Raw genomic sequence first — 72,089 nt, forward strand, 5'->3', positions numbered from 1 at the left:
TCAAAGGCTTGTCCACTGCCAGCAAACTAGTTAACTAATTTTTCTCAACTATTCATAAGAGTTCTAAGATTACCCAATTAACCCTTAAGCAACTGATCACAAAATTCTGTAGTTCAACCCCTAATAAGCATAACAGTATCTATAACTTTGCAGATTCACTTTATTGTTTTGCATGTCTGTGTTTCATCATTCGTACTGTACGTAGATTGATTCATAGTTAAAAATGGCATGTGTTATATGTTTCATCAGTTTGAGTGATAGACTAATAACATTTTTAGAAACTCCTTCAAGCAAAGCTTTTTTTTTTAAATAAAAAAAAAAACTTTATTCTTATGAATGGGTATAACCGCTGCTTGCATTCTGACTGCCTAAATGGTGTTACTGCATCCAGCTGCTAATTTGAACTGACTGCAAGGACCTTATGATAAGGGCAGATTTGAGCAGCTGCAGACGTCTCTGTTGTTCTTGGAGTGTAGGCAACAAATGACCTCAGCAGATGTTTCTGTAAAGGTGCAATTAGGATTTCCTTATTCTTAATTCCTGGAATTGACATCAAAAATCAAAACATGGAAGCGAAAGGTGCTCATGAGGACTTGGGATTGTGATGCAATAGCGCCCTCGCAGTTAAGGTTTCTGCGGGGCAGCAATCAAAGCCAGAAATGTCTTTGAGGTTAAAACAATATTGATAAAATCTGCAAAGAATGTAAAAGAATTAAGAGTTTTCACAAAGGAGATATGCACATACTTAGTTTATAGTGCTGCATATACATCCTCAGAAAATGGCCTAATCATCATCATCATTTATTTAGATAGCGCCACTGATTCCGCAGCACTCTACATGGAACTCACTCACATCAGTCCCTGCCCCATTGGAGCTTACAATCTAAATTCCCTAACACACACACACAGACAGACACACAGACTAGGATCAATTAGTTAGCAGCCAATTAACCTACCAGTTGGAGTGTGGGAGGAAACTGGAGCACCCAGAGGAAACCTACGCAAACACGGAGAGAACATACAAACTCCTCACAGATAAGTCCATGGTCGGGAATTGAACTCATGACCCCAGTGCTGTAAGGCAGAAGTGCTAACCACTTAGCCACCGTGCTGCCCAAATCCTTTTTGATCCATTAATTAAAAGATAAAGGAAGAGGATGGAGTGTATTTAATATATATTTAATATGGAGGGCCTGATTCATGTTTGGATCCAAGCCCATTTGTGTGCTCTAAAACGGACAACACGCCAATGACCGCAATCACATGTAATTCATGTCCGAATGCAAATGACACTTATGTCGGCGGACTAATGTAGGCTATGTACAGTAAAGGTGTCCCGAGAACATGCAGCTGCAGATGCATCAGATTCAATTCCTGTGTTTCCCGTAATTACGCCTGGTGTAATCCATATCACTTGCACCAGCTACAGCGCAGGCGTAAGTGCCGACTGATAACGACATTGTCTTTGCATTAAAAACTACACGCATGCATGCCACTAGATAGCACAGAACATGTGTCTGCAAGGAAGATAGACTAAAACAATTGTGTATACAGTACGCATTAAAAACATCTTGGTTTATGTATATAATGTGAAAAAAAAAATCCATATTTTTATTGATGATTAAACTGCTAAAAGTTATTTATTGATTTCATAATTTCATTTTCTTTTCTGTGTTCGGACTATTGAACAGACAATTGTGTGTATACTGCACTCTGTTCTGTCTGTCTGTCTGTCTACAGCAAGTAACATTTAGGCAGAGTGTGCTAAACCGAGATTCAAAGTATCTTGAGATCCGCTTGTATTTGAATACAGGCGGAACTATGCTCAGGTTCCGTGCTCTTTTTTAAAAGGCAGCTTGCATGCAGCTTATGTCCAAACATAGGGCCTGATTGTGTATGTGTTGAGGAGTAAGAAGTATCTAAGAGAGTAGAGGTTCAATGTGTCAAACTTCCTAAAAAGGAAAAGCAGAGGTGTGGCCCATAGCAACCAATCAGATTCTAGCTATCATTTATCTTATACATTCTAGAAAATGATAACTAGCATCTGATTGGTTACTATGGGCGACATCTCCACATTTCCTTTTTAGAATGTTTGATACATTTACGGTTACCCCTAGGACCTCCTATCACTATGATTTGCCAAGAACATTTCACTGGAGCAGCAGAGTGATGCTCAGGCTTGATGCATTGGTGCACACGTGACTCCGGCTTACTGATTTACCCATGCACATTGGACCTGGAAGACCTGACTTACACAAAAAGTTTAATAAAGTAAAATGTTAAAACATTTTAAAAATATTTTAAAAAAATATGTATATTATTTTGCAGAGATTCCACTTTGAAAAAATGTTTTATTCAATCAAATAAATAAATCAATAAAGCATTTTTACTTTCAATATCCTGGCGGATTGCATGTTAAAGCTTTTGTCGGGCTAGTAGTTTTTCATAGTGTTAGGAACCCCTCTAGCCGATACAGCACAACCCGGAGTCTGCTCCACCAGTCAGGTGTTCACTGGAGCCCCTAGTGGTGGGGACAGGCTTGGCTGCAGACTGATAGAGGGTCGTGAAGTGTGTACCGACTGGGGAAAACCCAGGTAAGCGAAGTGGAGTCCAAGCAAGGGTCAAGGGCCGGCAGCAGACAGCAGATCCAGTAAACAAGCCAGAGGTCGGGGTCACAAGAAACACAGGCAGGGTCCAAATCCAGGCAAGGGGTCATACACAGGCAATCAGTCCAACAGGTTTCACCAATACAATACAGGAGCAGGAGCAGGTTAGGCTGACAGGCAAACTGGACGCTATAACCGGCAGTGAGGCTCAGTCCTCACTGCCTTAAATAGTCACAGCAGCCAATAATAAAAGAGCCCTAACAGCATCCCCAGCAGCAGCCTAATTAATACAAAGCCCTGCCATCCAATGGGGGAAGAGATAGCAGATACTACTAATATATAACCCTGAGCAGCTGATCCTATACAGACCTGCGAGCGCGCGCCCGGCTGTTTGGCAGCTGGCCGGGCGCGGCGGCAGGAGAACTACAGCGTCCCGGTTGTTGCCCAGGCAACCGGGACTCAGACCCCGGAAGTGACGTCCCGGTTGTCATAGCGACGGCCGGGACGCGTGCAGGAAGGAGGTGAGGGTCGTGGCGGTGCCCGCGGCCGCCGCGACTGCTAACACATAGATAGGGAAAACACCCATTTTGATGGAGATGGGTCTTTTCTCACTTTGATAAATAGACCCCTTACTCTGAGAACTAAAAGACTGCTGAATCATGAAAGATGGACCTCAATGGAAAATATGTGATGGATATTCGTGTACACTTTGGCAAGGAACCATTTATTCCACTTTTTAATTGTGGGCAACATCTATCATCAATGGTGTCATCAATCGTTGGACAATGACAGCATTATCCAGATAACTGACAGTTTCTACTTTAGCTGATCAACAGCAGGGTTTAAAGGTTAGAGCCGGCCAGACACATGCTGTATGTGGGTCGCTCACGCAAGGGGCCAAACTGGATGTGAGCCCACTGGACGGCTAATTTTTGGCTTAAAATGGAGGTTTTTTTAGTGCAATTGGAAAACAGCCAATCATGTTAAATTTAGCATCAGAAATATTCATATAATTTAGTATAATCTAATCTATAATCATAGAATCTATACACACACAATTGACATAAAGGATGAGAAGTAGCTATACATGCTGCCACAATTTGAAATATCCTGGAGAGGGAAAATTGCAGCCTTGAAAATTAATTGTATGTCCAATGCTACCCCAATATAAACAGTCCTTATCACAGTAATTAACAATGTTTTCAAAGAGGCACAAAAGACTTTAAAGGGGAACACCATCTTAAAAGTAATTTTTAACCCAACATCTATGCTATCTCCAACTAGCAGAACTTTAGAGGTTCTGTGCGAGTATACTCCACAGCTCAGGTAGGGTGAGTTCTACACACCTGCAGCGTTCCCTGGCATGGACCAGTTCAGATTTCTTAGCTGGGGGTGTGTGTGTGTTAGGTTAAATAACAGATTACATGGTTTTGTCATTAAATTAATTAGAGATACCTTGAGTAGCGTTCACTGTATTCACATAACACAGGTAGATGAGTGGCTTGGATATACCTTTGTTATCTCATTAACATGCTACTTTAAACACACTGAGAGACTGGACGTTGATAAGCTGTCCGTCACTCCCATCTATATTTCTCCCAAAGCTCAGTATAGCTTCAAATAAGACTTTTTTTTATTTTTTAAGAATGTTATTTACATTTTCGAATACAATGCAAAAACTGAAAACACAATTACCAAGACCAGGATAATAGCCATTGTACAAAGTAAACAAACTGAAGACACCAAGCGAGTTTAGCTAGTGTAGACAATGCAAGAAAGCAATCAATTGATTGAAATATCCGCCAATGGTGAAAACAAAAAAAAAAATACATAACTGAATAGTAAAACAGGTGCAACAATTTATAGGGGAAAGGAGGTGGAGGGGACAAGATGGGGGAAAAGGTAGTTGAGACCAAAGGTGGGTCCCACTGTACAAAAAGGGCTAACATAGGGGAAGAGAAATATTTTTCTGCAATAACAAAACCAGATAATCGGCTAAAGTTTAAAGGAAAAGATCTGAAAGGTCTTGAGAAGGGTCTCTTGAGGTAGATGGACTGTTATAAATAAACCAGTCGAACCAAATTTGGGAAAATTTGTGTGTCTTGGTATTTAAGTATGCAGAGCTCTTCTCCATAGACCCCAAATAACATATTGTCCATTGTTTTGCGACCAAGCATCTGGCCATATTGAGAATTTGCATGGAGAGTTTATCTGAGTATTTATCCAGCCCTCCAGTGGGGAGCCAAGAAGAAAGGACAATAGGCGTTTAGAGATCTGGATTTTAGTAATGGTAATAAGGTTGGCCGCATCAACCCAGAATTGGGCCATCTTTGTGCAGGACAACCAGATGTGGAGAAAAGATCCCACCCCATCACATCCTCTCCAGCATTGCTCAGAGGTTGCACCATAAATACCTTTTAACCGTGTTGGAACAAGGTTCCACCTATAGTATACTTTATAGGCATTCTCTTTGACAAGGGAACAAATTGAAGCTTTAGAACTCTTTCCCTCACTGTGGTCCAGGTGTCCTCTTCCGGTGGTATCAGTTTGATTGGTGGTAATAAGTAGGTTGTAACGAATGGAAATAATCATCACCATCATAAATGTCACTTGGGAGAGGATTAGTGTACGCAGAGAGACTCAAGCAGAGTCAGAGTATAGGGAGAGAGTCGACAAAGTGTTTCACCTGTAGGTAGGCAAACAGAAAATCAAACTTTTTCCTGAGAGATAGTCAGCGGAATGTAGTGGCTGGAATCAATCACATCTCTAACCATCCTGATACCTCTCTCATGCTAAGGTAGCAAGCGAGAGAGTCACTGCCTTGGAGAGAAATCAGGGTTGTTCCAGAGAGGCATTATGGGGAGGGAACTGAAATGGTTTTGAAATTAAATTTACAGTGATCACAGATTTGACAGATAAAGGTAGTGACCGGGTGTGACCACACCAATGAAGTCCTACCACCAGCTGGAGTACCCCAGTGCTGATATTAAAGAGGGCATTTTACAGAAGGTGGATTCCAGGCCTACCTAACTCGGATTATGTCTGCCTGCAAACCAAGCTACGCCCTGCCTCAGGTGTATTCCAAGGTAGTAGAGATGGGTGTCTGGAAAGCTCCTTCCACCATTATAGGTGGCCCTACGCAAAGTACAATACCTTGTACGTGGGGGCTTATTTTTCCACAAGAATTGGGAGAACCAGCTGTGTAATTGTGTCAAAATCAATCAAGGTACCTAGACTGGGAGAGTCTGAAAGAGGGAGAGGAGATGAGGAAGGACATTCACTTTGAATGTTACAATTCTACCCAACCAAGATATAATACATTTTTGCCAATTGAGTAGATCCAATTTGATCCATTTGATCATTCAGGAAAATTGTCTGTGTAAAAAGTTTCATAATTCAAGGTGATAATTATCCCCAGATATTTGATTTGGAATGCTGCCATGAAAAATTATAATTGTTCTTTAAGAGCTCTGCTATAGTTGGAGGTGATAAATGAAGAGCAAGTGATTCTGTCTTAGAAAACTTACTTTATAGCCTGAGAAGGATCTGTATATGGAGAGAATGCTTTAGGGAGGGATGTGTGGAGGGGAGTCAGTGTGAGGAGTATGTTGGCGAATAAACTCAATTTACATTCCTTAGTCCCAACCATAACAACTTTGACGTCTGAAGAAAAGCGTATTCTTGCCGCTAGGAATTCAATAAATTTACAAAATATTAGGGGTGACAAGGGACACTCGTCTCATGCTATTAGTAATTGAGAGAGAGCTTGACAGTACACTATTTACAGAGATCCGGGCTGATGGGCTTTAGTATAAATCATGAATCCTCTGTGTTTGTCGCAGAACCAACTGATCCAATCAAATGCATTATCTGCGTCAAGACATTAACGTAGGGCGGACTGACGTGAGTGCCGGACAGCTGCCTCATCGGAATGACTGCCTGTCAGCATGTGCTGCCATCGAAAAGCTGGATCATCGGTTTTCAGGTAAGTCTGTTTATATTGGATTCCTTTTTTGTTCAAATCAGAATCTTCATGTAGGTGTCAAGCGTGTCAGGTTTTCGTCCCCGGTAAGACGTACCCAACCCCTTAAATTGGCCATAAACAATGCCAGGACTACAGATTGTGAGTGGCGATTTCAGCCCATCTACTGCCAAGGCCCATCTGGTTCCAGTCCATCTGCTCCCATGGCCCTCCTGGTTCCAGTCCATCTACTCCCATGGCCCACCTGGTTCCAGTCCATCTGCTCCCATGGCCCACCTGGTTCCAGTCCATCTGCTCCCATGGGTAACCTGGTTCCAGTCCATCTGCTCCCATGGGTAACCTGGTTCCAGTCCATCTGCTCCCATGGCCCACCTGGTTTCAGTCCATCTGCTCCCATGGCCCACCTGGTTCCAGTCCATCTGCTCCCATGGCCCACCTGGTTCCAGTCCATCTGCTTCCATGGGTCACCTGGTTCCAGTCCATCTGCTCCCATGGCCCACCTGGTTCCAGTCCATCTGCTCCTATGGTCCACCTGGTTCCAGTCCATCTGCTCCTATGGTCCACCTGGTTCCAGTCCATCTGCTCGCAAGGCCCACCTGGTTCCATTCCATCTGCTCCCATGGCCCACCTGGCTCCAGTCCATCTGCTCCCATGGCCCACCTTGTTCCAGTCCATCTGCTCCCTTGGCCCACCTGGTTCCAGTCCATCTGCTTGCATGGCCCACCTGGTTCCAGTCCATCTGCTCCCATGATACACTTGGTTTCAGTCCATCTGCTCCCATGGCCCACCTAGTTCCAGTCCATCTGCTCCCATGGCCCACCTAGTTCCAGTCCATCTGCTCCCATGGCCCACCTGGTTACAGGCCATCTGCTCCCATGGCCCACCTGGTTCCAGTCCATCTGCTCACATGCTGCACATGATTGTTTTATTACATTGGATGAGAACACAAAAGAACACAACGACGCGGCGCAAGAGTAGCGTGGACTCGACCAATCTGGGGGAGGGAACACTAGATTCCGATTGTAACCTTGGCACTAACAGATTTTAACTTAAATGTAAGTTCTTATATGTCGAAATAAAGTGTTTCTATATATTTACCATATGTGATTTTTTTTCCTTATTGCCATACCGCCGCTGAAACATAACTACAAGCAAACCGACAGTAACCTAAGGACACAGGAGGAGAACCATAACTATTGAGAATCTACATGCTCGTACACCACAGATCTATGTCGTACACCACGGATCTATGTAAGTACAAAAAGTTATTCTGCGAAATAACAAAAGTGGAACATACTTCACCATGTATATTTCCTTTATTGCGTGTAAACTACTGGACGGTGTTGATTTAAAAAGTAAGATCAACAAAATACTAAACAAGAGATCAAGCTCAAGAAAAAGACATTAACTAAAGACATTGAAAACCCACTGAACTGTAAGAGAGCCTTGCTACCTAAATATAACACTGCACAGTACATCTCTTTTTGTACGGCACACACCTTATATTGTACTTTGTACAGTTAAACCACATCTTCATTACCAAATAACAACACTACATGAAAGATCAATAACTTTTAGCAGCGCCAAAACTCTACTTTATCTTTGTGCATTTGCAGAGGAGTATTACCCTCCAACCTCTCTGATTTAGGCAGACTCCAGAATGCTGGAGACGTGCTGTTAATTGGTTATTGGTGCTAAATTTGAGATTTAAAGGGAGGAGAGGAGGGTTAGAGACATCCTAGAATTTTCCAGGGGCGTGGAGCCCTCAATCAGGACTGTCCTGATGTCTCCACCACGAATAGGCTAAAATTATCTTTTACATTTAAAATGTCATTTTGAAAACTAGATAGCTAATATTTATAGCGAGAAATGAACTTAATAGCTCCCTCTTGTTCGTAGAGACATGAATGTATCTGTCAATGACAGAATTATTTTTGGCATAATTATATTTGTTGGAAAATTTATTAACTGGCATTTCTGGTGAAACATGATTGAATGAACAATTTGACAGGTAAGATACACAAACCTCTGGAGGGGGAAATGGGCAGTCAGTCATAGTGTAAATATTATATATTTACAATTCATAACCAAATAGGTGGTTTTTTTTCCCCTGAATTGTTTATTTAATTAGTCCTTTTTGTTTCCTTTTGTTCCTTGACAAGCCTTTCTTTCCTTTCCAGATTTTTATCCCTGTGTGATGAACTCTGCATTGTGTTTGAAATGTGATATGCATTTTGATGTGACCAAGAATTATATATTTTTGTATGTGTGTGAATTGTAAGACTACACCAGGGATGCACATAATTATAAAAATGTGTGCGCCCCTCGAAACCGCCTCCCCGAGGTAGTGATTTAAGGCATAATGAAAACACAAGCCTTCAAGACTACTTTGAATCCAGCTTGTAGAATGTTTTGCTATTGTAACCTGCTTTTGTTCTGTGTCTATTGATGTGGAGCAGTCCAACTGTCTAACAATATTATGAAGAGCGCAACACGGGGATTCTAAGTACATCTGTCCACTGCTTCCCTCCCCCCCAGTGTCGCAGAGTCATAAAAAGATCTCATGATTTGGAGAAATACCAGTGTAACAAATTATAAAATAAAAAGCTTTAACTGGCACAATATTGGCTCAGTCTCTTGGTTTTGTTTTTCTGATGTCCGGCAGCAAATTCCTCACATTGCGAACAATCTCTAATCCGCTCATACGCAAAACAACTACAGAAACTTGTGTGCAGAGCAGACTTATATTTTAAGCTGGAGTTGAAAAGGTCCCAACATTCACAATTTAAAAATTGAGACACTTCAACTACATCCCTACAACCTGTTATGCACACAGGTAAGTACTTCCAGTCAGTGTTGCCGCTGGCCAAAAAAAGGGGTGGAGTCTAACAAAGTTCCTGGTCTTCACCAAAAACCGCCGCAAGGTGGGATGGACTTAGCGGCCAGGAATCCGCAGGTCGCGGCCCTGGAATCAGCCAACTGACGTGGAAGATAGGAGGTAGGCAGCAGCAGTAGGAGAATAGGTAATCGTACCGTTATGCAAGTACAGTAAAAGACAAGCCCTAGTCAGAGATGTTAGCCAAGGTCTGGTACACATTCTGATAGAGCAGTACAAAGGGAGGTCTGGAGCCGTAGTCAGAGGCAAGCAGAGGTCTGACACACAAGGTCAATAAGAGTGGTATAAGGGGATATCCAGGGACGTGGTCAATGACAAGCAGGGTCTGGTACTCAGAACTGGGAGAATGCAGCAGCGAGGTCAGACAGGCATAGATTCCAATACAGGGAGACAAGGGGCTAGATTTACTAAGCTGCGGGTTTGAAAAAGTGGGGATGTTGCCTATAGCAACCAATCAGATTCTAGCTATCATTTTGTAGAAGGTACTAAATAAATGAAAGCTAGAATCTGATTGGTTTCTATAGGCAACATCCCCACTTTTTAAAACCCGCAGCTTAGAAAATCTAGCCCTAGGTGTCAGAGCGGTCTTCTTATAGAAAGAGGAAGTCTAATTTCCCCACTTGCAATCACGTGGTCGCACAGGGGAGAGAGCCACGCGCCCGTAAGAGACAGCGTGGCAGCACCGGACGGGAGCAAGGAGTGTGCAGTAGGTAAGTTTTCTCACCCAACCACACCCCCAAATATTTAGGTCTAACTCATGTTTACTTAGAACAAAGCAGAGAACAAATCAGAATGGAGGCACAGAGCTGGGGGGCAATGGCAGCTACAGTGTCCGGAAATGAGCCCACCAGGAATTTCCACGGCACCCCAGTGGCCCAGTCCGTCTGCTAATAGGACACCAGAAAAGTACAAACTGAGTATAAATGCAAAGCATTTGAGTTGACGGAGTTGCATCCAAACTTGCACACTCCAATCATGTGAACAAGTCAAGCAGGAGAATGTAAGTTACAGTGAGGGAACTGAATGAATGTCTATCATGATATTATATAGGACCCAGCCTACCATCAAATTCATGTATGGCAGCAGATAGAAAATGTGACCAATATGAAACATTAGCTGCCTCCTTATGGGTAACCCCTTGTGATAATGAAAATGAACCTAATGATAATCGAGGTCTTGAACAAGAATTTTTAATAAGGTAGCTTGAGCTGGCATGCTAGGGTGTTTCATTGTTTGGTAGTTTGCAAGAGGACCAATGAAACAAGGCACACATTTTATAGAAGTAATCTTCATACTTGATGAGGTTGAAAAAAGACACCAGTCCATCAAGTTCAACCTATTTTGGATCTCCTGCACTCCCTCACTTATATTTGAAATTGATCCAGATGAATCAATCGCCAATCTGTTTCAATTGGGAAATAAATTCCTCCTGACCCAATTTTGCAGTCCTATGTCTCTCTGGATTCACTAGTATCCTTCATTTTAATTAACGGTCGTAACTCTAGATGGCCTTTTCTGCTAAAAAATGTATCTAACCTTTTCTAAAACATATCAATTGAATCTACCATCCCAACCTTCCCTGGCAGCGAATTTCATATCTTGACTGCCCTTACTGTAAAGAACCCCTTCCTTTGCTGGTTGTGAAATTCCCTCCCTCTAACCATAGAGGGTGACCACTTGTCCTGTGTACAGTCCTTGGGGTAAAAAGTTCCTATGAAATTTCTCTGTATTGACCCTTAATGTATTTCTATATGTATGTGTACACCTTGATTACGATAGTCCTGCCATATCATACTATACCCAGTAAACAAGATGATGGGACATTCAATGATTTTGCAAAAAGTAAAAGCTGTAGAGAACAAGGGCTGAGGAACCTTGAGATGATGTCTACAGACAACTAAATGATTTGTAACTAAAAACTTGTTGATAATTATTAACAAAGGAGGACATTTACCCAATGATCTTAATGAGAATAAATGCATTCTGTATATGTTGCTTCAAGGTTTAGTTCACTCTTTCAATTTGCCTTCTGAACTGGGTACAACAAGTAGATGAAAACAAACTGTGATTCTGGTGACACTAACATTTTGGAAGATGGTAAATTAGTAAATAAATACATCATACGATAGAATTTCCAAAGGCAGCAAAGTTTCAGTAGGTACATGGAGGTATAGATGGGGTGGGGGGCTTTTGGCCATCACAAATTCTTGTAGGATTTTTCCTGATTCTGGGAATTCCATAAACCTTTAAAGAATGAGCCCAAACCTTGTGCTGAAGGTCATATAATATAGATGTGTGTCATGGCGGAGATTTTACAGGTTGTAGTAGGTACAAGCATCCGTTTATTTTTATTTCCAGATGTATAGATAAGGATGATATTGAATCTTGAGAAAAATATAGTTCACCGAGCCCATTGAGGACAATTTGAACATAGTGAAGTCTACTGCTGTCTGTGTAGATGGTCTCAGGATAGAAACATAGATTTTGTCACAGATAAGAACCGTTGGCCCATCTAGTCTGCACATTTTTTAACCTATGGTAACCTCAACTCCTATTTGAACCTTAGTTCTTTGCAAGGATATCCTGATGATCAAATTGCTCTACTGTATCAGCCTCTACCACCTCTGATGGGAGGCTATTCCACTTATCCACTACCCTATCTGTGAAGTAGTTTTTCCTCACATTTCCTCTGAACCTACTTCCCTCCAGTCTCAGTGCATGTCCCCGTGTTCTAATACTTCTCTTCCTCCTGTACATTGTTAAAACCATTGATATATTTGAAAGTTTCTATCATGTCCCCCTGTTCCCTTTTCTGCTCCAAACTATACATATTAAGATCTTTTAGTCTTTCTGGGTAAGTTTTGTGCTGTAGGCCATGCACCATATTAGTTGCCCTTCTTTGTACAGTCTCTAATGTATTTATATCTCACTGGAGATATGGCCTCCAGAACTGAACACAGTATTCTAGATGAGGCCGTATCAATGACCTATACAGTGGCGTTATTATTTCTTCTTTCTACTACTGAATTCTCTCCCTTTGTTACATTACTTACCTCCGTTTAAGCATACTTGCCAACTTTCAGATGTTGGCTTCCCGGGAGCCTGCTGGGGGAGATGGGCGTGAGGGGGGGCGGGGCGCCAAAAATCTCATCATTTTAGACCCGCACCCGGTGACTTAATGACACAAATGCATCATTTTACACTGGGGGCGGGGCCAATAGCTTCGATTCCTGGAGAATCACGGCATGTTGGACCAAATTTTGGCCACTTCACTAGGAAGTGGGCAGATACGGAAGATTGCCATACTCTTCTGGGAGTCCGGGAAACTCACCCAAACTGCGGGAGTCTCCCGGACATTCCGGGAGAGTTGGCAAGTATGCCTTTAAGTCACCTGAAATAGTGACTCCTAGATCCCTTTCCTCCCTAGCAGTTTCCAATTTAGTACAGTAGGCTGTATATTTCAAAACATAAATACCATTATTTGTTGAAATAGCATTTTACTTACACAAACTAAGGAACCATCAACTTCCAGTAAAACAGGCCTAGAAGGATTCAGATGATTTATAAAAGGAGCAGAATGAAAGTTTGTTTTTCAGGAAATTAAACGTAGCCATGATTACTCTGTCTAATTGTTCAACATTAGCTCCTTTTTTGTGATTGGGGCAATAATGTAAGAATACATCCTAAAAATGTTTTTGCAATGGTCCTTTGAGGATGCCAAAGATGTGTCGTGTTGCCTTAAATATTATTGAGAACAGCACACACTTCTCTGGGTTTATATAGAATCCATCAGCAAAACATTATAATAAAAAAGAAAACCATAGGCCCTTAAAAACAGACTTATTTTGGCATAGAGCCAATTGTTCTAAAGAGATTGGAAAACTTGAAAGCCTAAAAAATAGGAACATCAAAAAGAGTAACTCATGACATCAGCAAGATGAAGAAACTTGAATTTATAAAGAATATCCCATAAGATTTACTGTCAAAATGTTGGAATACATTTGGGGTACCACTAAGTAAAAAGGTCATCACTAGATATATTTTTTTTTCCTGTAATCTTTGAACAAACAGAGAGACGGGCCCTTTCGGTGAAGGACACTTCTAAAAAAGCCCCTTTCTTGATTTTCCTTAATACAGTCAGTTATAGCCTTCGTTTCAGAGTAAGAGAGAGGAGCATCTGACCACAAAGACAAGATGAGCCCTGAATAAAGTCAATAGTGAGATGGCAAGATGAGATGCATCGGAAAACTGAGTTATTGATAGTAAAAAGCAGAAAGGCATTCACCTTCCAGAAGCAGGAAGAACATTAACCCATACTTACCAACTTTTTATTCTTTGATTCCGGGAGACTGCGGGGAAGGTGTGCGTGATGGGGGCGGGGCTCAAAAATGTCGCGATTTCACCTGGAATCGCGATGTTTGGGACCTAATTCTGCCCACTTCACTAGGAAGTGGGCAGATCCGGGATATTGCCACACTCTCCCGGGAGTCCGGGAGACTCTCACAAAATGCGGGAGTCTCCCGGACATTCCAGGAGAGTTGGCAAGTATGCATTAACCCAGAATCTGACCAGAATGGCAATCACATATCAGGGTCAGGGGCAAACGCAGGATTTGTAGACGGGGGTTTCCATACCATGCCACCAGTGGGCATGACCAGCATGCATGGGGCGTAGCTATAATATTAGACAGTGCTTGGCTGCTCTCCAACTCTTCCTATCCCCATAATATACATGGGCAATGCTGCGTGCACTACTGTTAGGTGCACACGGCTCTCCCTTTTCAAGCAGAGCTGTGTGAAGCAGGGGCAGGGTCCGGCAACCTCAATTATACAGTGCCTCAGGCTTGGAGGGGGTTTCCAGGCACTAGGAACCCCCCCCCCCCCCTCGGTTTGTCTATGAGGTTGTGTTCCTGAAGTCAAGAGAGATTCAACACTATGGGATACAAAGATTTAGAAATAATTAAAGAAGTATATTTCAGGAACGCAAGGCCCAAATCTCAAAACATAATGGCACAACCTGGCACCCCCTCACAGAAGAGGATCCTTGACATTGGGCTGGAAGCTTCTTACATTTTTTGATCAATATATGTAAAGCTGTTTAAATTAAACAGATTTTTCTAAAAAACACATAAACTTGACAAGAGGATGTTTAATTTCTAAAGATTGAAGCAAGTGTTCTATCATTAATTGTAATAATATAGGCAGTGGGTGACAAAGTAATAACAATGTATTTGAATATTAAGGGTCATTTACTAACTGCAGGACATGTGGACGTACAGAGAGTTTAATTTTATGAAAATGCACCTATTATATCATCATGCACATAACAAGGAGCACACCCACTTTCAACTTTGGGAAGTCGCCCAATGTAAAGGATCTGATTGTGGGTCTAGATGAGGAGGCGTTTGTTGAAAAAAACTAAACATGTAATTTCCAAATCATGCACAATCGTCATCATCATTTATATAGCACCAGCGCCCAGGGACGACAGGAGGCTCTACATGAGCCTTGCGGGTAAAGTTATGAAGCTGCGGGTTTGAAAAAGTGGAGATATTGCCTATAGCAACCAATCAGATTCTAGCTGTCATTTTGCAGAATATACTAATTAAACGATAACTAGAATCTGATTGGTTGCTATAGGTAACATCTCCACTTTTTCAAACCCTTTCCTATTCTAGCTCCTAACACTTTGAATATTTATCACTGGGTGAGGAGCCCTCTTGTCGGCATAAATGGATATTTGAATATGTAATAAAAAGCGAAGTGCTCCCAACAGACAAAATCTTATTTGATGTTTTAAGGACACCCACAAGGGTTACTGTGAGGATGACAGGTCCACTTTAAAAGGTGATGTCACACACAGCACACTGTTGTCATCCAGTAATAAAAGACTAATTAATATGTCCACTTATGTATAAATAAAATGCAGAAGTCTTATTACACACATGCGCAAATTTGTAGCTTTGCGAAACCGAGAGCAATCTTACCAAGAGGCAGGCGGAAGTTTCCCAAAAGCGGACGCTGTAAGGGCCAGCACCCATTGTCAGCCAGTGATCTAATACAGGCCTCAGAATTCACTCAATCTATTTAACTAACAGCAGGTGCTCAAAAATGGAAGGGGATATCTAGAAGACATACAAAATTCCCAGCACTCTGCTTCAGCCAGTAAAGAAAAAAATTACCTCCTATTTATAATTAAAATGCAGACGTATTAGTTACACATTTTTGCAAATGTATGATGTCATTCATCTGTGCACAGTGTTTCTCTGAACATACAAGTCAGGAAGGATCCACGGATTCATGGAATTTATGCTCATTTCTGACCCTCTATATGCCTTTAGCAGTCTAGGTTCATTAGAACAGGCGACACATTTCTAAACTTCTTCTGTCCAGTTTTGGTGAATCTGTGCCCACTGTAGCCTCAGTGTCCCGTTCTTAGCGGACAGGAGTGGAACCCGGTGTGGTCTTCTGCTGCTGTAGCCCATCCACTTCCAGGGGCGGATCTAGAAAACTGGTGTACCCGGGGCGATTTAGGGGGAGCGATTTAGGCCCCGCCCCTTTCTAACATCTTAGGCTGCCGACGGCTGCATACTATGTGCAGGTCCGTCCAGCCGTGACAGGCAGGGACAGTGTGCTGCCCGGCTGCTCTGATTGTGTTTTAAAACACAATCAGAGCAGCCGGGCAGCACACTGTCCCTGCCTGTCACGGCTGGACGGACCTGCACATACTGTGCAGCCGTCGGCAGCAAGTGTCTGCTAGGGGGGGGCCATCGCCCCCCCCGGATCCGCCACTGTCCACTTCAAGGTTCAACGTGCTGTGCGTTCAGAGAGGCTCTTCTGTATACCACTGTTGTAACACATGGCTAATTGAGGTACCATCGCCTTCCTGTTAGCTTGACCCAGTCTGGCCATTCCCCTCTGACCTCTCTCATTAACAAGGCACTTTTGCCCACAGAACCGACACTCACTGGATGTTTTTTGTTTTGCGCATCATCCTCTCTAAACTTTATAGACTGTTGTGCAGGAAAATCCCAGGAGGTCAGCAGTTACTGAGATCCTCAATACATCCCCCCTGGCGCCAACAATCATTCCACGGTCAAAGTCACTTAAGTCATATTTGCTCCCTATTCTGGTGATTGGTCTGAACAACAACTGAACCTCTTGACCTTGTCTGCATGCTTGTATGCATTGCTGCCACATGATTGGCTAGATATTTGTATTAACTTGCAGGTATACAGGTGACCTAACGCCATGTGAACGCAACTGGCATTTAAAAAAAAATCAGACGTCACTTACATGCATTTCTATAGTTTCTCTTACTCGCAAACACATGTACTTACGTTCGACCTCAGCACGCCCTTACTGCACATTGCCTACGTGCATCTGCCCCTTCACACTGACAGTCCGCCCTTTAAGTCATATGCAGTCGGAAGTGCAATTTGCATTTTGACACGAATTGGATTCAATCAACATCACATCAGTCCCTGCCCCATTGGCGCTTACAGTCTAAATTCCCTAACATACACACACAGACGACAGAGAGAGAGAAACACTAGGGTCAATTTTTTGATAGCAGCCAAATAACCTACCAGTATGTTTTTGGAGTGTGGGAGGAAACCCACGCAAACAAAGGGAGAACATACAAACTCCTCACAGATAAGGCCATGGTCGGGAATTGAACTCATAACCCCAGTGCTGTGAGGCAGAAGTGCTAACTACTTAGCCACTGTGCTGCCCACATATATATATATATATATATATATATATATGTATATCTCAATGAAAGATGGCCGCTGTGCACGTCCCACTAATACCAGACACTTACTGGGGTCAGGACTTGTTTGGCTTACTTTCTGGATCCCAGATCACTACTGCACAGACCGATGTAAGTGAAAGCTGTGTGTTTCTTACGCAGGAGACCCGCGTGCTGTGTTAGGGCAGCCTAACAGAGGAGCAGGCAAGACCTAAATCAGTGTGAAAATCAGCTCCTACTCTTGTTGCAGACCTTCTAACTGCATCAAATCTTCCATAAAGTGCGTATAATTGGTATTCCTGTAATCATGAGGATTAACCAACTACATTTTGGGTAATTTTATGGGATTGCAGTAATTGTGGGAAAGTAACCTTTAGCGTAATCTTTTTTTACAAAAATTGTCTTTCCCCAAATTTCACCTAGTTTTCCATGCATGCTGCACATTATATAAACAAATAGGTATTGAAATGTGCCACCAAAAGAAATCCATATCTCACCCCCACCCCAAAAAAAATAAAAAATAGAACAATTATTCCCAGTGAGTCCAACATGTTGCAAATACATAAAAAATTGGTCTGATCATTGAGGTACACTAAAAAAAGTAATTAAAAGGCTAACGATGTCATTAAAAAATGAATTTAAGAAACTCAAAGTGTTCTTCTAATTAAATTACCGGTACTTACCTTTGTGGATCTTGCAGGCAGAAATAAGAAGAAAATAAACTTTTCACATGATATATATAGTACAATTTGAACAATCTGAAGCATAAGACCTATATAGTTATCAATATAGATGTTGTTTTCATGCATTGTGGGTATAAGCATTTTATTATTAAAATAAGTGCTCAATTTACTTTATTTAAACTTTATTTTTCCAGGTCAGCTGTGACATTATCCAGAGCCTAAACTGTTATGATGAAAGCTTTCTTAAAGGAGGGGGGAAAAAGCAGAAATGATGTCGGGGAAAAAAGAAAAAAAAAAGATTATTTTACATACATCAGTGAAGGACAAAGCAATAAAGATTCGGGTCTGGAACATTTCTCTCTTTGACGATTGACTTATCAGCAATTGTCATTGTAACAAATCTGGAAATTACATAATTGCCAAAAAAACTGGAGCTATTTAACTTGGCAGCCGCAGAGGTAGAGGTGATTTATTTTTTAAAGCATTGAGCTTTCTAAAGATGAAGGCTTGTTTAATGGTAGAATGGAAATGGAAACAAGCAAAGGTCCACTTATGAAAGACTATATGTAACTAAATTGTCATTATGGTGGTAACGCAAATAAACCATAGTGGCGCATACTGTTTTCATTTACATGGCTGCTTGTACGTCAGCTGTCATGTGGGCGCTCGCTGCTTCCTATGAAAAATTCTGCCCCCCCCTGTTAAATATTTTTCCTAAGATTTGCTCTGAAGACCCCCCCCGCCTCTCCCCCCCCCCACCTCTCCCCTCCCCCCCCCCCCCTCCATATACATTTTGCAAATATTTCAGAATGCCCTGATAACTTACATTTTCAAGTTAGATTGCTTAGGGAATAGGGTGATTAAGCCTGGAGTGTTTGTTATATTATGTATCATTTGACCTATAAAGTAAGCAATTACAGAGAATAAGTTGAATGATGATTATGTGAAATTAGGGAGAATATGGTGTGTGAAATTGTTAAAAACAAAATCAATCTGCATTTCCTTGTTAGTTGTAACGTTGTTTTCATTCATACTAGAAATCTTTATAAATGCTGTTCATTGAAATTCTAAATATGCCGCATAGAACATTTTGTCTTTTTTAAGGTGACTAAGTTAAAATACAATAAAAAAAAAAATCTGTGGTTTAGTTTTGGATCTTCTTAGCACCACTTCCCAGACTTTCTTCCTCAAAAATTTGGCCACACATGAAGAAATCATGTCAGGCAATTTGATTTATTTTAACAACTTTGCACAAACAACCTTTAAGGCTATACTACATAGAACAATTTAGATTTTTACAAGGCATGCTGGGAAATCTGATTAACAGGTGACTACAATCTTCATTTCATGTAGTCATTGACTTACCGCAGTCGTTCTTGGCCCTTGCGCCCCCTAACCCAGCTATTGTTGCTCCCCTTTTTCTATGCAAACCAGTCTTTAATGAGCTCATGTTGGAAAGCTAAACACTCCCTCCATACCTTTCCCTGCCAGTCACCTGTGCACTCCTCGGTTCAATGTCAGCAGGTGGATCGTTGGGTGTCATCATTGTAATGAGTAGTGCACCAATGACAGGCTTTAGTAGAGTGAGATGTATGCTGGCATTGGTTCAATTAAGACCAACCCATGTACATGTGTTGACGTGTAATAATTGGATGAAGGTGGTAATTAATCATTTTAATATAAGATATAAAGTGGTGAAAAGGCTAATTAATGTTCAAAGTACAGTTTGGTATCATTCTGTTTGCAATTGCATGAGAACAATTCCGGTATTATATTATTTATAACTAGCGTTCGCACATTGCGAACGCTAGTTATAAATAATATCACTTTTCATACACCAAATATTAAGTGCAGGGATGTCATATATTGGGTAGCACGGTGGCTAAGTGGTCATGAGTTCAATTCCCGACCATGGCCTTATCTGTGAGGAGTTTGTATGTTCTCCACGTGTTTGTGTGGGTTTCCTCCGGGTGCTCTGGTTTCCTCTCACACTCCAAAAATTGACCCTAGTCTGTGTCTGTCTGTGTGTGTGTGTGTGTGTGTGTTAGGGAATTTAGACTGTAAGCCCCAATGGGGCAGGGACTTATGTGAGTTCTCTGTACAGCGCTGCGGAATTAGTGGCGCTATATAAATAAATGGTGATGATATGGTCATAAATGAACCGATTCAGGGATGTCATAAATGAACTGGTTCATAGAGGTTCATGTAACATTAATGAAAAGCAAAATAATAATTAAATATTAATATTGTTAATATATTTATCCATTACCATGATATGATTCAAGAGCATCGAGGAAGGACACCTGGCCATTTCAAGGAACAATGACCAGAGGAATCAACCAATGGCATGGTGAGTTCTTGAGAGGTCAAGACCCTTTGACCTATGAACGTGGACCTTAATACTACAGAATAACTGTGTATCTATGTGATGTCACTGTTCTTTACAACTGTACAGTGTATAAATTGTTCATCTCTAGCTTTGGAAACCAGAACGTTCTGATAGAAGCTTGTGTTAGTGCTAACAGTGCAAGCGTATGCATGTCGAACGATGCCTAGTAATACTTTGTTAATAAAACCTATGTGCTTTGGAACCACAACGATTACATCGGAGAATATTTATGACAATCACTTTCATACATCTCAGATGCAATATGGCTAAGATGTAAAATAAACATTTAAAACACTAAAAGTAATTTACAAAAGTGCAAAAATGCAAACCTGAAGTGCAACTTCTGTACGTGATATCAGGAGCCTATCGTTGCATGAATGCATCCTTTTATACAGGTTTGTACATGGCTGCAAGTGACGGCAAACCTTATACACTTCAGAAAACATATATAACAAATACATTTAATCATCATCATCAATTTATATAGCACCAACATATTCCGTAGCACTTTACAATTGGGGACAAACATAGTAAACTAATAAACAAACTGGGTAAAACAGACAAAGAGGTGAGAAGGCCCTGCTCGCAAGCTTACAATCTATGGGACAATGGAAGATTGATACATGAGGTTAAGTCTACATTTTGCTTTGTGGCCCAGCCGGACTGCAAAGGTAAAAGTGACTCATAAGCTAAATGATCCTGTCACACAACAATGTTGGTCAGGGGGTAGTTTTCTTCTGTGAAATTGTGTAACGGGTGGTAATAGGGTAATGTATTGAGGTTAAGAGGGTGGTTGAGGAATATTATAAGCTTGTCTGAAGAGGTGGGTTTTCAGAAACGGCTTGAAAGTTTGTAGACCAGAGGAGAGTCTTATTGTGCGTGGAAGAGAATTCCATTGAGTGGGTGCAGCCCGAAAAAAGTCCTGTAACCGCGAATGGGAGGATGTAATGAGGGTGGATGAGAGACGCAGATCTTGTGCAGAACGGAGATATTTTGAGACAAGAGAGGAGATGTATGTTGGTGCAGATTTGTTGATGGCCTTGTAGGTTAGTAGAAGTATTTTATATTGGATTCTGTAGAAAACAGGCAGCCAGTGTAGAGACATACACACAATGTCTCACACTGAAAAAGACACCGATTTATAAACAAGCAATAACAAACTCATCTGACAACAAAGGAGTTGGGGTCGCAGGGCAAGACTAAGAGGGCCGCATGCGACCCTAGGGCCATCACTGGTCAAAATATGAGTAAAGTTTGTACAGCACAATTTTGCCCATTCTGCTGATGGCCTACATGTAAGAACAAGGTCTTATGTTACAGGCAATTACTTTAAAATGGACTTTAAGAGGTGGAGAATCCAAGTTTAGGGGGATATTCCCAATTTAGCAGATGACTGGAAAGCCTTTACTCCCCTCAAGTTCCATGCAAACGAGATACACAACTGTAACACATGTAATAACGACCTCTCAATCTCATGGCCTATTTAATACATTAATGAGCAATATTTTAGCAGAACAATGGAACGGTTTTAATTAATGGGGTAGTCCAGTAGGAAGGACCTTAACACAGGAGCATTTCACAAAGACAGAAGTGGGTGTTCATTATGTTATTTGCTCAGAAGTCAAATGCTAAAATTATAACACTTAAAATTAATTAGTCATAGTTGACATTTTAACATTTTGCCACCATGTGTATTTCCATCTAGGCCTGCAGTGCCTCAGAGTGTTTTACATGCAGGCGTTTCTGGCACTGGTAAGTAGACGAGAACCCATTTATGCGCTAGGCAGAAAAATAGGTGCTTTGGCATATAATACATGTGCCCCATGTCACCATATTCTGCGGTTAGTCGATGCAGGGGCGCCAAGAGGGGGCGGGGAGAAAGTACAAAGTACTGGGGCCAGTACTTTCCTGGGGGCCCTGGCCTGCCTTTGTAGTGGAAGGAGCCACTAACCTGGTGTGACCATACCCCTTTCTTTGGCTATAGAAGGGGCCCAGGAAGTTGCTGTATCGGGGCCTGAATTTCCTGTTGACAATCCTGTGTAGATGAGTCTTAATTATTTATTTTAGAAGATTAATAGAACCTGAAATAATTCCACTTTATTTAGGAACCGTTCTAAATTCCCTCCCTAATCATTAATAGTACGCTGATGAGGGTCACATAGATGGAACCTGTCTCTATTTGACAGGTACCCGTCTCTCTCTCTGAAGCAGGAGAGGTCTGATGGTGCGGCTCTAATTGAATTATGTGTGAGATCTGCCCTGTTCCATAGAGACTAGAACACCACAGATGGTAGAGACCCTAGTTATCTGTGATTGCAGAGAATCTGCTAAATACAGAAGATGGTGGGATCCCCATCAAAGTATTATTATTTGAAAGGGGGGAATAAGTAAAGTTCTTAAAAAAAAAGTGGAGAGCTCATTTAAAGTGAATTTTGTTTTTCTTTGTCCCAAAATGATCACGAAGAAGAAATAATATAGGAGACTCTTCCTCTATTGTCCCTGCATGGCAGCTCGTCAAAGTTGGCATAGATGCCTGGAGAGGTCACATATGGGATGAGATTCCAGTGGACGGTGGAGAAAGAATGTAAATAATTGTAAAATAGTAACAGGAGCCCTTATTAATTATGTTAATGAAAATCCTTCTGTGTTCAGACTAATCTGTTTCATTTCTATCACCAAACCATTGACGCTTTTCTAATGAAAATATTTAGCTAAAACAAAGACAAAATAATAGTCCAGGTTTGAAAGATATATTGCCTCACATCACACAATAGTACAGAGTCCATTAGTTTTGGCGCTTTTAAACAAAAACAAAACATTTGAGAATGAATGCAAGTCAAACATGGCTCCAAGGACTACACTGAATCATATGTCAACATTTCTTAATTCTGTGTCGAAACTCTTATTATGTATCTATTGCCTGATGGAGAATTAAGGTTTATTGAGCTGAAGGGACAGATTTATCATATAGCGTAATTATAGGCACATAATGCATTAAAGTGATAAAAGCAATAAATGTACAAGTGTGACAAATGACAAAGTTTCCTGGGTCTACATGCCCACTAACAATTTATTTAGGATTTCTCTGTATGGCTCCTTCACTTCTTATCTTCCGACATCCCACTATCATCCTGGGTGATTTCAACTTCTCCATTGATCACGTCACTAACGATTTCTTCACATATACTTCTATCTACCACTCCTATCGAAATGCTCTGGACACTGCAAAACAAACATACTAGCAATCTCTCACCTACGCTCAGGCTTCTAGCCCCAAAAGTATTAACAAATTTACATCTCTTCTCAATCCTCCTACCCCAAACCCTCTGACTCAGTGCCCAGGATCTTGCTTCCTACTTCAAGGACAGGATTGATAAGATCAGACTGTTAGGAACAGCAGGTTGTGATCACTTGAACTCCTCTCACCTGAAGCTGAATCAGACACCTGCCCTGATTGGCTATTACTGCTTTATATACCTGTCAGTTTCACTGAACCCTTTGCTGGTTATAGCGTTCATACACTTGCTTTTCTGTGCTGCTGTTTCTGTGAATTGTCTGCTCCTGTCTGATACTTGGGTTTGACCTCTGCCTGTGACCTGACCATCCTTGATTGCTGCCTGGATAGACCTTTAGCTTGTGACCCTGACTTTGAATATCTCTGCCTGGACTGACCATATAACATACACACAGACTGAGAGAGACTAAGGTCAATTTGTTAGCAGCCAATTAACCTACCAGTATGTTTTTGGAGTGTGGAAGGAAACCCACTCAATCATACTAAACTCCACACATATAAGGCCATGGTTGGGAATTGAACTTATGACCCCTGTGCTGTAAGACAGAAGTGCTAACCACTAAACCACTGTGCTGCCCATCTCTCAGCTCACATGTCCCTCCAAGCTTCCAGAGAGACTTGCCTACACTCGCCTCACACGGTTCCTTTCCGCAACCTTTTGGATCCTCTTCAGTCAGGCTTTCGTACTCAACACTTCACAGAAACTGCGTTGACTAAGGTTGTCAATGATTTGATCACTGCTACAACTAAAAGTCATTACTCTCTTTTAATTTTGTCCTATCCTGGTTCTCATCCTATCTAATCGCTCTTTCAGTGTTAATTTCTCTGGATCCACCTCTGCTCCACTTCCGTTATCAGTTGGAGTACCACAAGGCTCAGTGCTAGGTCCTCTGCTATTCTCTATCTACATCACTTCTCTTGGAAAACTAATAAGCTCCTTTGGATTTCAGTATCTTCTCTATGCGAATGATACACAAATCTATCTATCCTCTCCTGATCTTTCACCATCTGTGTTGTTTCGCGTTACTGACTGTCTTTCTGCCATTTCATCTTGGATGTCTTCTCACCAACTCAAATTCAATCTTTCAAAAACAGAAATAAAAATATTCCCACCCACCAACAGAAGTTGCCTACCTGACATTTCTATTTCTGTTGACAACAAGACCATAAATCCCACCCCGCAAGCATTTTGCCTAGGTGTGATCCTAGACTCAGAACTATCCTTTGTCCCCACATCGACTCTATATCTAAATCATGTTACATACATCTAAACAACATTTTCAGAATACGCACACATCTTACACAAGACACTGCAAAATCTCTCATTCATGCACTCATCATCTCCCACATTGACTATTGCAATTCCCTCCTTACCGGTGTTCCCCAAAACCGACTTGCACCCTTGCAATCTATTTTGCACGCAGCTGCTAGATTGCTTTTCCTTGCAAATTGTTCTTCGTCTGCTGAGTCTCTACATTGGTTGCCTGTTTTTTACTGAATCCAATATAAAATTCTTCTACTAACCTACAAGGCCATCAACAAAACTGCATCAATATACATCTCCTCACATGTCTCAAAATATCTCCCAATTTCTGCACAAGATCTGCGTCTCTCTTCCACTCTCATTACATCCTCCCATTCCCGTTTACAGGACTATTTTCGAGCTGCACCCAAACCTATGGAATTCCCTCCCTTGTACAATAAGACTTTCTTTGGTCTAGAAACCTTTTCTGAAAACCCACCTATTCAGGCTAGCTTATAATATTCCTTAACCATTCTCTTCACCTCACTAGGGTACCCTATTACCACCCTTTACACAATTTACACAAGAAAGCAACCCTCTGGTCCCCTGACCAACATTGCTATGTGACTGGATCATATAGCATACTAAGCACTTTTTATCTTTACAGTCTGACTTGACCAAAATGCAATATGTAGACTTATTCTCATGTATCCAACTCCCATTGTCCCATAGATTGTAAGCTTGCGAGCAGGGCCTTCTCACCTCTTTGTCTGTATTACCCAACATTGTCTATTACTACGTTTGTCCCCAATTGTAAAGTACTATGGAATTTGCTGGCGCTATTTAAATAAATATTGATGATAATGAAAGTGTCTATAAAGGAAACTTTGTGGTATTGCCCATAGCAACCCTTAAGATTCTAGCTATCATTTACCTAGAGCACTCTAGAAAATGATAGCTAGAATCTGATTGGTTGCTATGGGCAACACTTCCACTTTTCCTTTTGGAAGGTTTGATAAATCTACCCTGAAGTGTGTAAAGTACATGAGTAGTTACGGGAATATAATAAGTTGGTTTGCACAGATTCTTGCTTAGTAATAACAGACAAGTGTGGCAGATGAAGGTAAAGCATTTTCGGCAGGTAAGATCTGTGGGTGAATATTTAAATATAGCTTTTTGGAGGGTCTTTATCCATCCTTCTAGTCCAGTGCTCCCCAAACTGTGTGCCACGTCTCCCTGGGGTGTCGTGGCCAGGCCCGATGGCAAGCAAGGCGGGGAACAACTTGGTAATTATTTTGACTTAGGGGAGGCTTAAAAAATTATGGAGACCCTAAGCGTGTCTCGAACTGAGAAAGTTTGTGATCCACTGTTAGTTTATTAGTTTCCTTTCAGGCTCTGTGGCCAGTTACAGTGAGCTCGATAAGTAGGCATGTCCTGAGACATGTCCTGCATTTAACCAACACAACAAGTAAGCAGCTATTAGACACATTTCTTTTTAAAATTATTATTTATCATGTTTACTAAAAATCTTCAGCAGCTGAACAGAATATACGCATTGCAGGTTAGTAAAAGGCTGTACTTTGCTGTCATCCCATTGCCAAAGCAGTTTTTGTCGGATTCTTACTGACATGGTCAGTGGAAGGGATTTAGGCGCCCCTCCCAATTCAGAAATGCCCCTTGCTCCAGACGCTTTGTGTCTTATCCTATGCGGGCGAGCATTCGGCAGGCAGGAGAGGAGCTGCTACTGCTCCGTGTCAGTGATAGGATGTGTGTATGGCGATAGATTGTAAGCTCTCCCATACGCACATCCCTCCTTAGCCTTTGTTTTCACAGCTGCACTTATTTTGTCTACTTTGTATATCCCTGTTTTATTATGTTCTGTTATCCCTATTGTACGGCGCTACGGAGCACTGCAGCACCTTACGGTTCAACAACAATAATAATGGTAATATTTATTTAATCACTATTATTACACTTACATTCATTCTAACTTCTCATTTGTTATATTTCAACATCACTTTGTAATTTTTGTGACTATTATTATTACAAATCCAATTTATTATAGGTTCTCAAGCATAACATTTCTTTATTTATTTTCATTATTATATATTAAGTCTTTATCATCTATAATATTATACTATTATAATCATAACTTCATTCACCACCACTGACTCCCAGATACTTTTTTGGGTCTGGAAAAGACTTGTAGCTTGTTATCATCATCATCATCACTTGTTTATATAGTGCCAGCATATTCTGTAGCGCTTTACAATTGGGAACAAACATTAATAAAACAATATTGGGTAACACAGACAAAGAGGTGAGAAGGCCCTGCCCCCAAGCTTACAGTCTATGGGACAATGGGAGTCTGATACATGAGGTTAAGTGCTACATATTGCATATTGGTTCAGCCAGATTGCAAAGGTAAAAGTGCTTAGTGGACTATATGATCCAGTCACACAGCAATGTGGGTCAGGGGGTTGTTGTTATAATTTCAAGAGTTTGCACCATTTAACTCATATAATGCGTTTGATTATATATTTTTCTTGATTATTCAGTCATTTACTTCGTTTAACCTTTTTAATTTTTTACTTTCTTGCTTCTTTTTCTTCTTCTTATTATATACTTATAATCTCCCCAAGTCCTTTACCCATTACATCTTATGACACACTTGCCAACTTTGGCAAGTTTGCCTCCAGGAGATGTTGAGGGGGTGGTGGGCGTGTGGGGGCAGGACTCGGCGAATGGCGTAGTTTGGCTCCGCCTCTAAACACACATCATCAGTTCTAGACTATTATGTTACGCGGAAGGCCACGATGACGCGAAAAATGGCGTCAAAAGCCCTGACCCCGCCATTTAATTAATTAAGTGTGTCCAGCACCCGGGAAGTTGCCCTGCTGTCCCGGGAGTCCAGGAGGACTTCCAGAAATTTGTGAGTCTCCTGGACATTCCGGGAGACTAAGCAGCTATTCATTTTTAATTAATTAATAATGATTCACATCTATGATGTAATTTACAAAAGCATTAATGTTTTTATTCTACTATTTGTATTGCTATATTCCTGAAATCATTTTATCAGACTGCTCTGGACATCTAACTACACCCAGACCAGAGGAACAGGAATAGGGCCTAAACCCACAACATCAGAGGAAGAAAAGTCACAATACTAATGGCAAACAAGGAAGTCCAAAGTCACGTGACCCCACACACAAACTCCACCCAGTTGTCCCTGGCAACAAACAGCTCAGCACCCTATGATTGGCTGGGATCATCAGTTTACAGTTTGCTCACTGACTGTCCCAACCAATCAAAAATTCCCTGCCACATCAGGACTTCCCCGAGTCCTCAGTCTCAGCCAGAGAATACAATCTGGGCGGTGATCATCGTGGCGGAGCACTCCGATTGGCTGAGACAATCGTTACCGAGCAGTCAGCCATTGGGAGAGTGCGGGCTGCGCAGGGCAGAGGAGGGAGACTAGGTCACGGCGCACCATGTCACTACCCAATCAGTTACTGAGGAAAGTTATCAGGACTTCCAGAGCTGGTGGGGGGCGGCCAGACTCCACGGGTCACAGCCCCATAGGCAAGTCATTAATAATTGAATGAAATGTTTGCGGCATTATGTATTGTATCAGGGAGCCCAAGCGCTACTCAGGCCCACTGCATTAGTAAAATGCCCCTGGCGCTGACCCAACCCAGATAGTGGCAGTCTGGGCGGCGCTCACTTGTCTCCGTGCCTGCCAGGCACTGCGAGTCACAAATATATCCTCTTCCATCGCTTCATGTTTACAAAACTTCATCATCATCATCATCATCATCATCATCATCATCATCATCATCACCATTTATTTATATAGCACCACTAATTCCACAGCGCTGTACAGAGAACTCACTCACATCAGTCCCTGCCCCATTGGAGCTTACAGTCTAAATTCCCTAACACATACACACACACAGACTAGGGTCAATTTGTTAGCAGCCAATCAACCTACCAGTATGTTTTTGGAGTGTGGGAGGAAACCGGAGCACCCGGAGGAAACCCACGCAAACACTGGGAGAACATACAAACTCCTCACAGATAAGGCCATGAAACTTAAGCTTATGGAGGCTTCAGTTGTTTTCATGGTGAGATTTACAGAATATCTCACTACCCAGTATTGTTTTATTACTGTGTTTGTTCCCAATTGTACAGCGCTACGGAATCTGCTGGCGCTATATAAATAAATGTTGATGATGAAATGTAGGGGATTCAATGGAAATCCATACGACAATACCTATGCAATATACAACTTACAGTAAGCTTGGTGGATCTGTGCTTTACTCCAAATAGCCAATCAGAATAGGAAACTTACTTTTATTAAAGTCTACTAACCTGGTTAAGAGGTTGGAAGAGAACACTGATCCGCAAATCAAAGTGCACCTAATTTCCAGTTGTAACTTATAAAGTAAAGGTTTAGACGTGGGAGTGAAATGTTTTAAATGTTTGTAGCTTGAGCGCTATTGTGTGTTTCTGGGCTAAGTTTGTGATACTGTGAAGTGTGTACAGAGATAGAGAGAGTAGTAGTTTCGGTGACACATTATGACCCCGGCCTACAATGCAATGATGCCAAAGGATCATTTTGCCGCGCTGGTGGGGGCCAAAAATGATGTGATTCACCACAAATCGCACCATAGAAACTCTCGTCCTGCCCACGTCACTAGGATGTGGACAGGATGCAGGAGAATGGCCTGCTCTTGCGGGAATCCGGGAGATCTATCCGGAATTCGGTAGTCTCCCGGACATTTCGGGAGAATGGGCAAGTGTGGATTATGTGTGTGATATTGTGATGTAATGTAAGTGAGAGTAGATGTTTTGGTGGTACTCTTGTGGGTTATTTAATTTTGTGATGGTGTGATTTGTGCAGATAGTGAGAGTGGCTGTGTTAGTGTGTATATGTTTCAAATTCAACATCAGTTTGTGTTTAAGTAGATAGAGTCATAGTGTAATGGTGTTAGTGTGGGTCAATTGGGATTCTAGTGTTGTGCATTGTGTAATCAATTACTGAAAAGTAGTAGATTTGGTATTAGGCTCGGTACACACTGAAGAATTTTCCGACCAACGTGTTATCTCAAATGATTGTACCTACGTCTGACGGTCCGAACAGTCTGACGATTCATCCACACACACTGACACGATTTACCGTCAGATCTGTGCTCTGCACCTGGTCCTCTAGTCTTAAGAGAATGACAAAACAATATTCATTCTTTCATTCTTGTCCAACTGATTAAAACCGCCTTGTTAGAGCTATCCACATGTTTCGTTAGCTTCTGTGACTCTTAAACAAAACATTCTGTCTCAGAACAAACAAATGAATTATTCCTTCTACAGCACCCTCTACATTTATTCACCAGGACATTCATCGCTATCATCGGCTGAAAAAAGCCCGACTCTGTAAACTCTATGGAGATGGTCAGCATGAGGGCATACACACTGCATGATCGTTAGGTGATTGGTCGGAAAATATTACACAGTACGACCAACCAAATGAGCTGACAATCGACACTTTGGACTTTGACTTTCGACCATCGTGTCACTATACACACTGATCCGACTGATTTGCCCGATTATTGGATGCAAATGCTCCAGTGTGTACCCAGCCTTATAGTGTGTGTGGCTAAAGTAGGTTTGGAGGCGTTGACAAGTGTTAGCAGATGACTGCAGTAGTAGTTTTGCTAAGAGTGTATGGGGTTAATAAGGAGATCTGTGATTTGAATTGTGTGAGCAGACAGTAATAAGTAGGGCTTTGCATACATGGGCATTTTTTCAAATGTTTAATGAGCCTTCTCAAAACCTATTAGACGTTCTTTGACACTGACTGCCCAAAAAATATTGTATGCAAATGGACCAGCTTGTATTTGACATGCTTTGAGCCAATTTCGACGTTGCCAGTAGCGCTCAGAAGCAGTAAGACTTAATTAAATACAACTTGGGGGCCTGATTCATTAAGGATCTTAACTTAAGAAACTTCTTATTTCCGTCTCCTGGACAAAACCATGTTACAATGCAAGGGGTGCAAATTAGTATTCTGCTTTGCACATAAGTTAAATACATGTAGCACACAGATACTTGAGAGCTTATTTGTACACTGAAATATAAAGTTGATATTTGTGTGCTACATGAAAACACAGTCAGGGCCTGAGTCATTAAGGCAAAAAAGGAGTAAATGTTCTCTGGGACAAACCATGTTACAATACAAGGGGTGCATATTAGTTTATTATTTTGCACATAAGTTATATACTGGCTGTTTTTTCATCTAACACACAAATACTTAATACCTTTATTATTACACTGAAATTTAATGTCGATCTAGGACATGCCCTACCCCAACTATAAATCTGTCCCCACATTTGAAATTTACCTCCCCCTCCAATGCAACATGGTTTTGCCCAGGTGCAAATGTTACTCCTTTTTTATGCTTTGCTCTCCTTAATGACTCAGGCCCTCAGTGTTTAACTTTTGTGCAAAACAGAACACTCATTTGCACCCCTTGCATTGTAACATGATTTTGTCCAGGAGACGGAAATAAGAAGTTTCTTAAGTTAAGATCCTTAATGAATCAGACCCTAGGTCTATGGCAGCCTCATTAAGTAAGAATGGGATCTATTGATGCCAATGACAAATTGCTCACGTTAATTTTCATTTCTTATCGCAATTATAAGAAATTAATTAATATGGCAATTTATTGAAACTGATAAGCTGTCCTAGCGAATAATGTATAGTAAAGTGATTGCAATCAAGATAACTTTATTAAAAGGCTCTTTAATATCTTGGCTGAATTTGTGATGGTGGGAGAATGACGCCTGACATGGAGGGATCCCAAGATCCCTCTCTGGAGATGCTCTCTCCATAGGTTATAATGGCTGAAGGTGGCGTTAGCTACCGGGCTCAGGCACCGAATTCCGAGCTTGATAAATAGGGCAAAATCACAGTCCCCATAAACACTTATGAAAACTGAGTTTGTGACTGAAGAGGCTAGGACTTATCACCTAATAATAAATAGTCTTGAAACTTGCAAATGCAATTTTCAGAACATTTAAACATCTTTGGATGTTCACAAATAGACCCCAATGTACGTCAATGAATGTGTTTCTAACACATGTTAATGTGTTAAAGTTAAATACAACTACAAGGTTTTGCCTGTGCTTTAACAAGGGTAGTTCTCCAATGCCCACATGTATGAGTGATTCCAGCATTGGTGTCTGAGTTCATGTATGTCTGTGATGTTTTGAAATGTCTTCTCAGATAGTGAAAGTAGAAAACACTTGGGTTCAGCAGCAGGGTTGCAAAATAAGGGGTGTGTTAAGTTTGCAGAATAATGTGGGAGGGACGCTAGTAGAGACAGTGCATCCCTCTTCACAAAATGTATCTGTAACTAAATCGATCTCCCAATGATGAGGATTTTTTAGTGGGGCTTCTCCGAATGTTGAAGAATATGGCTTAAAGTTTGAGCCTAGTCACGCCTCTTGTCCAGCCCACCATTATCACTGCCCCCTGGTGACTCAGTGAGCAGAGGGCGTTGGTTCAGCTTCCGATTCATATCTTGTCTCTCTTGTAGGTAACTGACAGGGAACTGTGCCAACTTTGTAAATAGTATTGTAGTAAGTAACTGGATGCACTTTGTGTGTTGCAGTACCTAGTCAGGCCAGCAGCACAGCACAGAGTCACTTGCAGGAAAGTAGTGCAAAGCCGGCCATAGACACCCAGCATCAGTCCGGAGGCAGCGCACCAGCGACTACGCCGCGTAAAGGAGAGCGCAGCGCACCAGCGACTACGCCGCGTAAAGGAGAGTGCAGCGCAATGAGCGCAGCCAAAGGTAACCCCGCGCCGGACACCACCACACAGGCACCAACCCCCAAACCGGCAGAGACAGGGGACCAGCATGACACCAGCTCAGCCAAGGCCCACTATGACAGCCTGGCCCCCAAGAAGAAGCCCAGAATTGTAAGTACAGCAGCTGGCAGCCGTGCACACTAACCCACAGCAGACTGCTGCGATCCACAGTCATTCTGAGACTTGTCTCTCTACAGCCCAAGCCTGAGAATGCAGTGACCATCGCAGTGTCATCCCGGGTGCTGTTTAACATGGTGGATGAGAGGAAGATGTACGAGGAAGAAGGGGTGGAGAAGTATGTCCTTTACCAGCAGGATCAGGAAGAGATACCTCTGAAGCCAGGCCCTGCTTTTCCCTTTGTAAAGGTACAAAGTGATGCCCACACTGGATCTCACATTGCAACATTATACAGTCCTATACTATTTGCACAATCTGACCTAGTTCTGTGTGTTGCTACTAATTCAGTGTTACTTTGTACTAATAAGTCTAAACTTACTTGCAGTACTTTGTGTCTCACTATCTCTTTACACACTCTGCATTCTTCTTCAGCTCCAGGGATGATGTGTCACATTCCTGTAGCACAAACATAAGCAGCAGGAATGTTCCCATCTTACTACTGTTGCACACTTTTCATTCCTTTTACCCTACAGAAAATAACATGTCAGAACTTCTTCCCCTTTTTGGTGAGGTGGCTGATTTTCACTACTTGTCTTTGGAAACAGAAGTTAAGTGTCGCCATAGAGATGACCGGTACCTGGGACTGTCTAACATTCCACACTTCCCTCAGCGTTTGCGTTCAGAACGCAGCGGAAGAAAAACCAGCATTGGTAACCGAGCCCTGACACAACCTGAGAGCCGAACCCTATTCTACAATCCCTGTACACCCAACATTCCTCCCAGCCTGCAATGTGACATAACAGGACTAACCCAACCTGGTGTGGGGGTGGTGTCATGATGAGGTGACACAATTCTGACAGGTCCTGCCAATTGAATTGGTGCATTGCCTCCGAGCCGCTTAAGTAAAGAAGAGTTATATTCTGCACTTCTTGTGTATCTTTAACTCTTGCAATGCCAAATCAAAAAGAAAATGGTGTAAAGTATTGTAGAATAACAGGGCAGACAAAGGGTCATTTTAAATTGGCAGGTCACAGCTACCACATGATCAGTTCACTCATCTCCTGAAATAATATGTGCTGCTGTGAACATTCTAATGATCTGGTTGGCTACAGGTTGTTTCATTCACACCCACAATAAAACCAGGGACACATATGAGCAGTGGAAGACTGACTATAATATAGTGTATAGTTCCTAGTCAAGGCCTGGACAACCTGTGACTTTCCATGTGTTGTGAAACTACAAGTCCCAGCATACCCTGCCGCAGAGTTGGCTTGTTCTTGTAGTTTCACAACATCTGGAGAGCCACTGGGTGTTCAAGCCTGCCCTAGTCACACATACCTTAAAAACCTAATTACTTATTTTTTTGTAAACACAAGAACAAAGGACACAAAAAGAAAAAAAAGTTTGTGGGAGTGAGTCATTAAGGAAAGCAAAGCATAAAAAAGGAGTAAATTTGCACCTGGGCAAAACCATGTTCCATTGAGGGGGAGCTGAATTTAAAATGTGGGGAGAGACTTATAGTTGGGATAGGGCATGCCCTAGGTCAACTTTAAATTGCAGTGTAAAAATAAAGCTATCAAGTATGTGTGCTACATGTAAAACAGCCAGTATTTAACTTATGTACAAAATAATAAACTAATTTTCACCCCTTGCATTGTGACATGGTTTGTCCCAGAGAACATTTACTCCTTTTTTGCCTTACTTCCCTTAGTGACTTAGGCCCTGTGTGCTCTTTATAATGGGATGTGCGGTAGTATTATAGGCTTGCTACATCTGCTGGTTTGGTGTATGTGTAGACAATCTAGAGCACAATAAAACATTATTTGCTATAGTATGAACCTAGGGATAGTTCCAGGACGGCTTTTGTTTCATAATTGGAATCAGTGGAGCACATTTTTAAAATATCCCAGGTGCCCATCATAAGCCACCTTTGTCTTACACCGCTATGCTTAGATAATCTACCCAGTACACTGGAAGATACATGCCTATTCTTCACTGTTAGGGGATATCACCTAAGGTTAGCAGTGTATCTAGATTTGTTAGAGGTGAAGAACAACTATACAAGTGCACTAAACAAAAGTGTAAACATCACATCATTGTTTACTGTATGCTGTATGTTTAATGAGGCGACTTTCCTGTTCTCAGGGTGTTCTTGTCTACCATCCTGCTCGGAGATCTTGCTATATTAGAGAAGAGTTGTTCAGTGTTAAATGGTTACATTGAGTACTCAGGAGAGCCTGGAGCCCCCAGAAATTGTGTCTTCTGTGTGCACAAGGCACAATATAATAAATAACTAAAAAGTCAATCCACAACCTGGTGACAGTTCCTCTTGGCGATGACCACAATAGCATGGGTCTACAGTTGTCACAATTCCTGGACGGGTTCTGGCTCTGTGCCGACCGGTCAAGAGTGCCCCAATGACTACTAGGAACAACTCTGCACTGGTCTTGGTCTACGCTATAAGCTTTATCCATCCCCTGAGTACTGTAATATGGCTATGAATGCACACCTAGGCAGGTATGTTGTATAAATAAAGTTTTTTTTATAACACCAACAAAAAAATTCATCAAACCTTAGCAGTAATAAGACAAAATGACAATACTGTTCGAATAGATAAAATGCCAATGGTCTACACACTACGAGATAAACTTTACTGATGCCCCTGAAGTTATTGCCAAAGATTACCGAATATTGCCTCAATCTTGCCTTATTGTCAGGGTGCCCTCTGGGTATCGGTGGGAGTTGGTTATGGGATGGAAGGTCATTGTCCCTGCTTATCTGGAGAGGAAGCTCTACCTTATTCCCACACTGAGTTGGGCAATAATTCTGGATGAGTCACAGGTCATGCAATCCTAGATCCGTCGTGGGCAACACGAGGATAAATGTCAGTGATTATATGTCTGTGGTGACAGCTTGGGAACCACCCCCAATGTCCCCCTTACGGAGACCCATGCGATCTATCATCTGTGCACTGGAGGGATCTCTACATACTCTGCTGGATCCTGTAGCCACAGAAGGGGGACATGGGTACAGGGACACAACATTCTACAGGGATACACACTGTTCTATGTGGGCATGGGTGACTCTTGGTTCGTTTTTGGGGATAATGGCACAGTAATCTTTACACCACCACTTAAATCACTGGTTGTAAGGACATTTAAGAACCACAGAGCTCATGAGTCCAGCTAATGACACAAGGGGATCCAGACAGGCCTGGTATCTGTCATCACAACGGCAAACTGAAAAACCAGTTTTGTGGAAAACCTGCATTACGGCAGTCTGTCCCGATCCCAATTATACGCGGCCACATCGTCCACAGGTCGTGCTGTCTGGCGATCAGTCAGAACTATTGGCGCTACTAATCCTTCCCTTCACCACCCAAACATTAACTTAATACACATACTGTTTTCTTTTGTAACCGAGTTTGTGGTTAAATGAAAGATTGGCTTTTTTGTATTGTTTTTAATATTTTTCCCACAAACAATATCATATCCCAGGTACTTTTTGATGATTTACTGTAAAATTGCAGTGAAGATTTAGTAAATATCTTACTGATAGACGGATTCATCCAGAGATTAAAGCAGATAGAGAGAAGATTTCACGGGGTTTCCCATCCAGTGTCTGTCAGGATCTACTGAACAAACAATGTGCAACTGTGCGAATACTTATCTGAATTATGTTTTCTTTCCTTACTTAATTGTTAGGACCTGTTTGTAATCCTGACAGACGTTTAACTGTTATATTATTTTGAAATCATGTACTTTGTAAGTTATTTACAGACTTTTAGACCAGACCTGGCCAACCTCTGGCTCTCAGGTGTTGTGAAACTACAAGTCCCAGTATGCTTTTCCAGCTATCGGCTCTCTACCTACTGGCAAAGCATGCTGGGACTTGTAGTTTCATCACACCTGCAGAGCCACAGGTTGGCCAGTCCTGGTCTAGACCATTATAGTTTCAAAAGTGAATGTAGATATTTCAGGGGCAAACGCAGGATTTGTAGAGGGGGGGTTTCCACACCACACCGCCAGTGGGCGTGACCGGCATGCATGGGGGCGTTTCTATAATTTTAGACAGTGCTTGGCTGCTCTCAAACTCTTCCTATCCCCATAATATACATGGGCAATGCTGCGTGCACTACTGTTAGGTGCACGCAGCTTTCCCTTTTCAAGCAGAGCTGGATGAAGTGGGAGCAGGGTCCAGTCACCTCAATTATACACTGCCCCAGGCTTGGAGGGGGTTTTCCAGGCACTAGGAAACCCCCCTCGGTTTGCCTATGTATTTCACAGGCAAAGGGCGATATGAGCAATTGGATTTTATGGTATCACAGTATATAGTAGCGTAGACAATCTGCAGGTTATTATTGGTAAACTATATAATGAAAGGTTTTTGAGCAATAAAACATGAGACATTTAGAATATGACAGCTCTGAAGACATGCTAATGTTTATTGGTGTCATACTGTCACTTTACTGTAATCCAGTTTAAATATTTGTGATTGAATTTGGACTTTTATTGAGTATTTAGAGGTTTTGTGAGAATCTCAACAGACAAATTGGGGGATTTCAGGATGTTTAAATAATTGCATCACCAGTGATCTAGTAGCAGTAAGTGATAGTTATTTGTACAAACCTTTGTACAAATATTTCAGTTGAAGATCACACCTAGCTACAAGCCCTGACCTGTGATGTTAGATAAGATAACTTGTGTCCTTATATCCTGTTAATGTTACATGTTATGCATAGTGCATTATACTTTGAGTTCTATAAAAAGCTGCAGCTAAAAAGTATTTTATTGGCTGATTAAACTTACTGACTATGCAAAAAAACATATGACGGATTGTTTCTATAGATACTATATAAACCTTTTGCAAGTATTAGCCTGCGAAACTGAATATATGTTTGTAAATGGGGTGTCACTGTTCATCCATAAAATAACTCCAACCGCTCCCATGAAAATACCTGGTGTAGCCGTTCAGTTATATAAGGCGTACAGTGCACATATTAGGGAGATAATTGTTTGTTGGCAGATAAAGTGACATATCTCGGCTTACTTCAATTGAATGAGGCACTGCGGAATTTTCTTGTAGCATAAAAGTGCAGAGATACCAATAGTTTGTCAGCCTGTGGTACTAAAATGCAAGAGGATTTTGTAGCATTTGCCGAATATTTTTTTCGTTAATTTATATAAGCAAATATATGACGTTTGATTATCGAACCAATATTCTTTTAATGTCCCAAGGACATAATGACACAGGCAAATTATACAAATTTAGCTGTGAAAAAGCTTTAGGATGCCCAAAAGGAATATTATGTTAAAATTTAACTTTTAGTTAATAGTCGCTTAAGAAAATACTATAACAAGGTACGTTTCAGTACAGCGATGAACAGTTACTAAGGGGTATATTTACTAAACTGTGGGTTTGAAAAAGTGGAGATGTTGCCTATAGCAACCAATCAGATTCTAGCTGTCATTTTGTAGAATGCACTAAATAAATGAAAGCTAGGACCACACAGAACAATAGGAAGCCCTGATCATAGAGATTGCAGCAGCTTCTTGGTGGATATTTTAAAGTAGTGAGTAAAGATTTAGGGGTGCATTACTACCCAAATGGAGGAGCCCTGAAAAAAGCTGTTTCAGTGGGCAGGTCCCTGGACTTCACTAACAGGAAGCAACAGATAATGGTAGAGATAATGGGAGATGTATTGATTTACTTGGGAGTGCTGTTTTAATATGAGAACTATGCTAAGAACTCTAAAGCTGGCAAGACGTGTGTTGATGAACAGAACTTTCCAACCTGGCCACATACCAGATCCTTATTTGGCACCAAGGCGCACACTGTGACCTCAGACTATGGTCTGAGCAGCTTATTCTATTCACCCTTCATCTCCTGCTTATCATGGATAGCCTCAGTTTTGAGGTGGGCGGGGCAGACAACCTGCAGCCAATCAGATCATTAGAATGCCGACGGCAGGAGCAGATAGAGAAGCTGATCATGTGCAAGGCACTAACCTGTGCACTAGTGTGATCATATTAGTGAGGACAGAGCTACATGTGTCAAGGGAAGTGTCAATGTGAGGAGGGGAATGGAGGGAAGTAGAAAGCCACAGACTGAGAGTTATATAATGGATAGCGTAGGGTCCACCAGCAGCACAGAGTATATCAGGAGATTAGTGATGTGTTAGTGAGGACAGTGCTGCATGTGATGGGGCAATATCATGATGCGAGGAGGGGAATGGAGGGAGCAAGATGCCACAGACTGAGGGTTATATAATGTATAGCGTAGGATCCCCAGCAGCACAGAGTATATCAAGAGATGAGTGATGTGTTAGTGAGGACAGGACTGCATGTGACAGGGGCAGGGACATGATGTGAGGAAGGGAATGGAGGCAGCAGGAAGCCACAGACTGAGAGTTATATAGTGGAAGGAGCAGGGTTCCCCAGCAGCACTGAGTATATCAGGAGATTAGTGATGTGTTCGTGAGGACAGGGCTGCATGTGATGCGGCAATGTCATGATGCGAGGAGGAGAATGAGGCAGCAAGAAGCCACAGACTGAGAGTTATATAATGTATAGCGTAGGATCCCCAGCAGCACAGAGTATATCAGTAGATGAGTGATGTGTTAGTGAGAACAGGGCTGCATGTGACAGCGGCAGGGACATGATGTGAGGAAGGGAATGGAGGCAGCAGGAAGCCACAGACTGAGAGTTATATAGTGGAAGGAGCAGGGTTCCCCAGCAGCACAGAGTATATCAGGAGATTAGTGATGTGTTAGTGAGGACAGGGCTGCATGTGACAGGGGCAGCGACATGATGTGAGGAGGGGAATGGAGGCAGCAGGCAGCCACAGACTGAGAGTTATGTAGTGGAAGGAACAGGATCCCAGCAGCACAGAAGAGTGATGTGAGGCTTGTGTCACACAGATTCGGGAAGATGCTGTCACTATCTGTCAGACTTAGTAGGCTGCATTCTCAGGAGTATTGTCTCAGGCCACAAAATAGCTGTGAGTGACTGATACATATTAAAGTGTTATTAATGCTTATATATCTCTATCTCATGCAAGTCTGTATGTTTGTACTAGAATTTAGCAAAATTCAGACTCTTAATGCATTTAGATTAAAGGAACAATATTGCACAAAAACAATCAGAACATACCATTTAACACAGCCCCAAACCTGTTGATGTTTTCAATACATGTGCTTAGGAGTAAAAACTCAGTTTCTATTGAAATTTTTCTGCATGGAGCGTTGCAGGTGAAGCAGGTTACCTTCTGACTCACACCAGGATCCTTCTTTACATCTAAACATGCTATAAAACAATTAAAAAGACACAATCTGCACTGGGTTGTCCAGGGCAAAGAATAGAGATTATATCTTGGAAACAATAAAAAGAAACTATAACTGACTACAGGAAATTACTTGACAACACTATGCACGTACAAATAAAGAGTGTGTATTGGAACAATGTCAGACATACAGAAAAGCAAAGGTGTTACTGTGCAGTCCATACCTTGCTGAGAATTACATTCAGCAAACCTAACCAGAGAAGTTGTACTCTGCAATTGTCCTTACATATAGCGTAAGAGCAGATGCTGGACATTGCATAAAGAACAAAGTGAATTTATGTTGTGTGTATGTATATAACATATATATATATATATATTACCATATATGTTTGTCTTTCACTTACACAGGCAGTGGAAGAGGTTAACAAGCAGTTGCGGGTACTTTATCCAGATAGTGAACAACTCTTTGATATTGTGCTTATGACCAACAACCACGCCCAGGTCGGTGTACGACTCATAAACAGCATTAATCACTACGGTAAGTAAAATAAATACGTTTCCAAGATCAGATTTGCTACAGCGGGGAATAGAACCCTTCGCTCTGTCTACCAGGCACCCCCTTTTAATGTGGATGTGTTTGTTTGCTTATGTCAGGGTGCGGATGACAATGCACATTTTTCAGCTTTCAACAGATGCTGCATTCCAGAGCAGTAGACTTAACTGATCATGTCAGAACCACAGCTGAACGGCCCGGCTCTTCTTACACGCTCCCCGCCTCCATTCATAAGCCCCCCATTTTAAACCTCTCATGATACACTTGTCTTAACAGAAGGATTAAGAGCAGATTTCTCTGCCTGTGAGTAATGATGACATCTCCCCGTTTGCTGCTGGGATGTGTGAGAAGTTAAAAGAAAGAAACACAACAGGCGGCTAGGGGAAGAGATGGCTCAGTAAATGTAAGGTCAGCTGATAGTGCTTTGGATGGAGTTAATCAGGAAATGTGTCTGCCCCGGGGTGGTCTTTCATTAGGACACCCCTGTCAAGAACTGAAGAATAACAAACCCAAGTGTTTCTATTTCAAGTTAAACACAAAGTAAACCGGGCCTCTTGTGCTTGATGAGAACAATATAGGTCCTGATGTTTCAAATCAGTCGTTCAAAGTGTAACATATTTTCTTAAGCCTGATTCTTCCTCTTTCTAGGGCACCAATTACTATTTCTCGGAAGCTTCCCTGAATCCACTTTTTGGACTGGAAACATCCTGTTATACAATTATATATCGAAGTCATGTCCAAGTTCTAGAACCTTTATAACAGTATAAAGACATTGTAACTCCTCACAGTGCTACTAATCTACGATCATTTGTGACTTTTTATAGCTAAGGGAGGAAGGAATTGCAAGTGGTCTGACCTGTATCCCAGCTGCACAGCAATAGTCTCATTAATTTAAATCCAGATACAAGGAAGTGATAGTCAGTGCTGATCTTAGCCTTGTGACTATATATGTCTAATCAAGAATTCCCAGAAATTATAATGTGTTTGATGCAGCAGCATTATAGATGATAATCGCTTATCAGTATGTAAAACAAAATAGTGAGTCACTTATAACCCACTTACAGTTAGTCACTGCCTAAACTCCCACCGGTCGGCTACCTCTCTTTCTCATCCCTTCTCCCCCTTCCTCCCGTCTCTCCGTCTCATCCATGTGTCTGTCTGTCTTCCCCTCCCTTTAGATTGTTCGCTCCTTTGAGCAGGGCTCTCCTACCTTCTGTTTCCATCACTTTTAACTGCGCTCTCCAGCTACTCAGCTCACCTCCTCTCAGTCCCTCTGCCCTCTGTCTCCTCTCGCTTCTCTCCGCTCCCCTCAGTGACTCTCAACCTGTCATCCGTGCCCACCCTCTTGGGCCATAGTTACCTGCCTATACTCACTTTTCCCCTCCCTCCCTCTCTTTCATGCTGTGCCTGAGCCCCCAGAGTTATAGTGCTTACTGTTACTTGTACTGTGCTGTTTCACCTTGTACTGTGCCATTGTTTGTCCTTGCACGGCGCTATGGATACTTTGTGGCGCCCTATAAATAAAAATTAATAATAATAACCAAACAAGCTAGTGAGGACCTAGACCAGGCCTGGCCAACCAGTGGCCCCAGCATGCTTTGCTTGTAGAAAACCGTCCAATACCTGGAAAGGTATGCTGGGATTTGTAGTTTCGTAACACCCCGAGAGCCACTGGTTGACCGAGCCTGACCTAGACTCTCTGATACAGGAGTCATCAACAGTAAAGGAGCCCCTCAGTCCACACACAAAACAGCATAAACTATTGCACTTCAAAACAAATTCACTAAATTAGACTTTTTCATCAAGATAATTCAGATGTTTTCAATTTTCCCTGAGAGTACTGTTTCAGCTGCCTAATAATGGGTACCCCCATACAAACACCGTGGGCCTGATTCATTAAGGAAAGTAAGGGAAAAAAATAAGTATGTTTTCTGCTGGATAAAACCATGTTACAATGCAAGGGGTGCAATTTAGTTTTTTATTTTGCACATATAACTTAAATACTGGATGTTTTTTCATCTAGCACATAAATACTTCATAGTTTTATTTTTACACTGAAATATAATGTTGATCTAGGACATGCCCTATCCCAACTATAAATCTGCCATCACATTTTAAATTTACCTCCCCCTCCAATGCAACATGGTTTTGCTCAGGTGCAAAAGTTACTAATTTTGCTTTACTTTCCTTAATGAAAGTAGGGGCTTGCTGCCGGCGGCCCCACACCATGTGCAGGTCCTGTTCGGCAGAGACAGACAGACAGAGAGTCCTGCACGGATGCTCTGGTTGTGTTTTAAAAACAATCAGAGAGGTCGGGCAGCACAGTCTCCCTGCCGGTCTCTGCCGAACGAACCCGCCAAGAGTGTGCAGCCGTAGGCAGCCTTACCTGTCAAAAAGGGGGCGGGGACTAAATCGCCCCAGTAAAATTATTTTCTAGATCCGCCTCTGACATGAAGCTCAATAAATTTGTTCTCTATCTTACCAAGCTCTGTTATGCTTGTAATTATTTAAGGTTCCTTTGCTCTTTTGTGTTCTTCTTTCTTCTCTTGATCTTATGTGTCACATATAGAGGCATAGATTGTCTTGTCTGTTTTACTGACCTGTGTGCAATATAAAGGTTTCCACATTTCAAGAACTTGGTGTGCACAGTAGTTAGCATTGCTGTCTCGGAGCGCTGGGGTCATGGGTTTCATTCCAACCAAGGCCCTACTGTGTGGAGTTTGTATGTGTTCCCCGTGTTTGCGTGGGTTTCCTTCCACACTCCAAAAACATACTGGAAGGTTAGTTTGCTTTTGTCAAAATGAAACCCTGGGGGGTGTGTATGGGTGAAATTTAGAAATTAAGCTTCAATGGAGCAGTGACTGATGTGAGTTATTACATAGTCTCTGTACAGCGCTGTGTAATATGATTGTTACTATATAAAATTAAAATAATTATAATGATCTCTAAGATCCAAATGCAGATCTGAAAACCTGTGGGAAGAATACAAGCTCTGCTTCTGATATCTGTAGTGATTCAAAGCCATTTGGTTCCATTGTCCTGAAATCGCTAATAAGGAAATGACTTGGCCAGTAGAAGCATTAGTATTATTATTCAGATGTATAAAGCAGTAACAGTGTTTGTAGCGCTGTACAGCGCTAAACATTTAGCCCAGTCATTCCTAATTCAGGAATCATTTGTCTGGCCACAATTGTCACCAGCATTTAGTTACTAAAGGAGATGTATCTAACAGGAAGAGACATGCAAAGGGGGCGATATATCAGCTATATTTGCAGTTTGAAGATTGATCCAAGGTTTGCATATTTGGGGTGCCTTTGACTTGGGTCAAAGCAAATAGGAGATTAAATGGGTGGGGTTGTAGAATCCTATAAGCCAGGGCCCAACAAGTATTTATCAGTCTAGGAGCCAACTTAAACATTTATGGGGCATATTCAATTGTCAGCGGAAACGCCGAAAATCCCGCGGTCCGATCACGATTACCATTATTACAGTAATCGTGCGCGGAAAAACATTTAATACGGTAATTTACTCGCTGGATTTCAGCTCGCAGCTCCCTGAGCCGCGAGCTGAAATCCATCTAGATTTTACCGTATTAACTGTAATAGTTTTAACGCCGCGGGACTTTTTAACAATTGAATACGCCTGTAAGAGACAAATTTCAAAACATTCTTATATGGTAAATAATACGCAGTGGACCATAGACCTAGGCCCAGACCCTTTACACACAGCTCACCTCTATCACAGACATTACAGCCCCTTCAATCCTCATGATAACCCTTCTCTATATTCTTTGATCTCTACCTCAATCCTCTTCTTCATCTCACTACTCTAACCCCCCTCCCTATGTCCAATCTCTATGCTCCCTACCACTCCTCGAATCCATTCAGCCCCCTCAGCATCTTCACTCAGTCCCCTTCTTCATCCCACTGCCCCTTCATCATTGTCTTCACAATCCACCTATTATCATGTCCTCTTCATCACTATCATCATCCAACTGTCCACATCAGCATTATAGTCATAATTAAATCTCCCACGCACATAGTAACCCCTCCTTAGTCCATCATCGTACACCCCTGCACCAGTCATCATTAACCCCTCCTTAGTGCATCATCGTAACCCTTGCACCAGTCATCATTAACCCCTCCTTAGTGCATCATCGTACACCCCTGCACCAGTCATCATTAATACCTCCATTCTGCATCAGTGAATCCCTCCAAAACTGGGGTAGAGGGTAGAAGGGGTATTTTAACTAAAGGAGGTGGTCGTATGAAAGAAAGGAAAAAACCAGCTTAGGCTTTCCTGGCCATTAGGAGGTAGCCATAGCACTTAGGATTGACATACTTGTAGGTTATTTAATAATCAAGGTGTAACCCTTGATACTTTAACAGAATGATCCTGTGTGTTTTAGGTCTGAACATCGAACGATTCTGCATGACCGGAGGTAAAAGCCCCATCGGTTACCTGAAGGCTTACATCACTAACCTGTATCTTTCGTCAGACTCGGAGAAGGTACAAGAGGCCATTGAGGAAGGTAACGTCCGCTCACTTTTCTCAGCTTGTTAACGTTACTTTCTAAACAGGAAAGTAAATTGCCGGTGTCTGGAAAAAGCAATATCTGTAATTGAATGTTTGTATTTGTCCTCGCAGTCACTGGGGCAGTCTGTGATGGGCAACTCTCAATGAACTCATGTTCTATGTGTCTAAGATTGAGCTTGTTGTATGGTCTGCTTCCTAGGCAGTGAGCCTTCTCCATCTCCTTCCACAACACCTCTATTCATTCAGTCCTCCAGTACGTTACCTGGGCCTCGTATTTCATCTCTGCATCTCATTTTCCCCTGGTTATTCCTAAATCTTGTTCTCTTCTGGATTAATGGAAATAGACACCTTTCTGTTTAAGGCTTCTCGCTCTACCATTTGTCTACAACCGGCACCATTTTTAGCTTTACTCAGCGTCTAAATATTTCGAACAATAACAAAATATTTAACTGCTTAGTAAAACCCTGTGAGTGCTGATTCTTCCTAGATTTATATATATGGCCATAGCGAACCCCACAAAATACATAAATAAAACTGATGGAGACACCTTGGGGCCTATTTAACAATATGATTTAAAGGGCAATCTGTTACCCATAGCAAATAAACAGATATTAGCTCTACTCTGCAAATCCCACACTGTCTCCTCATATCCTGCACAATTCCTATTGCTCAGCCTCCCCATCACCAGCCCTTAATATAGCTCATCATCATCATTTATTTATATAGCGCCACTGATTCTGCAGCACTGTACAGAGAACTCACTCACATCAGTCCCTGCCCCATTGGGGCTTACAGTCTAAATTCCCTAACACACAGACAGACAGACAGAGACTAAGGTCAATTTTGATAGCAGCCAATTAACCTACTAGTATGTTTATGGAATGTGGGGGGAAACCGGAGGATCCGAAGGAAACCCACGCAAACCCGGGAAGAACATCCAAACTCCACACAGATAAGACCATGGTCGGGAATTGGACTCATGACCCCAGTGCTGTGAGGCAGAAGTGCTAACCACTAAGGCACCGTGCTGCTCAAATCTCATCTCGAAATACCCTCCCTCTATTCACCTCGTTTCTGATAACCAGCTCTCTATTCTCCTTATGTAATTCTTTAACACGCCTAATAATACATTCCCCAGCCTTCTAATTTTTAAACGTCTCCGAAAACCCATCTCTTTAATAGAGCCTATTCTGTTTAGTTGCACTGCACCAAACGACTCTGTAATGCTGACCCCCTGCTCCCAGCTACTCTACTTACACTGATACAGCCTTCTACTGTCCTAATGTCCACTTTGAGCCACGCTCAGGCCTCTTCTCTCATCTCTGCACCTTTCCCACTGAATTATAAGCTCTTTTATGAACAGGGCATTATCTGTTATTTATTTTCACGTCTGCATTTATTTTGTCTACCTTGTGCTTGCTGTATGTATGGTCCGTTTTCACCACTGTCCATCACTGCAGTGCACTGTTACGCCTTACAGGTCAACTGCAATTGTTATTCTTAAGTCTCTAGATGACACTAGACTGCTGAAAGCAGATGTGATTGGTTGGTATGTGTTACAGCACATCCCTGCTCTTTGCACCGTGTTAGCAAGTCAGCCCCAAGGTGTTAGGTATTATCAACCGGACTAGATCTGCTTCATGTGTCCAAGGGAGAGCTCAACCCAAAAAGCCCTCTTACAATAGAGCAGCACGGTGGCTCAGTGGTTAGCACTTCTGTCTCACAGCACTGGGGTTATGAGTTCAATTTCCGACCATGGCCTTATCTGTGTGGAGTTTGTATGTTCTCTCCGTGTTTGCGTGGGTTTCCTCCCACACTCCAAAAACATACCATTAAGTTAATTGGCTGCTATTAAATTGACCTCAGTGTCTGTGTGTCAGGGAATTTAGACTGTAAGCCAGTGGCAGCCTAAGATGTTAGAAAGGGGCGGGGCCTAAATCGCCCCCCCCTAAATCGTCCCGGGTACAGCATTTTTCTAGATCCGCCCCTGCTGTAAGCTCCAATGGGGCAGGGAGTGATGTGAGTGAGTTCTCTGTACAGTGCTGCGGAATTAGTGGCTCTATATAAATAGCTGATAATGGTTAATTGTACTTGACATTATTGAAGAGTGCAAACTAGAGTCACATTTTTTATGCTATCCATAAACTACTTAAATGAAATGTGTTTCTTTCCCCTTAATGATATTCTGTCCTCTTTGTTTGATCATGTGTCCTAATAACACTGTTAGGGGTGACTGGAAAGTCTGGTTACAGAGTGTGTGTAAGCAGGCTAGATCAACTTGGAGTTATGCCAGTACCTGCCAATCATACAGTGAAGCTGTGTAATAAGTTTTACATGTGTGTATTATTTTGTACATAGTTTTTTTATCCTTCTTTTGGCACGGCTTCACTCTTGAAGTAGCAGCATATTCCACAGACAGAACGTTTCAGTGTGAAACCAGAGTGCTCTTTGGCTTCTGTTGTGTAAACTTCTGCTGTGAGGGCCGGACTGCACAGGAGACCTATTCACTGCATGTGAGATGTGAGAGGGCAGTGTCTGCAAAGGCACCTCTGCGACCAGTCCTCTCTGGTCACACGGAGTGCGCTGTCCTCTTTACAAGGTTAGATTGGGGTGCACCTTCCCTGTCATCACAATAGTGACTATCAAGCTCTAGGCAAGCCTGGATTTCCTCCTGTGTCTACTCCATCCAACCCTTGCCCAGAGGATTTGTGTTGAGACACACCCAGGTATTATGTCTGTATAGTTACAGACTCTTCTAAACATGGGTGTGTCTGTATCCAGGTGTAAAACTTTCATATTATCCCCTATGCACTATGCAAAGCAGAGATATATCTGTGCCTTATATGTAAGAAATCATTTCCAGCACATCTTCCATATTACATCCACTAAATGAGTGAGATATTACACTCTAAGGGCTCGTTCACACTGTGCATACAATGCACTTACTGGAGGTTTGGACTTTAACACTACATATAGTGTAATATATTTATATCCCTCTATAAAGTATTACACTGCATCTCCTGGGATAACACCACATATAGTGTAATGTATTTATATCCCTCTATAAAGTATTACACTGCATCTGCTGGGATAACACTACATATAGTGTAATATATTTATATCCCTCTATAGAGTATTACACTGCATCTGCTGGGATAACACCACATAAAGTGTAATGTATTTATATCCCTCTATAGAGTATTACACTGCATCTGCTGGGATAACACCACATATAGTGTAATGTATATATATCCTTCTATAGAGTATTACACTGCATCTGCTGGGATAACACCACATATAGTGTAATATATTTATATCCCTCTATAGAGTATTACACTGCATCTGCTGGGATAACACCACATATAGTGTAATATATTTATATCCTTCTATAGAGTATTACACTGCATCTGCTGGGATAACACCACATATAGTGTAATGTATATATATCCTTCTATAGAGTATTACACTGCATCTGCTGGGATAACACCACATATAGTGTAATGTATTTATATCCTTCTATAGAGTATTACACTGCATCTGCTGGGATAACACCCACATATAGTGTAATGTATATATATCCTTCTATAGAGTATTACACTGCATCTGCTGGGATAACACCACATATAGTGTAATGTATTTATATCCTTCTATAGAGTATTACACTGCATCTGCTGGGATAACACCCACATATAGTGTAATGTATATATATCCTTCTATAGAGTATTACACTGCATCTGCTGGGATAACACCACATATAGTGTAATGTATTTATATCCTTCTATATAGTATTACACTGCATCTGCTGGGATATCACCACATATAGTGTAATGTATTTATATCCTTCTATAGAGTATTACACTGTATCTGCTGGGATAACACCCACATATAGTGTAATGTATTTATATCCTTCTATAGAGTATTACACTGCATCTGCTGGGATAACACCACATATAGTGTAATATATTTATATCCTTTAGCGTATTACACTGTTTCTGCTAGGATAACACCACATATACTGTAATATATTTATATCCCTCTATTGAGTATTAAACTTCATCTGCTGGGATAACACCACATATAGTATAATGTATTTATATCCTTCTATAGAGTATTACACTGCATCTGCTGGAATAACACCACATATAGTGTAATGTATTTATATCCTTCTATAGAGTATTACACTGCATCTGCTGGGATAACACCACATATTGTGTAATATATATATATATATATATATATATATATATATATATATATATATCCTTCTATAGAGTATTACACTGCATCTGCTGGGATAACACCACATATAGTGTAATGTATTTATATCCTTCTATAGAGTATTACACGGCATCTGCTGGGATAACACCACATATAGTGTAATATATATATTTATATCCTTCTATAGAGTATTAAACTTCATCTGCTGGGATAACACCACATATAGTATAATGTATTTATATCCTTCTATAGAGTATTACACTGCATCTGCTGGAATAACACCACATATAGTGTAATGTATTTATATACTTCTATAGAGTATTACACTGCATCTGCTGGGATAACACCACATATTGTGTAATATATATATATATATATATATATATATATATATATATATATATATATCCTTCTATAGAGTATTACACTGCATCTGCTGGGATAACACCACATATAGTGTAATGTATTTATATCCTTCTATAGAGTATTACACGGCATCTGCTGGGATAACACCACATATAGTGTAATGTATTTATATCCCTCTATATAGTATTACACTGCATCTGCTGAGATAACACCCACATATAGTGTAATGTATTTATATCCTTCTATAGAGTATTACACTGCATCTGCTGGAATAACACCACATATAGTGTAATGTATTTATATCCTTCTATAGAGTATTACACTGCATCTGCTGGGATAACACCACATATTGTGTAATATATATATATATATATATATATATATATATATATATATATATATATATATATATATATATATCCTTCTATAGAGTATTACACTGCATCTGCTGGGATAACACCACATATAGTGTAATGTATTTATATCCTTCTATAGAGTATAACACTGCATCTGCTGGGATAACACCACATATAGTGTAATATATATATATATATATATATATATATATATATATCCATCTATAGAGTATTACACTGCATCTGCTGGGATATCACCCACTAATACAGTGATTCCCAAACTTTTTCAGTTCGTGGCACCGTTAGAGTCTCCATAATTTTTTCAAGGCACCCCTCCAAAATAATTACCGTGCTGTCCCGTTTTATAAGTAGTTGGGTTAAAATAACATAATAAGTATTTAGGTCAGGACAGAAATGCTTAGCAAGTTGTTTGCAAAAATAATATACATAAATCCAATGGAAAAGAATATTTTTATGTATTTTTTTCAATTATATTTCTGTCAGAATAATTTACAGCTAATATTAAAAGGAATAAGATCAAACAAAATAAAACAGCATATACAAAAATCTTCACACTTTGCCCCTTCACCTTTACACTGTGCCTCTTCATCTTTACACTGTGCCCCTTCACAATTAAATTGTGCCCCCTCATACTCACACTGTGCCCCTTCACCATTACACTGTGCCCCTTCACCATTACACTGTGCCCCTTCATGTTAACACTGTGCGCCCCTTCATGTTAACACTGTGCGCCCCATGTGCCCTCCATCATCCTCACTCTGTGCCCCTTTGCCCCTTTAAACTTTCACCATATACCCCTTTATATATGGACCTCTGTGCCCCTTTACATATGGACCTCTGTGCCTCTTTACATATGGACCTCTGCCCCTTTACATATGGACCTCTGTGCCTCTTTACATATGGACCTCTGCCCCTTTACATATGGACCTCTGTGCCCCAAGGAGAATCGGCTGTCCTTGTTTTGCTCTGCCCCTTTCAACCTCTGTTTATTTTCTTACCTTTTACTTGCCCTTCTTTCTTCTATTCTGTCTTCTTCCGTTGTTGCTCCTTGCTGCACTGCTCTTCACTGAAAATGTCGAGTCTGATGACGTCACATCCAACATGCAATGCAACAGAGCAGGGAGGAGGTTTTTTTTAGTTTTTTTTTTTGGCCGGCGACCAAGTGGGGGGAAGGTGGGAAGCAGAGGGGAGCCTGCCCCCTCTGTTTGGGAACCGCTGCTCTAATATATTTATATCCTTGTATAGAATATTACACTACCTCTGCTTGGATAACACTTACATGCTCTATACTCTCTTCCTGTTGATTGGTGGGGACTGTGAAAAGGCTTTGTTCTGTCTTCCTGCTGATTGGTGGGGACTGTGAAAAGGCTTTGTTCTGTCTTCCTGCTGATTGGTGGGGACTGTGAAAAGGCTTTGTACTCTCTTCCTGCTGATTGGTGGGGACTGTGAACAGGCTTTGTACTCTCTTCCTGCTGATTGGTGGGGACTGATAAAATGTGTTTTACTAAAAGACTATTCTTCACTCTGCTCATTTCAGGTATTGCAGCTGCTACCATGTTTATGGGAAAGAAAGACGTTGTTCTACCAGAAAAGGAGCTCAGAGTTGCGTTTGATGGGGATGCTGTCCTGTTTTCTGATGAGTCGGAGATCATTGTGAAACAGGGTGGCTTGGATACATTTTTTGAGCATGAGAAAACAAATGAGAACAAGCCACTGGCACAGGTACGGGATATAAATAATTAAAAAAAAATTTCCACATTAGGTACTTGTCAAATTTAAGGATATTTCAGGCCACTTCCACGACCCACACACCTCATTACAGTCCCGATTTCACTGGACAGTCCGGTATTTACAATGGACACATTTCTTTCTTGTAAATAATGCACCTTTTTTACATGTATGCAGGAAGTAAGTCACCATCTGGGCAGATATAACTATTCCTGGTAAGAGCAACTAATGTATTGCCAAAAGCACGCTCAGTATGCTCCTGCGTATCATTGAGACATCATAATGTTAGAGTCGGTCTACCAATGTGTAACAATTCACCACAGGCCCCTGGTTTGCTCGGATGGATTTCTTTCAGTTCTTTCCTGGTTCACTTCCTACCTATCTGACCGCTCCTTTAGTGTTTCTACCTCTGGCACATCCTCCCCTCCACTCCCACTATATGTTGGGGTCTCACAAGGCTCTGTTCTTTGCCCTTTACTTTTTCATTGTACACCTCTTCTCTTGGGGCACTAATTCGCTCATTTGGCCTCCAATACCACCTCTACGGTGATGACACCCAAAGTTATATCTCTTCCCCTTACCCCTCCCCTTTTGTTTTATCACATGTAACCAACTGTCTTTCTGCTATCTCCACATGGATGTCTCAACGCTACCTACTGCTCAATATGCCCAAAACAGAGCTTATTATCTTCTCTCCTGCCAGAATCACCACCTCCCCTTAAATCTCCCTCACTGTCAATAACACCACAATATCCTCACTCTCCCAAGCCTGCTGCCTTGGTGTCACACTTGATTCCACACTCTGCTTTGTTCTTCACATCCAGACTCTCTACCATTCTTGTCGACTACAGCTTAAAACATTGCCAGACTACGCCCTTTTCTTACTCAAAATGCTACCAAAACTCTTATCCATTCTCTCATCATCTCCCGTCTTGACTATTGCAACCTCCTCCTATTTGACATTCCTACATCCTTGTATCCACACTTCAATCTATCCTAAATGCTGCTGCAAAACTGATCTTTCTCACCGCACCATATTTGCTGCACCACTTTGCAAATCCCTACACTGGCTCCCTGTGTCCTCCATAAACCCATTCAAATTGCTCACCCTTACCTACAAAGCGCTCAACAACACCACCCCTGCATACATCTCAAATCTCTTATCAAAATACTCTCCCTCCCGCCCTCTTAGATCTACCTCCTCCAACCTGCACTTTGTCTTGTCTCTTTTAACCACATCTCACTCCCACCTACAAGACTTCTCCCGTGCTGCTCCCCACTTATGGAATTCCCTACCACACTCAATCAGCCGTCAAACCTTTAGATGCTCTCGGAAAAACCATTTCTTTTTTAGAGGTTGCCTTACCCCTGATATTATTATTCACACTAATGCATCCTCACAACTGTCCCATTCTCCACTCTGAGTCACATTTGCTCTTCTTTTTTCTTCCGCTTAGAATGTAAGCTCTCTAATGAGTAGGGTCCTTCTTTGTTTTCATGTCTGTATTTATTTTGTCTGCCTCGTTTGTCCTGATTTCCCTACTGTACGGCACTGCTGTACACTGTGGTACCTTACAAATCTATGATAATAATAATAATAGTGGATCATATGAGAGGGGCATTGCACTTTTCTCCCTTGGGACAGCCCACACCAAAAGTTATTTTAAGCATTGTAACAGAACAAGGATGGATTGGCACAGTCACATAGCTGTTTCCTCTGTAGAATAGTATATGTGCCAATAACTGCATTTTGCAATTAAGATTTTACTAAGGCTGTTCTAGTAATGATCATTTTCAGAACTGCTTGATGGGTATATTTTAAATCAATGTCTTTTCTCGAAATTAACAACCACTACAATGTTTTGCTTCAGGTTCCCATCTTTGTGGGTTTCATCCAAAACGGAGGGAATATTTTTCTCTGTTTTAAAAAAAGTATTCTCCCCTTCCCCCGCCTTATTAATGACAAAGAAGCATTTTACTTATGTGACCAATCGAAAATGTTCAAGCTAAGTGCTTAATCCCTTTGTTGTTGTGGCAACAGTTTGCTTCCATGTAGTACAGGTGTTTATAATGTAACTATTATCACAGGACTCTTTTGTTATTCTTCAATTTCAAAACACTGGAGCAGAATTAATGTGATCTTAAATGCAACAGTTGCCAATGCCAAGTCTGTGCCAAGTGGCAGGCGGAATTATGCAATATGAGCACAAAGCGATAAACAGGTTCTATTAACAAACATTAAACTTGTGTGTAATGTGGCTGTTTCTTATAATGTACTTGGCGTTCTCCCTTCGTAATATTGAAACAGATCACAGAATATCAATAGATGCGAATGTTACTGAAATAAAGATATCACTGTTAATGAAACGCATACATGTTTGCTGTATCCTATAGGGCCCGTTGAAATGCTTTCTTGAAGCACTGGGAAAGCTCCAGAGGAAATTCCATGCTAAAGATGCCCGTCTGAACTGCCCCATAAGGACCTACCTCGTGACTGCCAGGAGTGCTGCCAGCTCCGGGGCCCGAGCCTTAAAGACCTTGCGCGCCTGGGGTCTGGAGGTAGACGAAGCGCTGTTCCTGGCGGGGGCCCCCAAGGGCCCAATCTTAGACAAGATCCGACCTCACCTCTTCTTTGACGACCAGATGTTTCACATCGAAGGTGCCCAAGAGCTGGGTACTGTCGCAGCACATGTACCGTACGGGATCGGCCAGAAGTACAACAAATCAGCCTTAAAGGAGGAAAGCAAAACAAAACCAGAAAAGAAATAGACTATTGAGTTTCTTATTTTTTTTAAAAATAGAATAGCTTAATATAGAGGTTATGGATGAAAGCAGGTTATAGAGCCAACCCCCCCCCCCTCCCCCCCCCCCCCTTCCTAAATCAGCTATTGGCTCATGTAAAAATATCTACTGATTGTATATACTAGTGTGTGATTGTTGACTGCACAAGTGCCGGCCATTGTGTGGCTCATTCCTCACGGATGTCACTAGTTCCTGGTGAATTCCTGTATATACAGCCCACACAGACTGGCTGCCTCCACTGTACGCAGGGAACTACCCATTTGGGGTATTCATAATTGTGCCTTAACGTTTTCATGTAATATTAGTGCCTTTTAGCGAATGGTCTCTGCAGAGTTGTCTAAGAGCTGGGACTGTAATGTACCCCTTGTACAGGCTACAGTGTTGGCTAACCTGTGGCACTCCAGGTGTTGTGAAACTACAAGTCCCAGCATGCTTTGCCAATATATAACAGCTTATTGCTGGAAGGGTATGTTGGGACTTGTAGTTTCACAACACCCAGAGTGTCACAGGTTAGCCAACACTGCTATAGGATATTTCCTATACAAATTAAAACAAAGCAAGAGCTCCACTTATTATCTAGGCAGATTGGTTCATTGTTTTTGCCCCAAATACGACGACAGATCTACTGTGTAGATACAATTGATCTAATGCAGATTATCTCTTGTCATAACAAAGGGTAACAACAATAAACCTGCTGGAAGAACATTTTCGACTATAAAGTAAATTGCCTGAATTCTGATGTTCCTTTGGATAAAGCACATCACATTACAACACGAGCGGAGGGTTAGGAATGACCCCCACTCCATTCAATGCACTGATAGGTGTTTCTCAGGGCAATACACGAGGTAAATTAAAGGGACCGATCACTCATGAGAAACTTGGGTTTGATAATGTAAATGAATGTGCTGGTGATTTAGGGATAAACGCACAAGTGTCCTTATGTAACGCTGGTCACGCTTTGTAATCCTGTATGGTAGACACACTGGGGGCTGTTGGTAGGATTGGGAGATGACCGCACACACAGGGCAATAGCCGCCATCTTCCAACCACACATGTCCTAAAACGATCCTGTTTAGATATGAACATTATCAGGAATCGTGGTTGTTATCGGCCCACACACACAAGGCCAGTCACCGATATCGCCTGAGACACTGCACTGTGGGGTCAGCTTATTGTACAGTGGCTGATTTATTAGCATGGAGAAAGTGTTGTAACTGAGCAACCAATCAGAAATTAGCTTTTTCTTTGCTTTTATTTTAATTCTAATCTAAAATACATTTTACATATCATGCCCTTTTACCAGTGGTCACCTATCACACGGAGCCTAGAACCGCACACAAATATGTCCCAGTACATTGGTTGGAAATCGCGGCCCTGACTTGACCAATCAAAGCTTATTGCTGATTGGTTGTTACGGGTGACTGTACGTTAGTAAATCACCACTTTATGGGGTTTTTTATTTAAAAAAAAAAAAAAAGTCTAGTCAACATCTAACTTCAAATTTTGACTTGGTGTCGTTTTAGTTAGCAAACCAATTCTCATAGTGTTATTCATCTTACTATTATTATGGGGATAGTTTAGCTTTTATTTTTTATTGTTGGTTTTTGTGTACAATTCAGGTATGCATTTATCCGTGGGCCTTTTTTAGGATTTTATGTTGCCTTTCAATGTTTCATGCTGTTTTTAAATGAAAGATGAGAATAATCTAGCCATATACATGTATATTTGTGTTACTATAAGTTCTTTATGGAAGTACAGGTCAAAGAGTATTTCCTATACTATGTGTGTTGCACTTGTGTGCTTTACATGTTGTTGATATGGTAAGTAACAGCGCATTGCGATAAAGCAGTATCACGCCATCGTCTCCGCCCTCTCCATACAGTGTGTATGTGAGTGTGAGATGTCATAGTGGATTAAGGAGGGGCATGCAACCAGAGCCATGTCTTGCCATTTGTTTGCTCAAACGGTAGCTTGGTACACAAGTTTACCAGCTGATCCTGTCAGTCATGCTAACCTCACAATGGCTAGCTTAACATCCCATAAGAAGGGGTCGCCTGCAAGGGATAATGGTAACAAGATGAAACACCAATGGATCATTTTGTAATGTTATGTACTATGTGTGTTCTTACTCTCATTTGGGTTTTTTTTCCACCTACAAATATATTCTTTATGGCTATTATAATACTAATAATAAAAAACGGTTTAAGTTCATTTTGTTCTCTAATCTGTTTCATAGTAGCTGTGGTTGAGTTGGGCACAATCACAAAACCGTTTCTGTACAAGTTATTATCAATACATCTGTGCATTCTCGACTATAATAAATATGTACTAGTTGCTATGGGTAACGCCTTCACTTTTCCTTTGTAGAAGTTCTAGAAAATCTACCCCTTCGTCTCTGCAGTGATTTTGCCAATTGATCTCTTCACTAAGATTCCATTTTCATGACACCCATTATTAGCAACAATCTACTCTGACCCTTCTGTAGAGCAAAAAGGGGACATTCCCTTCTTAAAGAACACATGGCCTTTCTGGAGATCAAAAAGGACGGGGGGGTTACCTGAAGCTGACTTGTGCTGTTTCTCTTGGCGCATGGAGTTAGGGGACCAGTTGTCAGATAGTTTGCTTTATTTTCTACTAGATCCATGACCAATTTGATTGGTTGCTATTGATTATAGTACATTTTTGTAGTTACCTATGCACCAGGCAGGTGGATAGCTGCTGCGGCAGAGTATATCCATGTTCATCTGCTCAGCCAAGCACCTCTGTTTTTATTGGCATTAATATGGAACAAAAGAAACTGCAATGATAAGCTGCAGATACTTGTAAAATCTTATTACATTTACATAAAATGTTAACCAGACTGACATTCTCACTTAAAATTTATTGGACAATCAGCTTCCAGACCCTAATCAACATTTTGGATATAACCTTAACTGGGAAAGAACAAAAAGAATTAAAAAGCCTGGAAATATATTCATGCTTAAGAAAAATAAAATCTTTAAAAAATTACGCATGAGGATTTTCAAAACAAAATCCATATTTAGACAAAGGGATTATTTTCACAATTTATTGATGCAGCTGGAGTCTTGCAGGAAAAAAGAATCCTATGGTTCATTGAATATAAATGTCTATTGCTGCTGAAAATATAATTAGTATAAACTTTTTTAAAGGTGTTTTCTATGGCCCTGATTAAATAAATTGCGGTGATGCATGATTTTATACTCTGGGCAAATTCAATTGGCCGCGTTACTGTAAAAAGTAACGTGATCTGTGCACTAGTACCATTATTACAGTAATAGTGCGCTTAAATACCGTTATTACGGTAATTTCAACACCAGCTTTTTGCTTGCAGCTCCCTAATCAGCGAGCAGAAAGCCGGGTTGAATTTACTGTAAAAACGGTAATAGAGTTATCACGGCGCTAATCTGGGGAGAATTGAATTTCCCTCTATATGTTGGTTAATGTAGTGTGGCAATTGGGACACTTTGCCACCGTCTAATAGAGGAAAGAGTGATGGTTTCCCTGTGAAACCACAGCCTAAAGGTGCAGAGAGAGTTAAATCTGCACACAGACTCAGCAGGAGACCAGGTGGAGCACCTGGTCTAATCAATTAAGGAGTCAGCCAGAGCAATGCCTGACAGGAAGCTAAAAAAGCTGGGTTTGATCTGTGTGGGGGATACTGGTGCCAACAAGTGGCCAGTGACTAGTTTGGGACCTAACTATTATAGCCAGAGTTGAGGGCTATTGGATTATGTTTATTGCTGTGAAAGTTTTGTTTTGTTTCCTGAAGACACTGCCAAGACTGTCTATTCATCCTAACAAGTAAAATAAACGTCAAAGTGCTTCAGAAAAACCTGTGTGAGAAGCCCTCTGTTTGTATGCTTTTCACAAGTGGTGTCATCGTGGGATGTGCAAAAGACAGCTAGATCATTGCTGTCCCCCAAGCCAACAAATCCAGGGTGGTGAGTTATGCAAAACCTCCTGACTACAATGTTGTTATCTGCATGCAAAAGCTGTTACAATCTATGGACACAAAAGCAAATCCATAAAGTATTTTTTTTTGTTGCTTGCAAGTACTGCAAAAACCTGCTTATTTCAAATGTTTGCTTGCAAATGTGTAAAGCTGTTGACTACAATTTTTTTGCTGCTAATGTGAGGAACTTATAGGTGACACAAACCTTAATCACAAAGCAAATGTGTAAAACTGTTTATTACAAAATCTTTGCTGCAAGGTGATTCAAACCTTAACCACAAAGCAGGTGTATGAAATTGATTGATGGTTGTTTGTTGTGAACTACAAGTGACATACAGCCTTTCCCACAAACAAGTCTTTAATTTGTGCTTAGGGAAGCAAGGTTTAATTTTCCTTCACACCAAAATAGCAATATGGAGGAACTCTTGGGGGCTCTGGGGAATGTGACCACTAGGCAGCAGGGGGATTGCTAGCTGTAACTGCTACATAACAAGCACAGCAGGCCCAAATGCTACATTTTGCAAAGGCCCAGATAGAGAATACCAACAAGCTCTTGCGTAAAGAGCTAGCACAAGTAAGATAGGTGCATGATGTGTCTGTCTTGCAGAAAATGACCACCTCAGATGATGTGGAGACATATCTCTTAACCTTTGAGAAAGTCGCCACAAGACTAAAATGGTCGCCAGGAACCTGTGCAGAGAAGCTGATGCCATATTTGACCGGTGAAGCTCAGCATGTTTATGTTGATTTACCTGATGAGCAGGCTGCTCTCTATCGAGAAGTAAAAGCTGAAATCTTGGCCCGGATAGCTGTGACTGGAGCGGGGAGAGCTCAGCGCTACCATGACTGGCGTTATCTCCCAGGAAAATCGGTTCGCTCACAAATGGCTGATCTCTCTAAAGTGATAAAGGATTGGTTGCAGCCAAATACCAATACACCTGGCCACATGGTGGAGATACTGGCAATTGACCATTGTGTCCGTGGGCAGGAAAGGAGCTTACAGAGATGGATGTTACAAGCGGATCCACAGTCTTATGAGGAACTTGCTATGGCGATAGACCATTACTCAGCACTGCAACGCATGTCTAAGGCTCCAGAGGAGAATCCAAAGCTATTGTTCAAGTCAAAGTGGACACCACAGCTGGCACCACCATAGTCAGAGCAGTCTCGGTGGAGTGCTAGGAATGAAAGCCTGACTGAAGACCGTCCAATAGGTTGTGACAAAAGAAAGCAAATCAGGCAAGTGTAGGCAAACCTCTCAAGAAGCTTGGCGGAGATGAGATGTGGTGATAATCTGTGGAAGAACTAGTTATTTTCAGAATAGCAGTAATTGCCACATCTTATATATCAAAATCATTGGTCTATTTGTTTGTTTGTTTGTCTGGTTATGCATTCGGCCACCCCTTGTCACTCACCGGACTGTGAGTGCTACTTCTCGTGTGTTTAGGAACCGTGGCCGTCCACCATCCTGAGGGTCTGCGCATGTGCAGCCCTTTCAAGCCTTCAGTTTCTGTTGCTTTTCATTAATTGGCTGATCAGGCAACACTCCCTATTTAAAGCACCTGAGGTCAATACCTCGTTGCCTGATCTTGGAGTCTCATTCCTATGAGCCTCTGAAGGTGTTCCTGTGTTTCCTCGTGTATTCAGCTCCTGCTGATTCCTGTTAATTCTATTGTGGTTTCCAGACCACTTCAACTCTCCTGTGTTCATCGTGTCTACACCAGCTGATTCCTATCTGCTGCCTCCGTTGTTTCTACAGAGTTCCTACTCACTTCAACTCTCCTGTGTTCATCGTGTCTACACCAGCTGATTCCTATCCGCTGCCTCCGTTGTTTCTACAGAGCTCCTACTCACTTCAACTCTCCTGTGTTCATCGTGTCTACACCAGCTGATTCCTATCTGCTGCCTCCGTTGTTTCTACAGAGTTCCTACTCACTTCAACTCTCCTGTGTTCATCGTGTCTACACCAGCTGATTCCTATCCGCTGCCTCCGTTGTTTCTACAGAGCTCCTACTCACTTCAACTCTCCTGTGTTCATCGTGTCTGCACCAGCTGATTCCTATCCGCTGCCTCCGTTGTTTCTTCAGAGTTCCTGCTCACCTCAACTCCCCGGTGTTCATCGTGTCTGCAGCCAGCTGATTCCTATCCGCTGCCTCCTTTGCTTCTACAGAGTTCCAGCTCATCTCAACTCTCCTGTGTTCATCGGGTCAGCGCTCCGCTGCTACCATCTCTGTTACTGGAGTTCAGACCGCCTCAACTCTCCCGTGTTCTTCATGTTCCAGTTCCTTTTACTACTGCTTCCAGAGTATTGCCTCGTTCATGCTGGTTTACCTGCCGTGCGCTGCACCAACTTGATTACCGCTTCCACCTTCCAGTGGTCTCTCCTCCTGCCGGCCTTCAGCCGCTCAGGTATCCCTGCACATCTCTCTGACAGCCTGCTCTCCTGAACCGCGGTATGCATACTTCTCATTGACTTTGCTTGTGTATTGCATATCTAGCTGGACTGAGTTGTGTTCTCCTCCGGAGTCCTTTATCCACTGAGACTATCGCTACCATTGACTTTGTTTCCTATTTGCCTGGATTGTTATTGTGACTTTGTATACTTTAGCAGTGCTGCTCTGTTATCATTGTATTGTGATATCATCGTGGGATCAAGTCCTGTGTGCCCGTGTATACTCTGCATAGCATTCATCTCCTCGTGCTCTCCTCACATATATATTGTAGTGGTACAACTTGCTATATGCAGACCACTAATTCCTGTTCCCTGTGACACCAGTTTCCAGTATCCTCTCACATAGCAGTGGTACAACTTGCTATCTGCAGACCACTGACTTCCCTGTTATCTACCTTCACCTGGATTCCATTCCTTCACCTAGACAGCGGTACAACTTGCTTTACGCAGACCGCTGACTCTCACCACCTCCTCGCTACCTCTGGACATTCCTCCTCACTATAGCAGTGGTACAACTTGCTATCCGCAGACCACTGACTATCCTCACGTTTCCTTGTCCATCTAGTTCCTCGTGTACAGTTATATACTCATTACCAGTGCTGCTAGTCATAGACTTTTCCTGAGCATTCTCTCACCATCTGCTGTTCCTCCTGTTCCGTTGTCACCCTGCTACCAGAGTACCTATTACCACCTATATTACTCTGGTAAGCCATCATCTGGTGATTTCCTGGGCAAAGACTCCTAGTGCCCGTGACACCCCTGCACCGATTAGGATGAAACCTATACGTCCCGTTGCTGCACGTTGGGCAGAACTTTGACCCGGGGAGAATGTTCTTGGCCTTAGACTGAATGGATTTGGATGAAAACTTCACAGAGTGGTAACATTGAATTCCAAAAGACATTTTTGTGGCTTAAGCCTCCAGTCAGATCTCCCATTCATGTACGCTAAGCAGAACTTTGACCTGGGGAGTCTGTTCTGGGCCTTTCACTGGATGGATTTAGATGGAATCTTCACAGAGGCGTGGAAATTGGTCTGGAATGCCTAATGAAATGTTTATGGTCCCGGTCGGATTTCCCGTTGGTGTACGCTGGGCAGAACTTGACTCGGGGAGCCTGTTCTGCCCCTTCCACTTGATGGATTTGGATGACATCTTAGCTGCTAATTATTTTTAGAATATTGACAGTTACATCCAACTCATTGATAACTTAATAACTTGAAGATTCAATTCCGGGCAACGCCGAGTTACTACAGCTAGTGTTTGAATCAAGATGGAAAGATACCAGTGGAGAGAGATATATAACAGATATTATGTTGGCACTGTTCCACATCAGTTTCTTGAGAGGGCACAGCAGTTCCGTCTAATGGATAATGATTCCTGCTCTCCTTGGACCACCAACACAGTGAAGGGTTCCTTTTTTCATTGTTATCTGCTTAATCTTTGCTATATTGCTTTGCATATTTTGTGGCTGCTCAGATCCAGTCCACTGGCTTATCCCCTCTTAGCGGGGGAGGGCAGAGTCTGTTATTCCTTTTGCTATGTACATTTCCTAAGAGTCTATTCCTAAGGTAAGGTCTCCAGATCTCTCACTCATTGCAGCGGAGTCCAGCTCTGATTTTATTACCTGCCAGGGGCGGATCTAGAAAATTGCTATACCACGGGCGATTTCGTTTTGGGGGGGGGGGGGGGCGATTTAGGCCCCGCCCCATTTTTTACATCTAAGGCTGCCGGCGGCTGCACACTATGTGCAGGTCCACTCGGCAGTGACAGTGTGCTGCCCGGCTGCTATGATTGTGTTTTAAACACAACCAGAGCAGCCGGGCAGCACACTCACTGTCAAACGGACCTGCACATACTGTGCAGCCGTCGGCAGCAAGTCCCTGCTAGGGAGGGGGCGATTGCCCCGATCGCCCCCCCCCCCCTGGATCCGCCACTGTGCCAGGGGTTACTTTTATGGGAGTGGGGATCGTCAGTGGCAGAGAAGCCGCTGAGCTCCTGGTAGGCACATCAGTGCATCGATGGTGGCTAACTATGGGCCTGAGTCATTAAGGAAGGTAAGGCAAAAAAAGGAGTAAATGTTCTCAGACAAAACATATTACGATACAAGGGGTGCAGATTAGTTTATTATATTGCACATAAATTAAATACTGGCTGTTTGTTTTAACCTAGAACAAAAATACTCGATAACTATTATTACAGTGAAAATTAAAATTGATCTAGGATATGCCCTATTCCAATTATAAATCTGTCCTCACATTTGAAATTTACCTCTCCCTCCATTGCAACATGGTTTTGCCCAGGTGCAAAGTTACTCCTTTTTTATGCTTTACTCTCCTTAATGACTCAGACTCTATGTGTCCTTTACCACTCAACTGTCTTAGAAACACATGCAGCGGGTATTTTTACCATTTTAATATTAATTTTAACAATTTCACAGATGCTGACAAGTGCAATGCTTGTCACTTTTAGACAATGTACTAGTACATTCTATAAGCAACCAGTTTCCAAGCGTCTTCTTGAGGCAGTGCTGTGTAGTTGTACTCCTGAGTCTCTGGGACTTGTGCATTGCACATACTCAAGATGCCCTTTGATCTCCTTGTACCTCCGACAGCTACCAGCTCTCTTGTGGTGTTTGCAGAGTCCTTGAAAATTACCTTCATGGTGTTGATTAGTTACTTTTGACGTTGCTTTGTGTTGGAGAAGAGTATGCTGCATGGCTAATTTCTATGGTTTACTGTACAGTACAGTGTATGCTTTCCTAAAATAAATCTAAGAATATCAGTCTACAACACTATCACTTTACTGTGGCTGATGGTTTCTCTTTTTACTAGCTTCAAGAATCCAGTATATAATTTCCAACATGCTACCCCTACCTCACCTCCAAGCCCCCCCTCCTCCGTAACCCCTGCCTCCTTTTTGTCCTTTCTTTCCCATCCTACCTTACCTCCTCTATACCCTTTACTCTATGCCCTTTATACCCCCTTCTGCTCTATCCGTTGTCTCATCCTCTTCTTCCTCCCATCCTACCTTACCTCCTCTATACTCCCTTCTTCTCTATCCATTGTCTCATCCTCTGCTCCCTCCCATTCTACCTTACCTCCTCTATACTCCCTTCTTCTCTATCCATTGTCTCATCCTCTGCTCCCTCCCATCCTACCTTACCTCCTCTATACCCCCTTCTTCTTCTCTATCCGTTGTCTCATCCTCTTCTCCCTCCCATCCTACCTTACCTCCTCTATACCCTCTTCTTCTCTATCCGTTGTCTCATCCTCTTCTCCCTCCCATCCTACCTTACCTCCTCTATACCCTCTTCTGCTCTATCCGTTGTCTCATCCTCTTCTCCCTCCCATCCTACCTTACCTCCTCTATACTCCCTTCTTCTCTATCCATTGTCTCATCCTCTGCTCCCTCCCATTCTACCTTACCTCCTCTATACTCCCTTCTTCTCTATCCATTGTCTCATCCTCTGCTCCCCCCCATCCTACGGTACCTCCTCTATACCCCCATCTTCTCTATCCATTGTCTCATCCTCTTCTCCTTCCCATCCTACCTTACCTCCTCTATACCCTCTTCTTCCAAGGCCTACCTGCTCATTATCCCTACCACTGTCCCTCTATCACCTCTTCTTCTACCCTCCTGCAACTTGGACCATTTAGCCTCCACTTCCTCTGCTACCCACCTTAACCACTAAGTCTAATGTCACCACTGCTGCTATTTTGTCTCATTACCCCCTTCCTCTAGAATGTCACCACTTATGATCAGGACCCTTTAGCTTATGTCTCATGTGTGTCTGTCAGGTGCTATAGAATCTGTGGCACCATACAAATAAATGGTGGTGATGAGAATGTTACGTGGGGAAGGGGGATGGATTCTAAAGTTAATTTTTAACTATCAAATTCCTTTCCCATTTTACAACCCACCACTTCTAAATTTCCACTTCGACCAATATGCGTGAGAGTATTCAAAGCTCTGAGGATAACAGGGTTGGAACCAAAGCTCACTAGATAGTCAGTTCTCTAGGTTCACTGGCCCCACCGGTAAGGAGACAGGAAAGTGATAATAACTTATTTTATTATCCATGGTGCACACACTAAGCAAAATAAATTAGTGGTCTCCCATCTGCTGTTATAGTGCTTTTCAGTTTGAATTGAAGAGTTGCTGGACCTGACCCTCCTGTTTTTAACCCCTTCTACTCTTTTTTGATGTCATAGAGTAAACAGCTTTTTCACACTTAGCGTGAGCTGCCTCCCACTCCCTCTCTGGATATCACAGCAATAACAGATCTGGCATTTAATAACAGAGTGGGCCGTGGTTGTTCAATTGGCCCACTGATGACAGACCGGTTTGGCACAATATCCCTAATGTAAGGCCCAGGTCTGTCACAGAAGCTAATAGAAAAATGAAATCACATTCACTATTGCTTGGCAAGACAGTTATAAAGAATGGGCCTGGTTCATTAAGACAAAAAAAATTAACCTAAACTGCGGTTTTTTTAAATGCACGTAAATTGAGGATAGACACGTCTGTATTCATCTAAGAGCAGATCTGAAGCTACGTCTCTTGTTAAAAATGGCTCTGCTCCAACAGACAATAGACTGCAGGATATGTCTCATACATATGTAGAATATAAAGTCCCAAAAGAACACAGAAAAAAAATATATAATCTGTTAATGTCATCTGTTAATAATACAGTCAGACACGCTGCCCTTGAAAATATCTTTTATATATTATTTTTAACAGATATTATTTTCTCAGTACATATTTTCAGATCACAGTTTATTTTCAAAGTCAAACCCCTACTGATTGCAGCCTCTGGGAACAAGCAGAGGGGCAAGAAACTTTGACTGTAGCTACTAACTTTGACAGGGTACTCTTGCCTGCCAGAATTAGAGGTGTGTCATGAATGTGGCTGCTAATTGGACAGAAGCCACGGCCAATCTAAGCAGGCGTTGCAGATCTGTGAACTGAATGACTGAGGGAGGATTAGTATGTTACAATTAGAGATGGGCGGGTCCGGTTCTCCGAGAACCGAACCCACCCGAACTTTGGGTATCCGAGTACCGAGCTGAGCAGCTCGGTACTCTCCCGCCCATTCCGAATCCAAATCGAGGCCGAACGTCATTGTGACGTCGTCGGATCTCGGGACTCGGTTCTCGCGATACTTCAACTTTATAAATACACGCCTCCACAGCAATCCATCGCCATTTGACAGAGGGAGAGAGCAGGGTGTAGTCATAGGCTAATTAGAGCAGGGACAGAGAATACCATATTGTTCTTGCAATTGCTCTAACCAAAATCGCTAGTGCAGAGAGGAGGATAGAGGTTTATTATTTTTTCTTCATATTTGGCACTCCCCAGCGCTTTTGGGGTGTCCCCCATAATTGTGCATTAATATTTCTGGCTGTCAAAAGTCATATCTGTCAGCAGTATCTACTAAATAATTTGTAGCACACCTCAGTGTTTTTGGGGTGTCCTCCCTAATTGTGCATTAATATTTCTGGCTGTCAAAAGTCATATCTGTCAGCAGTATCTACTCAATAATTTTTAGCACTCCTCAGTGTTTTTGGGGTGTCCTCCCTAATTGTGCATTAATATTTCTGGCTGTCAAAAGTCATATCTGTCAGCAGTATCTACTCAATAATTTTTAGCACTCCTCAGTGTTTTTGGGGTGTCCTCCCTAATTGTGCATTAATATTTCTGGCTGTCAAAAGTCATATCTGTCAGCAGTATCTACTCAATAATTTGTAGCACTCCTCAGTGTTTTTGGGGTGTCCTCCCTAATTGTGCATTAATATTTCTGGCTGTCAAAAGTCATATCTGTCAGCAGTATCTACTCAATAATTTTTAGCACTCCTCAGTGTTTTTGGGGTGTCCTCCCTAATTGTGCATTAATATTTCTGGCTGTCAAAAGTCATATCTGTCAGCAGTATCTACTCAATAATTTTTAGCACTCCTCAGTGGTTTGCGCTCAGAATGGATTCAAAGCAGTCCACATATGATCTAAATGAGCAACCAGGTTCTGTCACCAGTCCTGATGTTAGTGTTCCCAGTACGTCATCTGGCCAAGGCGATGTCAAACAACAGAGTGTTTTCAAATTAGTGCAAAAAACAAAAACCAAAAAAAAATTTACTGTATTGAAGCGAAAAAGAAGTGTAACTGAGCAAAAGTTAAGTGACGATAAAAAAAAAATTGCAAGCATGCCATTCTACACACGCAGTGGCAAAGAGAGAATGAGGCCTTCACCTTTGGCTATTAGTGGCAGATCCCAAAAAGTTACCCAGCCTACAATTGGTGCACAACTACTGTTACGCGTCAAAGCCGAGCTGCAAGATAACAGTGAGGCATTACAGGAGAATATTTGCTCTGATTCACAAATGATAACAATCCCTGTGGAGAGTCCATCCAACAGTGGGATGTCTAATCGTGAGCATTCTGCTGATGTGTGCCTTAATAGCCCGAGTGTAGCCGGTGATACCCAAATTGAGGATGCCACTTTGGAATTAGAAGAGGATGAGGGGGAGATTTGTGTAGGCGACGAGGGCGCTAATGATGATGTTGATGATTATGATGCAGACAGATACCAAATTGCCTTTCTCAATTTCTATTTATATTCTAGATTATATAACGGCTGAATAGTTTTCTATTTTACTCCTAGTGGAGAGAGGATCTGATGCAGACAGATACCAAACTGCCTTTGTCCATTTCAATTTATATTGTACAGTATATAACGGCTGAATTTATTAGTATTTTATACAAGTGGAGGGGGGCCTAGAGAGACAGAAACCAAACTGGCTTTCTCCATGTCAATTAATATTGTACAGTCTATATCGGCTGGATTTTTTGGTATTTTATACAAGTGGAGGGGGGCCTAGAGAGACAGAGTGACCCCAAACTGTCTTTCTCCATGTCAATTAATATTGTACAGTCTATAATGGCTGAATTTTTTAGTATTTTATACAAGTGGAGGGGGGCCTAGAGAGACAGAAACCAAACTGGCTTTCTCCATGTCAATTAATATTGTACAGTCTATAATGGCTGAATTTTTTGCTATTTTATACAAGTGGAGGGGGGCCTTGAGAGACAGAAACCAAACTGGCTTTTTCCATTTCTTTACATATTTAACTATAAGTGTAGGGTGTAATATACATTCAAAGACGATGGCTGCATTGCCAATATGCATAGATGGAGAGGAAGACAATCTGTTTTGTGTGTAGAATAGGCCTACCAACGAAGAATTAAACTGTTTTTTTGGATGATTTATTACCTCAACAATTAGATTACTTGTCTCTAAAACAGTTGGAGCACTAAATTGGGTTAATTTAGGCCCAAAAACATGGATTTTCCCAAAAAATAGCAAAACAAAACCAAACAAAACCAAAACCAAAACCAAAACACGCAATGGCGGTTTTGCAAAACCAAAACCAAAACCAAAACACGACGGTAATCCAGATCCAAAACCGAATCCAAAACCAAAACACGGGGGTCAGTGACCATCTCTAGTTACAATCAAAACTTACCCTACCCCCCCCCCTACCCCCTTCTGTGACGAGGTATCAGGCAACCCCTTTACACATTTGGTATTTCTGAAGAACACTAGACACAAAGATTTAGTTTACTTTTATCTTTTTACAATAATCTAAGTTGTTTGTGAGGAACAGACGCAAGAACAAGTCGTTGTCCCAGACCTCTCTACTATTGTTACATCAGGCAATGGAATAGTTAGATACGCCATTGATCCCTTTATCATAATATGTAGATACTGGCTTATGATAAATAATATTTGGGAGTCCAGAAACCAGCTGATCTCAAATTCTTGTGGCAATTTGTGTTAAAATATATTGAATTAAGATAAATAAAGTTGAAATCATAAACAAAAAATTCATGCAAGGGGTTCACGCTACACAATAGCAATATCATACAGTTTATTGGCCTCTAATTTTTTTTATTTACTGACAGTGAACGTTTATTTTTTTTTAATTAACTAGCAGTACATTTACTGATGGTTGGCACCAGTGAGTGCATCACTCTACTCCCCTTTCTTATTCATTATTCAGCCCCTTAACTTGTTATTATTTGTATTTTTCTCCCAATATTCTGTTTGAACCTAAAGGCGATATTGTTCTGTCACTGGTGGGTTTCAAGCCGGAGAATCGCTAAGCGCACTTTCATGGACAATCGATTGCTAAATCTCTGAGCATTTTTCTGATACTGAGCATTTCCTCTCATTTTTTTTCTGGCGATTTTGAAGTTTAAAAAGCAGAGAAAAAACAACCACCAGAAATCAGTGCTGAATAACAGAGAATACACTCTCTGTGTGACAGTTAATTGTCAAATGTGATTTATTTCAACAGCGTAGCATTTTTCAGCGTAGTGTCACACTGTTTCTGCAGAGTTTAGTAAAAATCACAGATGAAAAGACTGCAAATATTTTCCCCTAGATAACCCTATGGAGTACACAGGGCAAGAAAATTAGATAAAATACTGATTTCCGTCACCTTTAAGGTGGTGTAAGTTTCAGGCCAGTTTATAGGACTAAGAACCTTGCAACATATTGGAAACAAAGGAATGCCTGTAAAAACACACCTCCACCTCTATTCATTTGGAGATCTTGTTCTGCAAAAGAAAATCTTGTTCAGCTTGCACATCTGCAAATGCAAACTTTGCTGAATAAAACCATCTGTAATCCATAAAAGATAGGGGCTAATACAATTTTTTTTACGTTTCAAACCTGTTGTAGGTCTCTTTGTGTCTGTGGTTCATAATTAAGCCATAACTCCCAACTGTCCAAATTTAGGCAAAACAACTCCTATTTGAGGGGTATCTCCTGCTTGCAGACACCTTTGTCCCAGGGATTGGAAGGTTGGTAGATATGTCCTGTTTACTACTGCTTGGCACTGGTGTGCAGGTCAATAAAAGGGTGTTTTGTGGGGAGGGGGTCAGTGGTGCACGCAGGGGGGGTTTCTGAGTCTCCAGAAACCCCCCCCCTATGCTAACTAAGTGGCCGCTATAGCTGCACTATCCTATACAGCAGCCGCGGTGCTGTCAAAGAAGCGTCCGCGGCGGTACTGTAGTGTATACAGTGTACACGCCGCGGATGCTTCTTGGACAGCGCCACGGCTGCTGTATAGGACAGCGCTGAAGAAACGGAGCAATCCTCCGTTTGCCCCTGGGGGTGAGTGCATATCTCCCAACTGTCCTGATTTAGGTGGCACAGTCCTGAGCTGTGGACTCTGTCCTACAGTCCGGGGGCTTGGGAACTATGTCTCATTCACTTCTGCTCTACAAAGAATGGGTGGTTTTAGGGGAGGTGAAGGGGACTGGGTACATTTGTCCTGCTTCCCCAAATGTAAAAGGTGAAAGGTTTTGGAAAGGGGCGGCCTAGCACTATCAAAGTCATGCCTTTGGAGGTGTGACCACGCCTCCATTGTGATCTGCCCACGACCCTTTCTAAGACTGTCCCGATTTAAAGACCTTCAATGTTGGGAAGTATGATTAAGACATTTTGGGTGTGTTTTTATTTCTGCAAGACTTCCATTTCGGTTCAGAAAGAGGTGAAATAATAGATGTCTAAGTTACAAAAACTTTGCTTGTATGAAGTGAGACATGGAACAACACTAGAACCACAGAGAAGGTGACACAAGTGGGCAGGGCATAAAAATGAACAGAATCCCTTGAGTGTAGAAGGTGCTGCTTCCCTTTGCCAAAGGCTTTTGAGAATGGGATTATCCAAGGAAGTTAATTTTAAACTATTGAGCTGTTTTTACCACTTTGAAAACAATTCCCGATCAAACAGGTATTTGTTTAGGCAGTAGTAAGTACAGTTGGCCATATATTTAGAATGAACCAGGTGAGGTTAGAACACTTCCTAAACTGCCCTTTCAGTTACAATATCCACTGATTAAAACAATTGTAACTTTTCAGCCTAAACAAAATTATAAAGAGCTAAAAGGAATTTAAAGCATTTGAAATATTATTTAATAATGCTAGCCGCCTCATAAACATGCATTAAATATATTTTGGATGATAGTTACAGTTAAACTTTTTTGGCTTTACAACTAAAAAAAGAAATATCAAGAATTAGAAGAAAGGCCAGCTAAGGCAAAACTAGGAAAATCAAATATAGATTTTTTTTTTTTTTACTATAGACTAAAAAAAAAAAGTATTCATGATCTGTGAGAAAGTATAATATTTTATGCAAACCTAATTCTTATGGAAAAGACCACAGTTATGAAGTTACAAATGTTTCTAAATTAACATACCAAATAGCAATATAGAACTTGGCATCTGAGGATCGTGAGAGTCTATTTGAGTTATTTACTCCGTACAACCATCAGGAATTTATTTATGGGCAATTCTAACATTATTTCTGTAAGATAGGGAAACAAGTACAGTACATGGAAACAGATTTTTCATGAACCACATATTACTTGTCATACTTGGATCTAAATGTGGGTTGTGTATGTGCTGTTTTAAAGTGAAAGTTCCATATATTTGGATGTGTTTTAGCATTTTTCTTTCTTTTGCTCTTCCCAGGGAAATGAATAATGCTTATTTCTTATACAAGAGCATCAAAGTTCTAAGGCTAGGTACACACTATAGAAAATTTCTCCTGATGCAATATCACTAATGATTTTACCAACGACTGAAAGTCCCGATCAGCAGCCGATTCATGAGAACACAATATACACGTTTTACAATATTTATCTTCACAGCTGTACTCTTCATCTGTCAAAGCATCGGCTGAAAAGATTGTGACTCTGTAAACTCTATAGAGATCTGGTCGTCAGTGCGTACACACTGCAGGATTGGAACGACATTGTTCCATCAATGAACAAGATTTTAAGTCCATTTATAAAATCACTTGAAATAATACAATGCGCTTTGGAACGCTAAAGCGATATCGGGTCGAAAGGTCGTTTATCGTGTCTTTGGCCTGATAATCGTGTGAAAAACCTGTAGTGTGTAACCAGC

The 72,089-nt window shown here is 41.6% G+C and overlaps 1 protein-coding gene across 2 annotated transcripts; it reads left to right on the forward strand.

Annotated features, from left to right (window-relative positions):
• Window positions 1–28,245: 28,245 nt before the first annotated feature.
• Window positions 28,246–56,904, forward strand: NT5C1B (5'-nucleotidase, cytosolic IB). 2 transcript variants are annotated; one of them, XM_075201395.1, is made up of 7 exons: window positions 28,246–28,428; window positions 32,516–32,826; window positions 32,913–33,080; window positions 40,522–40,651; window positions 45,075–45,197; window positions 51,701–51,885; window positions 54,286–56,904. In XM_075201395.1, the coding sequence occupies exons 1-7, from the start codon at window positions 28,338–28,340 to the stop codon at window positions 54,658–54,660; spliced, it is 1,383 nt and encodes a 460-aa protein (XP_075057496.1). In that variant the 5' UTR covers window positions 28,246–28,337; the 3' UTR covers window positions 54,661–56,904. The 2 variants fall into 2 exon arrangements, with proteins under 2 accessions (XP_075057496.1, XP_075057497.1); XM_075201396.1 differs by lacking the exon at window positions 28,246–28,428 and adding an exon at window positions 32,347–32,436.
• The last annotated feature ends 15,185 nt before the right edge of the window (window positions 56,905–72,089 follow it).

This window comes from Mixophyes fleayi, chromosome 3 (genome assembly GCF_038048845.1).
Source record: "Mixophyes fleayi isolate aMixFle1 chromosome 3, aMixFle1.hap1, whole genome shotgun sequence".
Lineage (NCBI taxonomy): Eukaryota > Metazoa > Chordata > Amphibia > Anura > Limnodynastidae > Mixophyes > Mixophyes fleayi.

What these genes read in the sequence shown, in the direction of transcription:
- NT5C1B (XM_075201395.1), top strand. Translation starts at nt 28,338, where the DNA reads ATGTCACTACCCAATCAGTTACTGAGGAAAGTTATCAGGACTTCCAGA. An exon ending in CACGGGTCACAGCCCCATAG is followed by an intron (nt 28,429 to 32,515) that starts GCAAGTCATTAA and finishes TGTGTGTTGCAG; the next exon opens with TACCTAGTCAGGCCAGCAGC. An exon ending in AGAACAAGCCACTGGCACAG is followed by an intron (nt 51,886 to 54,285) that starts GTACGGGATATA and finishes TGTATCCTATAG; the next exon opens with GGCCCGTTGAAATGCTTTCT.